The 72,089-nt window shown below is 41.5% G+C and overlaps 2 protein-coding genes and 1 long non-coding RNA gene across 5 annotated transcripts in view; all 3 read left to right on the top strand.

The window, feature by feature from the left end:
• Nucleotides 1-3,257, top strand: part of LOC138956731 (uncharacterized) — a 4,380-nt gene extending 1,123 nt beyond the window's left edge. The window contains exons 2-5 of the mRNA XM_070328011.1: nt 435-598; nt 835-1,323; nt 1,773-2,143; nt 2,662-3,257. Coding sequence (XP_070184112.1) covers nt 435-598; nt 835-1,323; nt 1,773-2,143; nt 2,662-3,041 — 1,404 coding nt within the window. The 3' untranslated portion in view covers nt 3,042-3,257. The remainder of the gene's footprint in view (nt 1-434; nt 599-834; nt 1,324-1,772; nt 2,144-2,661) is intronic.
• Nucleotides 3,258-20,193: 16,936 nt separating this feature from the next.
• Nucleotides 20,194-55,945, top strand: LOC138956734 (polycystin-1-like protein 3). Its single transcript, XM_070328012.1, has 9 exons — nt 20,194-20,243; nt 34,871-34,956; nt 37,699-37,775; nt 38,245-38,370; nt 38,852-40,110; nt 51,926-51,998; nt 52,471-52,608; nt 54,006-54,131; nt 55,928-55,945. Exons 3-9 carry the CDS (start codon nt 37,722-37,724, stop codon nt 55,943-55,945), a joined length of 1,794 nt encoding a protein of 597 aa, XP_070184113.1. The 5' UTR covers nt 20,194-20,243; nt 34,871-34,956; nt 37,699-37,721.
• A 1,284-nt stretch (nt 55,946-57,229) lies between these two features.
• Nucleotides 57,230-63,238, top strand: LOC138956733 (uncharacterized). 3 transcript variants are annotated; one of them, XR_011452777.1, is made up of 4 exons: nt 57,230-57,267; nt 57,812-57,896; nt 58,058-58,127; nt 58,803-59,082. It is a non-coding gene; the product is annotated as an uncharacterized lncRNA (long non-coding RNA). The 3 variants fall into 3 exon arrangements; XR_011452778.1 differs by lacking the exon at nt 57,230-57,267 and adding an exon at nt 61,887-63,238 and having other exon boundaries at nt 57,395-57,896; nt 58,803-58,881; XR_011452776.1 differs by lacking the exon at nt 57,230-57,267 and having other exon boundaries at nt 57,401-57,896.
• Nucleotides 63,239-72,089: the final 8,851 nt, after the last annotated feature.

Raw genomic sequence — 72,089 nt, 5'->3', positions numbered from 1 at the left:
ATGTTTATTGAAAAGTAGCATTAGTCTGACGAACCTATTTTTAACTGTTATTTTAAATGCTTGGTGATTGTGTGCGTGAGTGTTATGCAATAAAAGAAGACAGAGAACATCATTCAATGCATTCATCGAACTGTTATTGTTTGTGTATTCTCTCCCTCTCGTTTTTTTTTTATTGCAACACCCGCATGCGCTCCACCACATTTGGATGGTCTCTCTTTTGTGAACACACTTTAAAATGTCTCCAAGACACCTTTTAAAAGCAGTCCAAATCAATACTGGTGGGATGGGATGGGGGTATAGGGGGAACCGTACTTTGCCAAATATTGTGAGCAAGTGATACGAGGAGACTTTAGATGTGCCTCTCTCAGTGAAGGTTAGAAAATCAACTGCAGTAAAAACTGTATATTGTATGTGTTTGTTTTCTCCTATGTCAGGATCTACGTGACTGCCTGCTGGTCAGTCCAACCACAGACCCCACCACCCTGTGTCTTACACACGATGATGTGAGCAACCCCGCCCAGTGGTGGCGAGAGTGTGCTGAAAGAGACGGGAAAGACCCTTCCATGACGGATGATACTTATGTGGACCTTGTGTCACGGTACGTTTGTCTATGTATGTGTGCGTATGTGTGGAGGGGAGGGGGGCTGGTTGGGTGGATGCAACTCGACTGTGTCATGTTGTGTTAGATGCGTGACGATGTTTAAAAAATTAATGATTTTGGGTAAAAACAAAAGAGAGATACTTCTAGGACTTGTCCAAAAATCTTGATAATCTCGCAGGGTTTACTCTTAATCTTTCACTTGTCTGACATGTTCCGCCTGTAAACCGTTCCAGGTTTGGAGGGCCAACAACCACAGTCGCTGCGCAATGTTCAAAAGTGCGCGGCCTGGCAAAAGCCCAATGCTCCGATCTCCGTCTGCCAGGGGAAGGGGTCGCAGAGACAGCAAACAGATTCGCCCCAGCTGACATTGTACTGCTTGCTGCTCAGCGGAACGTGTTGCAGAACGAGTTGTCTCCTCTGGTGTTCGTCTGTGGTCCTCCTGGTACAGGAAAATCCCTTGTTCTGATTATGAAAGCAATAGACTGGATTCAGAACAAAAGAAAACCTGTGCATGTCGTGAGTACACGGGAGGGCAACATGGCGGCGTCGCACATGATCGCTCATCAGCTGAGGGAAATGGCGGAACAAGCAGATAAACACCTGATTCACCTTCACATGTATGATCTTCCGATGGAGCTCAACAAAGCTTTGAAAGAACTCAGTCAGTCAGTACCAGGTGAAGTCTTTGTCATCGTGGACGAAGCTTGTGATGATTATATCGAGTGAGTAACATCATATATTTTCATGAATGCATGTTGAATGCTCGCCTAATAGGCTTGAAGTTTGCTGGTCGGTGTGAATGCGTTATATATTGTGTGTAAAAAATGTCTGTTTGTCTGTCTGTCTGTAAACAAATCCATTTCAAACGGCAGAAATTAATATGTAAAGCGCGGAGAGCACAGTTAATTGTGGTTTGCGCTATATAAGCTCACCATAATAATAATAATAATGTTAAAAACACGTTCTACACTGGAATTATTCTGATACGTTACAATATGCTACCATATACCTCATCTAAATGCAGTGAATTCAGAAGTTAATAATTTGCCTAAAAATGAAAAGTAGCCAAGAAATTCAACGCAATGTTGTATCTGATGAGCTAAAATACAGTGCAAATATCCACCAACAGAGTTTTTATTATGTATTTCTAAAGCTCTTTCTTTTGTTTCAGTAACAGCGAAACTCACTTTGCCGAGTTTTGCACCAAGCTCAGCCAGCGTGTGGGGCCAGGGTTACACCTCTGGGCTGCCTCCATGTACCACACATTGAGACCACCATTGCTGACGGAGGCTGTGCTGAGAACTGGCCTGAGGACACCCCCATCAGTCACTTGTCACGTGGCTCAGCACCGCGCTCTAGGAGAGAGAAAAAATGTCCAGGGTTATGAAGAATCCTTAGCTCCGCTGCCTGCTGATGGTCCGCCTGTTCAAGAAGTGACTCATCGTGGCGAAGGACATAATCCACAACAGGAAACGTATGAATGTGAAGCATGCGGAAACGAGGTCGCAAGAATCCTTGATACCTTGCACGTTGGAAACACGGGTGAGCTTCCAGTGTGTGTGTGTGTGTGTGTGTGTGTGTGTGTGTGTGCGTGTGCGTGTGTGTGTGTGTGTGTGTGTGTGTGTGTGTGTGTGTGTGTGTGTGTAGAGTGATTCCCATGACAGTACTTGACAGATCTTCATGAAACTTTACATACAAATCTTCCAGACGATATCTCCAGACTTTGTTTGGAGGCGTCATATCCGGCGTTTTATATTGTATTGTATTGTATTCTTTATAATTAGCTAATCCAAAACAAATAGACATGTCATGTTCATTCTAAAAATGTGCTCAGATTTAAAGAGTTTTGGTTTATGCAAATAAGGTACCATATTCGCATGTGTGAGTGTGTAGCAATTCCATGAAACTACCAAACACATTTTGTATTAAATTGTACATGTGACCTCTGCCAGGTATTACCTTCAGAGTGGTGTTCCCATTATTTCCATAACAGTTTGTAGAAGACGTCATATCAATATGCTATTATAACGAATGTATGTGTTGTATGTTTTTGATGACAGGTCGATGTCAAGGAAGAAAGCCACAACCGCCGCGCTACAGGGATGTCTTCGTACTTTCCTGGGACTCTTTCTTCCGTGACGATGAGCATGACGCTTCACGTAACGTGACCAACCCAGCCAGCGGCTTCGTACGAGGTTTGAGAGATGAAGGCATACCGGTCACAGTTCTAGAAACAGGCGACGCTCTTGGTGTCAAAGATGTAGCTACCATGGCAGGACCTGACCACGTCATTGCAGCTGGCAGCCGGTTTGTCCAGGGCTTGGAGAGGAAGATTGTTGTCTATGTTCAGACCTCCAAGCCAGTGTATGACGACGAGGACTGGGGTCGTCTATGCGCGATGTCACGGTGCACGTCCCAGCTCATTTGGGTCAAACCGTGACGTACAACTGCGACTGGCACTGTTTCTTCAACTCACAGCATGCTAGCAAGGATCATGGTATGAAGGGGAATGCGCTACCAGATTTGGAATAAACATTGAGAACAATAACTCACCAGACAGTTTTAACCAATAACTGTGTTTGCCAGTTAAGATTAAACCAAGCTGTTATTTACACTATTTGTTGCTTTCTTTTAATAAAATGTCAGAGGAAGAGTGTGAAAATAATAGCAAGGTAGCTGATTGAATAACAACTGTTGCTATAACGATGCCCGGTGACAGCCTTTGCACTGTTCTAAAATGAGTGGCAGCCAGTTGGAGATAGCAAGACAAAAACTTTGTCTTTGTTATATGATTAGTGATGATGAAAGCATTATTGTCATCAAGTGCATAGTAACATTCAATGGCGATTGATTGACGTCATTATTGTACAGGAAGACAGACAGACGTGAAGACACACACACACACACACTCACACCTACACACACACACACACATACACACACACACACACATACTCCCCCCACACACACGAGTCACACACACACACACACACACACACACACACGCACACACAAATACACATTCACAGACGCACTGTTTTGTTTTGCAGTAATATAAATGTATAGCATCTTAGCAATAATCCATGATGTTACAATATTATACTGCTCGTGAATTAAAGACTGTTACTATTTGCAAATGTCAAGTATCATCTTCCTCAACGACAAAGCATTAAGTCGTAGTTCCTATTGTCTGCTTTGTACGACTGTGGAGGCTCTTAAGCCAAAGATTCTGGAATGGCTCCAGCTCCAATAGCTACAATAGCATTTAGGTCCTTTCTCTCTCTCTCTCTTTCTCTCTCTCTCTCTCTCTCTCTCTCTTTCTCTCTCTCTCTCTCTCTTTCTGGCCCTCTCTCTAGTTTGTCATAAGTGGCGTGCCTCAATGGTCTCTTTTAGGGCCTATATTGTTCTGTATTTAAATAAATGATTTCCCTCTTCATGTGTCCGATGGAAAGTAAGATGTGAGTTTTTTTGCGAATGATTCATCTGTTCACACCAGTCATACATCTCCGGAATCAATCAACTCTTCTCTTCAAACAAGTCAAGATAAAATAACAGAGTGGTGTAACTCGAAAACAAAATGTATGGTGACTATAAGAAAACACCAGTTAAGACCTTTACAGGTACGTTTGTCGCTTGGTTTAACTTAAGTGCAACAAGTTCAGGAGCATCAATTATTGGGTGTTACAGTTGATCAGGAATTGAAATGACAAACTCACTTAAGTAATATTTAAAAACTAGTATTTAAGAATTTGTACATGTTGTCTAAATTAAGGCACTACGCAGATTCGGAAGCACTCAAGTTGTTTTATTCCGCACACATAATGCCTCATGGGAAGTTTGCTTCAACACTTTGGGATTACTGCAGCGATATTCATTTAAAAAGACTAGTTACTCGTTATCGCCTGCTGCAAAACGTATTCTGCACGAGTCGAATATGTCCACAGATGAAAAGTTAAAGATCCCTAATGTCCTATAAAGTAATAAATGATAATGTTCCTGAATATGTACGATCGCATTTTAAACACGCCACAAAAAGGTATGGGTCACAGAACCTGATCCCTCCTATCCCACGCCTAGACTTATACAACTCAAGCTTAGCCTTCTCGGTAGCGTCTCTCTGGAACTCATTACTCCTACAAATTTGAAATGCTCTTTCTGTTAACATGTTTAGGCGCCAGTTATTTTCGCACTTGATGCGTGAATAGATGATTTATCATGTTCGATCTGTTCTCTCTTATGATTGCACAATATTTCACAATCATTTCATATATAGATATGCTGTTTCTCCCTCACCCCCCTTCTTTCCCCCTCCCCACCCCCTAACTGTTTTTCTTCAAATTTGAGTGTATATCATCATGTATTAGGATTTGTATGCGATGTGTAAAATGCAACTATGTAGTCGATTCATACTGTATTTCCTATGGTTGAACTGTTGTTCCCTTTTGCAGTCTTGTACAAGAAAATGGAAACATGGTTTTGTTTTGATTTTTCCCCTTTAAATGTAGTGTGCGTCTGTATTAAGTGTTTGTATAAGGGACAGGTTGTAAGATAAGGCTTTGCCTAAAACCTTTATACTGTTGTAATAACGTTCTGAGTTCTCTCTCTCTCTCTCTCTCTCTCTCTCTCTCTCTCTCTCTCTCTCTCTCTCTCTCTCTCTCTCTCTCTCTCTCTCTCATACTTTGTGTTTGATCATATCTGTCCATAAAGCATCAGTGTTTCATAACGCAAGAATGTATGTATAGCCTACAACGTGTATATAGTCATGTGAATAGTTTTTCTGCCTTTTTAAAAAAAAAATTATTTTATTTATTTATTTTTTACTGTCATGCTTATCTTTTGTAATTGTTTTACGTTTGTATATAAATTTAAGATTAGAATAGTCCCTCTCTGGGCGAGGGCTGGTTGAAAAGAAGCTCGTTTATATTGCTTATGCCACAACCCTCGTAAAATAAAATTTGATTTGATTTGATTTGATTTGATTTGATCTCTCTCTCTCTCTCTCTCTCTCTCTCTCTCTCTCTCTCTCTCTCTCTCTCTCTCTCTCTCTCTCTCTCTCTCTCTCTATCTCTCTCTCTCTCCCTCTCTCTCTCTCTCTCTCCCTTCCCCCCTCTCTCTCTTCTGTAGTGTGTACATAACTTATGCGTAGTTCATATGCTATTTAACAAGCTCTTATTACTTTTTGTGTGTGAAACCGTTTCTTTGGTAAATTTAAAATTGGAAGTTTGCTCCCGTGATTAACATCACACGTGAGAGTACTTGCATTTAGATGTTAGCATTGCGACAGTTTGGTTCATTCAAACATTCATATTTTGTCGTCGTCCTGAAACTTTGGCGTAACTCGAATCTTGACGATTTGGATGTTTTGTGTTTTAGACTCAGTAAGTCATTCTCCATGAGAAATATTCTCTACAATACGATGTACAATGCATGACTTAACATTATTTAATCGTTCTATCTATACCAGGTACAAATACACTATTCCATAAACAAAATAACCAGTTTTGGCCTTCTGCTGAAAAGCTGTCTGACGACGTCGATTTGTTGTTTTGGTGGCATGTCTTTGTGTGTGTGTGTGTGTGTTCCTGCAACCTACCCTACTATTATTAAATATGCCAAGTAAAGTTATCAAGTATAATAATGAAGATGTATACGTCTCACGCTTTCTTTCTTCGCCGCTACTAAAGCAAGCGTGTGGAAGATTGTATACTGTACCTCACTTCCAGAGCATGACACGAATTGCGTCAAACTCGCAATTGTCCCTCCAAAAGCAAAATGCACAAATTACGTATGAACGAAAACTCTGTCTAACGACAAAGTCTGAATAGCAGGTAATCTCTTACTCCCTATGGTTGTTGATACATAAGGGAGTGATTGTTTTTTTCAGAATCCTGCACCACAACCCGATAGCTCGTTCATCTGATGGGCGAAATGGAATATGTCAGTGTGTATGCAATGTTATTTTACAAGACTTACTGTGTTGCCTGTTTGTGCAGGGTCTAGAGTGGTAAGTCTTTTTTTTTCTTCTTTGTTTTAACCTCAGTTGCATGCAGGTTTGCTACTACAATTATTTTTTGCCTTATTTTTTATTTTATTTTTTGTGTGTGTGTGTGTGTGGCTTGGAGCAAACCTTCTTCATAGGTCTTTTCTTTTCTCAGTCAAATGTGTACATTTTTAAATCAACAAACTTTATCAATAAACTAATATGTTTAAATAAATAAATAAATAAAAATAATCATAACATAAATGTATTCCTAATTTTCAGCTCAATTTCCAATAACTCACCCAAATCTAACTTTTTCCCATATATACATTTTCCAATGGTCATTTTGGTAATTAAAATACAATAATTCACACAATAAATATTATCATTTTTCAAACTTTCCCTAAAACAACCCAAAAATACATTTTCTTCATTCAAAATGATGGCAACATGTATTTTCTTATAAACAAAATCTGTACATATTTTCCAACCCTTCATCACCTCTTGGCAACTAAAAAAGAAATGTTCAAGGGTGTCTAATTCATTACAAAATTCACACTTATTCGATGTTCGTAATCCCATTTTGTTTAATAAAATATTGGTTGGATATAATTATTTTATGTAATAATTTCCAGTGCAGCAGACGTAATCTTTCTTCTTTTGTGATGTTAATAGCCAGTAACCAGTTTCTCTCTCCTAGTGTGGTAAGTCATTATACACCCCGTTTCTCTTGATTTGTGGTGGTAGTTGCCAGCAGTCCCGTTAGTCTTATTTTGTCATCTTGCAAGAAAGGTTGTACCGACTCTATGTGTATTCATGTTCACTTTGCTGCTTGTTTTTTTTAATTCTATTTAATGTTGTAATTTGCTTTTTATAGTTTTATTTCTTCGTTTTTAAACCTGCTGCCAATTAGAAACTGATAGAAACAATCGTGTTTGCCTTTTATGTGAGAGCCTCCCACATGTGAAGTGTATGAAATAAACACTCCTAACCTCGGAGCGTGACCTTTGTGTGTGTGTGTGTGTGTGTGTGTGTGTGTGTGTGTGTGTGTGTGTGTGTGTGTGTGTGTGTGTGTGTGTGTTTTCTTCTCTGTTTGTTTGTTTGTTTGTTTTCAAATTATTGGTTCAACTGTTACAGGTTCTCGACCAAAGTTGCTTTCTTTGTCCTTTGACAAACTTGAAGCTGTAACTGAATGCCGTGCCAATGCAATATGGTTAGGTGTGATCACTAAGCAAACTTGTCTATTTAGGGCAAGGGTTCATTTGTTCCCTCTGATGAGGTGAACACTGGTTCCGTTTTGACTGTTTTGATTGTCTGTAATTATAATAATTCGGTACGTCGTACTTGGTCGTCAGGAATGCAAAATCTCCGCAAAGGCATGGAAAGAAAGGAGGACAGTATGACGTCAAATGTTTACTTCTGGTAAAAATTTATGGACAAACTATATGCACTTAAGGCATTGTAAGGCAGTAAAATTAAACTTGCATATACAGCCGCCATATTGGATTTGTAGGAAACGGTTTTACAGCAACATCATACATAAGAAATTCATAATATTTGGCACAAGGTTACACATGCATCATATCAACGGTAATATAAGACGATTTTTTTTCATAAGACTACAGTTATGCAACCATATATAATATGTAAAACCGTTTCCTACAAATCCAACATGGCGGCTGTTTCTGCCAGTTTCCATTGCAACGGCAGTCTATGTCCACTAGTATTCACAATTTATTCATTCATGTTTAAAAGTTACTTCAGTAACTACCCAAAAAACTAGGTTATTTCATGTACTCTCCAAGTTTAATTGTACATTTAATTACTCAATTTATACATCTAATACAATGAAAATAGCTAGAACGTTGACTTTATTGCGTGCCTTTGCCTGATGGACAATGTTTTTTTCCCAATGGATGGATGCCTAAGGCATAGCTCAAAGTCCCAAGGGCTCTGTGCACCCTGGATGTGAGGAGTTCAGTAACTTTAAGGAAGTTCAATTTTGTTGCGTGGGAAACATCTAAAACAACAACTTAAAATAGTGAAGAGCACCGACATCAAAACATTAAGTCATGTTGTCAGCCTGACTAAAACTGAATACACTGAAGAAGTTTTGTTTTCCACCGAGACTATTAAGTCCATAGCTGGGTTGTCGGAAACCCTTCGAATGAGACAGGGTGGTCTCGGTTAAAATACCAACACCACAACAATAAATATAATTTGCAGAACATGGTTCCTTATTTATAAGCACATTCAGAACAAGCATAACATAACTACATGTATGAATTCAGGAAATAATAAAGAAAACAATAACATTACTTTTGTGTCTGTAATTTCAATTTTGATTTGAGGCAGACTTTATTCATTAGCAGGTTAATTAATATTTTTTTAAGCTTCGAATCTGAATTGCAACCCACAGTTGGGACCAGGTAAAAAATAATTGTTGATCAAAATTAAGCTCAATAAATTAGATTGAAAGTACGGTCATCTCCATGGGGCTTGAACTTCTCTTTTAAGTCGTATATACGTTGTCACCAAACGTTGCCATCCATAAAGTAACACACTGTCCTGGTGTTACATTGCTATTCTGATAGACACGTGGGGGAATTTGGGGGTTGCGATTGGATAGTTCACACAGCCCTATTTCGACCATCAGGCCATATTTCGCAGGAAATTGCTCAATATCCATTGTATATTTACCACAACACTGGGTACACGTGATTTTAGTTCAACACGAACAGAGAGTCTTTCCACCGCTATCATCCTATCGAAGAAATGCAATTCTTCTTACCAATGCTTGTCGACGCTAAAGGTGATTATAAAATACCCTATTTTTCTCATTTCAAACGAAACATGACATAGTAATACAATGTATGCCCTTGAGCACAGCCATGAGACTACCATTCGGCGGTGAACAGCGCTATATCAGAATGTTTTATTATTATTTTGTATTAGCTTATTAATATTATTAATATAACTGAATTGAAACAAAGTCAAACGCAAGGGAGGTCACCGCATTGCCAAGTCTTTGAGACGCGCACGTGCGTGTTTTCCTCACTTGAAAAAAGACTTTCGCTCAGTCAAAACGGAGAAACACATCACAAAAATATGAAGTTTTTCGCTCTTCCTCGTCGTCAGTTAGGTACAGGTTTTTTAAAACAAGCGAAAAACCTCCAATTTGACGTTGTTTCTTACTAATGCCGCTGACACACACACACACACACAAACACACACACACACACACACACACACACACACACACACACACACACACACACACTGGACATAGATGACGTGAACCAGAAAAACCAGCTTGCAACAGAAAAACAACAAGCAGTATTATATGCTGCAGGTGTGTGTGTGTGTGTGTGTGTGTGTGTGTGTGTGTGTGTGTGTGTATGTGTGCGTGTGTGTGTGTGTGTGTGTGTGTGTGTGTGTGTCAGTCTGTTTGTGCCAGAGAAAAAGAACGAGAGATATAGAGAGTCAGGAATAGAGAGATACATACACGCACACAAAGGTGAGAGACGGAGAAACAGACAGACAGAGAGACTGACAGACATATAGACAGACAGACAGACAGACAGACAGCCAGACATTTTGATTGATTGATTGAAATACAGAGAGAGACAGACAGATTAGACTGACAGAGAGAGAGAGAGAGAGAGAGAGACAGAGACAGAGACAGAGAGAGAGAGAGAGAGAGAGAGAGAGAGAGAGAGAGAGAGAGAGAGAGAGTGACAGGGACTGAAAGAGCAGCTAGGGCAGTGCTATGGCTAGTGGCGAGTCACCTCTCTAGCATGTTACAGATTGTTGCAAGCTGTCATTGCATAGTCCTTTCTAGGCGAGCAGTTGCGTTACGTTATGACCTATGACATACTCAGAAATGAGATTCTACGTCCATTACGTTGTTACGTTTGGCTGACCCCAAACAACAGGTCCGTTCCAAAACGTTTTGCTTTCGCCGGACGCTGAAGAAGAAGAAGCTGAGGCAACGCACCCCGGGTATCAATGGCTAAGCGACTTGTTTGTTTGTAAGGACTGTTGGCTCAATTGTCAGTGCACATGCCACGGGCACTAGCGTGAACGCGTTGACTTTTGTCCCGCCCACTCCGCTTTGACAGCATGTCACTGGCCCGCCCCCGGCGTATAATGACACTGCGTCTCAGTCGCGCGGCGAGAACTTACTGCTGTCAGAGTGGAGCAGGCCAAGGTGCAACTTGAAAAAAGTTAAGGGCTTGTTATAGTATGGGAGTCACGTGGTGCGTTAGTAGCAACTTTTAGCAATTTGCCGTCGTAAGGGACGTGACAGAAGACCCAAAGTCTTATGGGAAGGTACCCATTCGGCACACGTACAGTCTGTGTGATTCTGGGAAACAGTACGCCACTCTCTTGAAACACACAACACGATGGCAAGGTTTTAAGCTGTAGAATAATTTGTGTTTTTTTATGAAAAGTGTAGGTGTTCTGTGATCCACACTGCGTTAGGCGTGACACATTGACAACAACTGTGTAGATGGTGGTTTTTGTGTCTAATTGTTTGGTTCATGGATCCAACATGTAGATATCACATCGTCATCTCCAAACAGTATTCGCTTCAGATTCTGGCAATGTGGAAGCCGATTTGTCAAACACACATCCAAATGACAGACTTGTGGAATTGACTTTCATTTTGTGACAACATGTTGCTCTCCATTGATCTACCAGACTTCAGGCGTGACAGGAAAAACAACGAGTTTATCACTGGACAATATTGCGTTTGTGTGTTTGATTTTGATGTTTTACGTTCCTTGAAATGACGAAAAGTGGCTTTTGGTCTACAAAGTGCCATCATTTAATGCAAGAAGGGAGACTGCGACCTTTTGTAGGTTTTGTAGCTTTTGTAAACCTTCGTGTTTTCTGACAAGAAAAGTGACAGTTGAGTTTATTTCCTAAAGTGACTTACCATCGGAACAGTGGTTGTTTGAGCACATTCCAAACTATACCATTACTGTTTCTGGACACGACTTGCAAACTGGTTCCTGCATTTATACGTGCTAGAAGACAAAGAACGTACTGGAAATTCATGGAGGGGGTACAGAGACGCGCTAAACACGAAAAGAGCGAGTTCTGGAACTCACTACATGTCCACTATCATGTCAACTCACAGTGCTGTTTTCAGAGTAATCTAACTGATATGGCCATACTCTTTCTCTAGAGGGATCAGACAACTTCGGTATAACATTGAAATGAGCACTTCAACGAACATGGATCTGTGAGGAATGTGCCTTCCGAAAGCAAGAGTGTGGACCACCACGTCCTCGGACCCTCGAACGTTTTACTGAGGGGGTCCGAGGACATCCTTTTTATTGAAGTTGTGGGTCCCGGGACCCGCTAGATGGAACTTCTGTGGAAAGCCCTGTTAAGACCCTGAGTTGACACTGAACATCATCTCTGACATACCCAGAATTGTGATTCTACGTTTACTGGTGATTATGTGCACGTCTTGAATGCGGCTTGTGTTAGAGACAGTGAATTGACACTGGAACAACACCTCTGATATCATCACAACTGTGATTCGACATTCACTGATTATTATGTGTGTGTCTTGTGTGTGTGTAAGGAATGAAATACCCACAAATTTCGTATCTGACAGTGTGTTTTAACCAAGACGCTGAGGTGACACTATAACAATAAACTCTTCAAAAGCAACAGGTAAGGTGATGGATGTTTTGTTTACACATGTCAATAACCGAATATCTAAAGAGAGATGCACATGCACACTCACTTCTAGAAATACCTTTTACATTGAGGTCTCCAGGAACTTGATAATTTAATTAGTAACGTAATTAATAACGTATTATCTGCAACGAACCAATACTTTACAAACTCTGCCAAATATTCTCTTACAAAGATATTTTAATCCTTAAAGCAAGATCTTGCATGTCTATTTAAAATGTAAAATAATATAAAAAGCACGTAGAAATGTGTGTGTTGTGGCTGTACTTTAATTGTGCGATTGAGAGGATTGTCAACCATACCAGTGTGCACACATGAAATTAATGATTCCGAGTGTCAACAGGGTTATCACAGCGTTTTCACTTTGAAATGTAAGGACATTTTAAGGACCTTTAAGGACTCTCATGAGAAAAATTAAGAGAAGTTTCAACATTGAACTCACTTACAAGCGTTCACGCATTATTAAAAAACCTAGTTAAACTTTCATTTTTCTGCTCTTGCCGGGACTAGCAGCTTGTACATCGTCATTTCAGCATGTAATGGAAAGTCACTGTAGGAATGTCAATTTTTTAATTTCCTTTTTACATTTAGTCAAGTTTTGACTAAATGTTTTAACATAGAGGGGGAATCGAGACGAGGGTCGTGGTGTATGTATGTGTGTGTGTGTGTGTGTGTGTGTGTGTGTGTGTGTGTGTGTGTGTGTGTGTGTGTGTGTGTGTGTGTGTGTGTGTGTGTGTGTGTGCACCCATTGCACTTCGCTCATAGCGGTTACAAAGTATGTTTAAATACAGGCTGGACAGCCGTGTGAGAAGGGTACTTTGTACTCGGAGAACGTACTCTGAGCAGGCTGTGTAGCTCAGTCTTCGGGTTGGTTTGCGATGATAGGCCCCTGTAGCCGCGCTGAAGCTATATATAGCGATGGATGCTGGGGTTCCGCACTGCCGCCGTTCGGATAACTGCATGCGGCTCAGTGAATGGAGCCAAATCGAAAATAAAGCCAAACTAGCAAAACATACAGTTTTAGGGGGTAAAAATCAAGGGTCTGCCAAACCCGGCAAATGCAGTAGTCAGCCCAGAGATCCATAAGTACCTCTCCCAAAGATGGTACTTTTCGGCAAGATTTACAGTTTCAAGCTGTTAGGACAACTTCTTTGAAAATGTGATTTTATAGAGGGTTTTTTGGTAGCCTCGTCAGGGGACAACTATTCAAACCCATATCCTCATCATCTTGTTTCTCGATTGAGAATAATCATTTATAGATGACTATTATTCATTTCCCTTGTTGGGGTGTACTTGCATGTACTGGTGGTTGATGACCCAAATGTCCTCTCAGTTGAGGCGGCACTGTCACACCATCATTTTTCAATCAAATTGATTGAAATTTTGGCCAAGCAATCTTCGACAAAGGCCGGACTTTGGTATTGCATTTCAGCTTGGAGGCTAAAAAATTAATTACGTTAATCTTATTCTTTATCATTTTCTGATTCCAAAAACATATACATATGTTATATTCAGATTAAAAACAAGCTCTGAAAATTAAAAATATAAAAATTATATTTCAAATAAAATTTCTGAAATCGATTTAAAAACAATTTCATCGTATTCCTAGTCGGTTCCTGATTCCAAAAACATATAGATATGATATGTTTGGATTACAAACACGCTCAGAATGTTAAAACGAAGAGAGGTACAGAAAAGCGTGCTATGCAGCACAGCGCAACCACCCCCGCGCTAAACAGGCTCGTTAATTTCACTGCCTTTTGCACGAGAGACGGATTACGGTCATTGTGAAAAAATGCAGTGCGTTCAGTTTCATTCTATGGGTTCCACAGCTTGACTAAATGTAGTAATTTCGCCTTACGCGACTTGTTTTGCCTCAAATTCTATAACTATACACTTAATCACACCCAGAACCAAGAAAAGACACACCAAGTTTGCACTCATCACATGCAGTCAGTGACAAACAACAAACACAGAGGTGTTCTACTGTTCATGATGGTGCGATCAACATCTACATCTTAGTACCAATGGCATAATACAATACAAGAAATATACAAGATTTCAAAAGAAAACGTTTTTGACTAAATGTTGTAACGTAGAGGGGGAATCGAGACGAGAGTCGTAGTGTGTGTGTGTGTGTGTGTGTGTGTGTGTGTGTGTGTGTGTGTGTGTGTGTGTGTGTGTGTGTGTGTATGTGTGTGTGGGTAGAGCGATTCCGAGAGACGTACTGGACCGATCTTCATGAAACGTTTTATGAGAGATCCTGAGTTTGGCATCCCCAGACGTGTTTTTGGTCTTGGTGAAAAAATGCAGTGCGTTCAATTTCAGTCCGTGAGTTCGACAGCTTGACTAAATGTAATTTCGCCTTACACGACTTGTTCACTGATCTGCAAGGTTCACAAAGCAGGTTAAACATTCACATTGAAGATACACACTTTCATAAAGAATGTATTTCAGTCACACAGCAGTTTTTATAAACTTTTACAAACCTTGGTTAATTTTTACAAACTTTTACAAACCTTGGTTAATTTTTACAAACTTTTACAAACCTTGGTTAATTTTTACAAACTTTTACAAACCTTGGTTAATTTTTACAAACTTTTACAAACCTTGGTTAATTTTTACAAACTTTTAAGGACTTAAAAGGGGGTGGTCAGTTGTTAAAAGTTTGTACAAACCTTTGAGGACTGTGCGAACGCTGGTCAAAGAACGTTTACTAAAGTGTATGTACAAATGAAACTGTTCTTAAGCAATACAAGTTAGAAATATCAGCTTGCCCTTACAAGTGGTAATAACACTGTCTAATGTTTCTTCGAGCATTGATGCAAAACTTGACTAAATGTAAACAAGTCGCTTGAGGCGAAATTACTACATTTAGTCAAGCTGTCGAACTCACAGGATGAAACTGCACGCATTCCATTTTTTCACATAGACCGTATAGCATCGTTAGTCCCCTACTCGTAAAAAAGGCAGTGAAATTGACAAGCCAGTATAGTGTGGTAGTGGTTGCGCTGAGGAGGATAGCACGCTTTTCTGAGCTTGGTTTTAATCCAAATATAACATATTTATATATATATATGTATATGTTTTTGGAATTAAGAACCGTCAAGGAATAAGATGACATTGCTTTTAAATCGATTTCGGAAATGTAATTGTAATCTTAATTTTCATATTTTTATTTTTCAGAGCTTGTTTTTGAACCGAATATAACATATTAATATGTGTTTGGAGTAAGAAAATGATGAAGAATAAGAACGAATTACTATTGGATCGTTTTATAAAAAGAATAATGTTATTACAATTTTAAGATTTTTAAAAACAAAACTTATTAATTAATTTATAAGTCTCCAAGCTGAAATGCAATACCAAAGTCCGGTTTGTTTTGTTTGTTTGTTTGCTTAACGCCCAGCCGACCACGAAGGGCCATATCAGGGCGATGCTGCTTTGACATATAACGTGCGCCACACACAAGACAGAAGTCGCAGCACAGGCTTCATGTCTCACCCAGTCACATTATTCTGACAGCGGACCAACCAGTCCTAGCACTAACCCCATAATGCCAGACGCCAGGCGGAGCAGCCACTAGATTGCCAATTTTAAAGTCTTAGGTATGACTCGGCCGGGGTTCGAACCCACGACCTCCCGATCACGGGGCGGACGCCTTACCACTAGGCCAACCGTGCCGGTACCACCAAAGTCCGGCCTTTGTTCAAGATTTCTAAAATGTAAACAAAGTTGGTAGGAAAATGAAAGCGTGACAGTGCCGCCTCAACTTTCACAAAACGTCGGATATAACGTCATCAAAGACATTTATCGAAAAAAGAAAAAAATGGTCTGGAGATAATATCTAGACATGTTGTGTGTGTCAAGTTTCGTAAAGATCGGTCCAGTAGTTTCCTCTTAATCGCTCTACACATACACACACACACATGCACACACATACATACACTCATACACCAAGACCCTCGTCTCGATTCCCCTTCTATGTTAAAACATTTAGTCATAACTTGACTAAATGTAAACAAGTCGCGTAAGGCGAAAATACAATATTTAGTCAAGTAGCTGTCGAACTCACAGAATGAAACTGAACGCAACGCAACGCAGCAAGACCGTATACTCGTAGCATCGTCACTCCACCGCCCGTGGCAAAGGCAGTGCACGTGGAATTGACAAGAAGAGCGGGGTATTCGTTGCGCTAAGAAGGATAGCACGCTTTTCTGTACCTCTCTTCGTTTTAACTTTCTGAGCGTGTTTTTAATCCAAACATATCATATCTATATATTTTTGGAATCAGGAACCGACAAGGAATAAGATGAAAGTGTTTTTGAATTGATTTCGAAAAAAAAAATTTGATAATAATTTTTATATATTTAATTTTCAGAGCTTGTTTTTAATCCGAATATAACATATTTATATGTTTTTGGAATCAGCAAATGATGGAGAATAAGATAAACGTAAATTTGGATCGTTTTATAAATTTTTTTTTTTTTTACAATTTTCCGATTTTTAATGACCAAAGTCATCAATTAATTTTTAAGCCACCAAGCTGAAATGCAATACCGAACCCCGGGCTTCGTCGAAGATTACTTGACCAAAATTTCAACCAATTTGGTTGAAAAATGAGGGCGTGACAGTGCCGCCTCAACTTTCACGAAAAGCCGGATATGACGTCATCAAAGACATTTATCAAAAAAATGAAAAAAACGTTCGGGGATTTCATACCCAGGAACTCTCATGTCAAATTTCATAAAGATCGGTCCAGTAGTTTAGTCTGAATCGCTCTACACACACACACACACGCACGCACACACACACACACACACACACGCACGCACATACACCACGACCCTCGTTTCGATTCCCCCTCGATGTTAAAATATTTAGTCAAAACTTGACTAAATATAAAAATGACCACTGGTGACCATACTGGGCGTTGCGCCCTGACAAAACCAAGAATTTGAGTTGATTGCCAGTGAATTGAGTATATGTTCTGCAAGTATAGCAGTATTCAATAATTATGATCATTTCAACTGAAGTAAAACAGTTAAAGCGGAAGAAACTTCCACTATTTCGTCAAATTCACTGAGTGCAATAACATACAGAACGCCTTTTTGCTCATGCATTCACTGTGATCTTCAGAATCAGTATTTGTGCAAAAACATGGTTTTAAAAGAAAGTCCCCGATATGTTTTTCGTAACATTTCCGAATAATTGTCAGCATGTAGCTTTACCACCGCCACTCACCCATCTCTCTCTCTCTCTCTCTCTCTCTCTCTCTCTCTCTCTCTCTCACTCTCTCTCTCTCTCTCTCTCTCTCTCTCTCTCTCTCCCTCTCTCTCTCTCTCTCTCTATCTCTTTATTGTCTTTATCTTTATGTCTTAGTTTAGCAGGGACAGATTGTAAGACTAGGCGTGAGCCTAAAATCTCCATCCTTGAGTAATAAAGTTCGTTCGTTCGTTCGTTCTCTCTCTCTCTTATTCTCTCTCTCTCTCTTATTCTCTCTCTCTCTCTCTCTCTCTCTCTCTCTCTCTCTCTCTCTCTCTCTCTCTCTCTCTCTCTCTCTCTCTCCTTTTCCCTTTTTATTCTTTACATAATAAAAACAAAGTCCGTTTTGGGTTAAACCCTTTTTATATTTAGTCAAGTTTTGACTAAATATTTTAACATCGAGGGGGAATCGAAACGAGGGTCGTGGTGTATGTGCGTGTGTCTGTGTGTGTGTCTGTGTGTCTGTGTGTGTGTGTAGAGCGATTCAGACTAAACTACTGGACCGATCTTTATGAAATTTGACATGAGAGTTCCTGGGTATGAAATCCCCGAACGTTTTTTTCATTTTTTTGATAAATGTCTTTGATGACGTCATATCCGGCTTTTCGTGAAAGTTGAGGCGGCACTGTCACGCCCTCATTTTTCAACCAAATTGGTTGAAATTTTGGTCAAGTAATCTTCGACGAAGCCCGGGGTTCGGTATTGCATTTCAGCTTGGTGGCTTAAAAATTAATTGATGACTTTGGTCATTAAAAATCGGAAAATTGTAAAAAAATGTTTGGATTAAAAACACGCTCAGAAAGTTAAAACGAAGAGAGGTACAGAAAAGCGTGCTATCCTTCTCAGCGCAACGAATACCCCGCTCTTCTTGTCAATTCCACGGGCACTGCCTTTGCCACGGGCGGTGGAGTGACGATGCTACGAGTATACGGTCTTGCTGCGTTGCGTTGCGTTCAGTTTCATTCTGTGAGTTCGACAGCTACTTGACTAAATATTGTATTTTCGCCTTACGCGACTTGTTCAAAGAAAATCTGGATTACTTTGCTCTTGTTATATTTAGTCAAGTTTTGACTAAATATTTTAACATCGAGGGGGAATCGAAACGAGGGTCGTGGTGTATGTGCGTGTGTGTGTGTGTGTGTGCGTGTGTGTGTGTGTGTGTCTGTGTGTGTGTGTAGAGCGATTCAGACTAAACTACTGGACCGATCTTTATGAAATTTGACATGAGAGTTCCTGGGTATGAAATCCCCGAACGTTTTTTTCATTTTTTTGATAAATGTCTTTGATGACGTCATATCCGGCTTTTCGTGAAAGTTGAGGCGGCACTGTCACGCCCTCATTTTTCAACCAAATTGGTTGAAATTTTGGTCAAATAATCTTCGACAAAGCTCGGACTTTGGTATTCCATATCAGCGTGGAGGCTTAAAAATTATTTAATGCTGTTGGTCATTAAAAATCTGAAAATTGTAAAAAAAATTAAAAATTTATAAAACGATTCAAATTTACGTTTATCTTATTCGCCATCATTTGCTGATTCCAAAAACATATAAATATGTTATATTCGGATTAAAAACAAGCTCTGAAAATTAAATATATAAAAATTATTATCAAATTTTTTTTTTCGAAATCAATTTAAAAACACTTTCATCTTATTCCTTGTCGGTTCCTGATTCCAAAAACATATAGATATGATATGTTTGGATTAAAAACACGCTCAGAAAGTTAAAACAAAGAGAGGTACAGAAAAGCGTGCTATCCTTCTTAGCGCAACTACTACCCCGCTCTTCTTGTCAATTTCACTGCCTTTGCCATGAGCGGTGGACTGACGATGCTTCGAGTATACGGTCTTGCTGAAAAATGGCATTGCGTTCAGTTTCATTCTGTGAGTTCGACAGCTACTTGACTAAATATTGTATTTTCGCCTTACGCGACTTGTTCAAAGAAAATCTGGATTACTTTGCTCTTGTTTTATATCTCGTTTTCACAAAATCGGCTCGAAAAGTATGTTCCCCGTGGAGAAGCATGTCATAGGCTGCACCGTAATTGCAATCTTCTATTTTATAATTGCTCAAAAGTTGTGTCAACAAAGCCTTATTTTGCAACCAAGGGCACCTGGAAGAGCCAAAGGGAGTATATTCACAAATTAAACATGGTCATTGGAAAAAGCACACAATAATCTTTACTGCTGTATGTAATAAGCCTGACTTTTGTATGTTATGAACATATGTACAACTTGTTTGAATCATGGGCAAAGTTCTCAATAATGTATAGATAGACTGTAAATACAGTCGTCCATACACAACTGTGCATCATTTCATAAAATATGAAAACGGGTACGTCAAGAAACCAACTTTGTGTCTGTCAAGTACATGAATAAGATAAAATGAAAGGGTTTAATTATATACAACAGTCAGGGAGACTTACGTGGAGTCAGTCTCTTTCAAATTAACAAAGATCTTTAATCCTCAAAATTATTTACCGCCGCAACCCCATGTTCCTTATCCCTTACAGACACTTACGTACATAGTCAAATGTAAGTGTGAACTTTTTGTTTCTGTTACTGTTTTGCATATTTCTGTTTAGTGCTCCATCTTCTTGCTTTTTGAGAAACACACCTTGAATTTGTTTTGTTCAGGTGTTACAAGCTTCAACAACACACGCTGACCGGGAAGGAAGTGTAAGGTAGGTGGACATTTCTTATCGCATGGGTTTCAGACAGCAAGGAGACTTTGGCTCACGCTTCCACAAGTCGTTTGGTAATTTATTGTATTTCATTCCTTCACTTTTTCCAAAAAAGTTCATTGGGATATAGTCTGAAATATAGTCTGCAATATAGTCTGCAATATAGTCTGTAATATAGTCTGCAATAATTGCATTTTTTATTTCTAAAGAGAAACCCTATCTTGCTAGTCTGTCCTGGAATTGCCTTAACGTGTTTAAAGGTACTGAACTTGTCAAATCCAGGTGCACGGAGCCCCAGGGGCTTTTAGTCATACCTCAGGCAGCTATCCGTTAGAAGAACTACCAAGTTTCATTGACTTGCACCCAAAGAGTCAAGAACTGCGATTTTGTTTACGAATTAATTTCGGACTCTGTCCCGGCTGGTCTTGCTTGACCTATATTTGGATCTAAATTTAGATCAGGTAGATCACATCATGCACAAAAAGACACGTCACTATAGCAAACTATGTCAGACATCATCATGAGTTTGTGTAAAACAAAATGGAGGCCGGAATCACTCAGTTGAATCGAACTCCGACCAAACACCACTATGATAACTAGGTTAATTTATGCACTCGCGTGAACAAGAAACTGTCGAGCTTCACAGATGTCGTCGTTGGGTAGTTTTGGGTTTGTTTTACTACTATAGGAGGATTTTTTTTAACTGTAAATGCAATCAGCTGCAACAAAAACGCAAAACGAAGGATGTGAGCTGCACTGTGCCTTTAATTAATTCAAAACTGGTGAAAATAATTCGTTGTTTCTATGCGGCTTAGTTAAATGACGTACCTCTGTAAGGCATGACCTGTTTAAGTGCGGTAAATAGATAATACTAAATGTACATGGCTTGCTGTGTGATACCAGGTTTACAACAAACATGAAATGCAAGCTTAACTCTTACCAGTTCGCTCCCTTGCCCATCGTAAGCAAGCTTACGATGCCCCCCCTGTAGTTTTCCACTTAATGCGTTCCATACAGTCAAACAATTAACGGCGATCCGTACATAATCGGTCATTTATTTGGAAAAGTCTGACAAAATATTAAACAAATTAGGAACGATGATCCTTTGACGACAGTGCTGTTTACAAGAGTTCGATGGGTCGCGAAAGGTAAATAAACAAAAGGGTAAAATAAGAACCTCTTCGCTTCTCTGATTAATTTGACACTTCTATTACAACCTGTGTACTTTGCTTCCAGCGTTAGAAAAGGCAAAAAACAATGGCTCACAGCCAGAAAATGTGAAGTATTCTCAAGTCATCCAAGTCCTTGATTTCATTTTAATTCTAAACTATTTAGGAAAATTAATAGACAGTAGAATAGACCAAGCTAAGACAAGGTAACTCTTGCGGGAAACCGGAATTCCCCAAAATAGGGAGACATAATTTACGCTCTCACCTCGTGCAGTTATGCAGTTTCAACGTGTCTTTTGCTCTGTTTTTGGCGTTAGATTTCGTGTCCCCTGTTTTTAGCAAACACTGTTTTTGTGTTGCACCACCCATGCTTTAAAAAACATGCTTTAAATTACAAAACGGACATAATTTCTCTTTACTTTAATGAATGACAACTTTAAAAAACATTGTTCTATAGTTCAGACTAAAACAAATGATTGTATAAAGATTTCCAAAAGATCAGTTGGTTATACCTAAAAATGGTTTTCAGCAAATTCAATCATTCTTGACTGAGATCATGAGCGGAAAACAGGACAACTTGGGGGAAAGTGCATCCACGACTTTTCCTCTCATGATACGACTGAGCATTAAGCTTTAAGAGTACACAACAATGTATCTACACACGGGCCATATTTTTCGCATAACATTTATTTATACACGTTTTAAAACGTATGCGTGGTACCTTTTGACCTGTTGTGTGTAAGCCTTGATGCAGTCTCCTTGTCGTGTGAAAACCTGGCGCTTACACGCACACATTCGTGAATTGTAAAACATGGCAAATGCTGCTTTTCATGTGTATTTCTAGTTCCACCTCAGTAATTGTGTTGGTGGTGTTGATTGTTCTGTGTTGTGTCTTGTCATTGTGTGAGCTTCAGATGTCTGTTTGTCGTTGTGTGAGCTTCAGATGTCTGTTTGTCGTTGTGTGAGCTTCAGATGTCTGTTTGTCGTTGCCTTGGTTTGTCTTTGTTGCTCACCTCTTGATGAACAATGACAGTTTACTCAAACACAAGAAGAAAGTGCACATCTCTTTCAGGCAATGCCGTAGATGTTTCATCAACTATGACATTATGTTCTTCTTATTCAAATAGATTTACTACAGCCTGCACTCTAATTCATTCGCCATGCTACACAGGCTGCTAAGCAATTCTGTTCTCAAAAGTACAACTTCTCATCAAGTCTGCAGAACAAATACAAGCAGTAGCAGATGCCAATTTTATCTTAAATGTACGCAGTCTGCGAGGTAAATTCAAAAATATTTGTATACCGTACTTTCTAAATCAAAAGGTGAAGAAGACAAAAGGAATTCTACTTGCTAAAATGTCCATGCACAAGCTAAGGGAGGGGGGGGGAGTGGTGGTAGGGAGTATCATGAAGTTGGCCTGCACTAGCTGAGGGAGGGGTTGGGAGTATCTTGGAGCTTGAGGAGGGGCGGGAAAGTGATGGTTGGGAGTACATGTATCATGAAGTTGCCTTACTTTAGCTGAGGGAGGGGCGGGGAAATGGTGGTTGGGTGTATCTTGAAGTTGGCCTGCAGTAGCTGAGGGGGGGGGGGGGCGGGGAAGTGATGGTTGGGAGTACGTGTATCATGAAGTAGGCCTGCATTAGCAGTGGGAGGGGCGGGGAGTGGTGGTTGGGAGTATTATGAAGTAGGCCTGTACTAGCTGAGGGAGAGGCGGGGAAGTGGTGGTTGGGAGTATTATGAAGTAGGCCTGTACTAGCTGAGGGAGAGGCGGGGAAGTGGTGGTTGGGAGTATCATGAAGTAGGCCTGCACTAGCTGAGGGTGGGGCGGGGAAGTGGTGGTTAAGAGTATCATGAAGTTGCCCTGCACTAGCTGAGGGAGGGGCAGGAAGTGGTGGTTGGGAGTATCATGAAGTTGGCCTGCACTAGCTGAGGGAGAGGCGGGAAGTGGTGGTTCAGAGTATCATGAAGTAGGCCTGTACTAGCTGAGGGAGGGGCGGGAAGTGGTGGTTAAGAGTATCATGAAGTAGGCCTGTACTAGCTGAGGGAGGGGCGGGAAGTGGTGGTTAAGAGTATCATGAAGTAGGCCTGTACTAGCCGAGGGAGGGGCGGGAAGTGGTGGTTAAGAGTATCATGAAGTAGGCCTGTACTAGGTGAGGGAGGGGCGGGAAGTGGTGGTTCAGAGTATCATGAAGTAGGCCTGTACTAGCTGAGGGAGGGGCGGGAAGTGGTGGTTCAGAGTATCATGAAGTAGGCCTGTACTAGCTGAGGGAAGGGCGGGAAGTGGTGGTTAAGAGTATCATGAAGTAGGCCTGTACTAGCTGAGGGAGGGGCGGGAAGTGGTGGTTCAGAGTATCATGAAGTAGGCCTGTACTAGGTGAGGGAGGGGCGGGAAGTGGTGGTTCAGAGTATCATGAAGTAGGCCTGTACTAGCTGAGGGAGGGGCGGGAAGTGGTGGTTAAGAGTATCATGAAGTAGGCCTGTACTAGCTGAGGGAGGGGCGGGAAGTGGTGGTTCAGAGTATCATGAAGTAGGCCTGTACTAGCTGAGGGAGGGGCGGGGAAGTGGTGGTTAAGAGTATCATGAAGTAGGCCTGTACTAGCTGAGGGAGGGGCGGGAAGTGGTGGTTCAGAGTATCATGAAGTAGGCCTGTACTAGCTGAGGGAGGGGCGGGGAAGTGGTGGTTAAGAGTATCATGAAGTAGGCCTGTACTAGCTGAGGGAGAGGCGGGAAGTGCTTAAGGAGAGGCGGGAAGTGGTGGTTAAGAGTATCATGAAGTTGGCCTGCACTAGCTGAGGGAGAGGCGGGAAGTGGTGGTTCAGAGTATCATGAAGTTGGCCTGCACTAGCTGAGGGAGAGGCGGGAAGTGGTGGTTAAGAGTATCATGAAGTAGGCCTGCACTAGCTGAGGGAGGGGCAGGGAAATGGGGGTTAAGAGTATCATGAAGTTGCATGCCCTGCACTAGCTGAGGGAGAGGCGGGAAGTGGTGGTTCAGAGTATCATGAAGTTGCCCTGCACTAGCTGAGGGAGGGGCAGGGAAGTGGGGGTTAAGAGTATCATGAAGTAGGCCTGCACTAGCTGAGGGAGGGGCAGGAAGTGGTGGTTGGGAGTATCATGAAGTTGGCCTGCACTAGCTGAGGGAGAGGCGGGAAGTGGTGGTTCAGAGTATCATGAAGTAGGCCTGTACTAGCTGAGGGAGAGGCGGGAAGTGGTGGTTCAGAGTATCATGAAGTAGGCCTGTACTAGCTGAGGGAGGGGCGGGAAGTGGTGGTTCAGAGTATCATGAAGTAGGCCTGTACTAGCCGAGGGAGGGGCGGGAAGTGGTGGTTAAGAGTATCATGAAGTAGGCCTGTACTAGCTGAGGGAGGGGCGGGAAGTGGTGGTTAAGAGTATCATGAAGTAGGCCTGTACCAGGTGAGGGAGGGGCGGGAAGTGGTGGTTCAGAGTATCATGAAGTAGGCCTGTACTAGCTGAGGGAGGGGCGGGAAGTGGTGGTTCAGAGTATCATGAAGTAGGCCTGTACTAGCTGAGGGAGGGGCGGGAAGTGGTGGTTAAGAGTATCATGAAGTAGGCCTGTACTAGCTGAGGGAGGGGCGGGAAGTGGTGGTTCAGAGTATCATGAAGTAGGCCTGTACTAGGTGAGGGAGGGGCGGGAAGTGGTGGTTCAGAGTATCATGAAGTAGGCCTGTACTAGCTGAGGGAGGGGCGGGAAGTGGTGGTTAAGAGTATCATGAAGTAGGCCTGTACTAGCTGAGGGAGGGGCGGGAAGTGGTGGTTCAGAGTATCATGAAGTAGGCCTGTACTAGCTGAGGGAGGGGCGGGGAAGTGGTGGTTAAGAGTATCATGAAGTAGGCCTGTACTAGCTGAGGGAGGGGCGGGAAGTGGTGGTTCAGAGTATCATGAAGTAGGCCTGTACTAGCTGAGGGAGGGGCGGGGAAGTGGTGGTTAAGAGTATCATGAAGTAGGCCTGTACAAGCTGAGGGAGAGGCGGGAAGTGCTTAAGGAGAGGCGGGAAGTGGTGGTTAAGAGTATCATGAAGTTGGCCTGCACTAGCTGAGGGAGAGGCGGGAAGTGGTGGTTCAGAGTATCATGAAGTTGGCCTGCACTAGCTGAGGGAGAGGCGGGAAGTGGTGGTTAAGAGTATCATGAAGTAGGCCTGCACTAGCTGAGGGAGGGGCAGGGAAATGGGGGTTAAGAGTATCATGAAGTTGCATGCCCTGCACTAGCTGAGGGAGAGGCGGGAAGTGGTGGTTAAGAGTATCATGAAGTTGCCCTGCACTAGCTGAGGGAGGGGCAGGGAAGTGGGGGTTAAGAGTATCATGAAGTAGGCCTGCACTAGCTGAGGGAGGGGCAGGGAAATGGGGGTTAAGAGTATCATGAAGTTGCCCTGCACTAGCTGAGGGAGAGGCGGGAAGTGGTGGTTAAGAGTATCATGAAGTTGCCCTGCACTAGCTGAGGGAGGGGCAGGGAAGTGGGGTTTAAGAGTATCATGAAGTTGGCCTGCACTAGCTGAGGGAGAGGCGGGAAGTGATGGTTAAGAGTATCATAAAGTTGCCCTGCACTAGCTGAGGGAGGGGCGGGAAGTGGTGGTTCAGAGTATCATGAAGTAGGCCTGTACTAGCTGAGGGAGGGGCGGAAAGTGGTGGTTAAGAGTATCATGAAGTAGGCCTGCACTAGCTGAGGGAGGGGCGGGAAGTGGTGGTTCAGAGTATCATGAAGTAGGCCTGCACTAGCTGAGGGAGAGGCGGGAAGTGGTGGTTAAGAGTATCATGAAGTAGGCCTGTACTAGCTGAGGGAGGGGCGGGAAGTGGTGGTTAAGAGTATCATGAAGTAGGCCTGCACTAGCTGAGGGAGGGGCGGGAAGTGGTGGTTCGGAGTATCATGAAGTAGGCCTGTACTAGCTGAGGGAGGGGCGAGAAGTGGTGGTTAAAAGTATCATGAAGTAGGCCTGCACTAGCTGAGGGAGGGGCGGGAAGTGGTGGTTAAGAGTATCATGAAGTTGCCCTGTACTAGCTGAGGGAGAGGCGGGGAAGTGGTGGTTAAGAGTATTATGAAGTAGGCCTGTACTAGCTGAGGGAGGGGCGGGGAAGTGGTGGTTAAGAGTATCATGAAGTAGGCCTGCACTAGCTGAGGGAGAGGCGGGAAGTGGTGGTTAAGAGTATTATGAAGTTGGCCTGTACTAGCTGAGGGAGGGGCGGGAAGTGGTGGTTCACAGTATCATGAAGTAGGCCTGCACTAGCTGAGGGAGGGGCGGGGAAGTGGTGGTTAAGAGTATCATGAAGTAGGCCTGTACTAGCTGAGGGAGAGGCGGGAAGTGCTTAAGGAGAGGCGGGAAGTGGTGGTTAAGAGTATCATGAAGTTGGCCTGCACTAGCTGAGGGAGAGGCGGGAAGTGGTGGTTCAGAGTATCATGAAGTTGGCCTGCACTAGCTGAGGGAGAGGCGGGAAGTGGTGGTTAAGAGTATCATGAAGTAGGCCTGCACTAGCTGAGGGAGGGGCAGGGAAATGGGGGTTAAGAGTATCATGAAGTTGCATGCCCTGCACTAGCTGAGGGAGAGGCGGGAAGTGGTGGTTCAGAGTATCATGAAGTTGCCCTGCACTAGCTGAGGGAGGGGCAGGGAAGTGGGGGTTAAGAGTATCATGAAGTAGGCCTGCACTAGCTGAGGGAGGGGCAGGAAGTGGTGGTTGGGAGTATCATGAAGTTGGCCTGCACTAGCTGAGGGAGAGGCGGGAAGTGGTGGTTCAGAGTATCATGAAGTAGGCCTGTACTAGCTGAGGGAGAGGCGGGAAGTGGTGGTTCAGAGTATCATGAAGTAGGCCTGTACTAGCTGAGGGAGGGGCGGGAAGTGGTGGTTCAGAGTATCATGAAGTAGGCCTGTACTAGCCGAGGGAGGGGCGGGAAGTGGTGGTTCAGAGTATCATGAAGTAGGCCTGTACCAGGTGAGGGAGGGGCGGGAAGTGGTGGTTCAGAGTATCATGAAGTAGGCCTGTACTAGCTGAGGGAGGGGCGGGAAGTGGTGGTTCAGAGTATCATGAAGTAGGCCTGTACTAGCTGAGGGAGGGGCGGGAAGTGGTGGTTAAGAGTATCATGAAGTAGGCCTGTACTAGCTGAGGGAGGGGCGGGAAGTGGTGGTTCAGAGTATCATGAAGTAGGCCTGTACTAGGTGAGGGAGGGGCGGGAAGTGGTGGTTCAGAGTATCATGAAGTAGGCCTGTACTAGCTGAGGGAGGGGCGGGAAGTGGTGGTTAAGAGTATCATGAAGTAGGCCTGTACTAGCTGAGGGAGGGGCGGGAAGTGGTGGTTCAGAGTATCATGAAGTAGGCCTGTACTAGCTGAGGGAGGGGCGGGGAAGTGGTGGTTAAGAGTATCATGAAGTAGGCCTGTACTAGCTGAGGGAGGGGCGGGAAGTGGTGGTTCAGAGTATCATGAAGTAGGCCTGTACTAGCTGAGGGAGGGGCGGGGAAGTGGTGGTTAAGAGTATCATGAAGTAGGCCTGTACAAGCTGAGGGAGAGGCGGGAAGTGCTTAAGGAGAGGCGGGAAGTGGTGGTTAAGAGTATCATGAAGTTGGCCTGCACTAGCTGAGGGAGAGGCGGGAAGTGGTGGTTCAGAGTATCATGAAGTTGGCCTGCACTAGCTGAGGGAGAGGCGGGAAGTGGTGGTTAAGAGTATCATGAAGTAGGCCTGCACTAGCTGAGGGAGGGGCAGGGAAATGGGGGTTAAGAGTATCATGAAGTCGCATGCCCTGCACTAGCTGAGGGAGAGGCGGGAAGTGGTGGTTAAGAGTATCATGAAGTTGCCCTGCACTAGCTGAGGGAGGGGCAGGGAAGTGGGGGTTAAGAGTATCATGAAGTAGGCCTGCACTAGCTGAGGGAGGGGCAGGGAAATGGGGGTTAAGAGTATCATGAAGTTGCCCTGCACTAGCTGAGGGAGAGGCGGGAAGTGGTGGTTAAGAGTATCATGAAGTTGCCCTGCACTAGCTGAGGGAGGGGCAGGGAAGTGGGGTTTAAGAGTATCATGAAGTTGGCCTGCACTAGCTGAGGGAGAGGCGGGAAGTGATGGTTAAGAGTATCATAAAGTTGCCCTGCACTAGCTGAGGGAGGGGCGGGAAGTGGTGGTTCAGAGTATCATGAAGTAGGCCTGTACTAGCTGAGGGAGGGGCGGAAAGTGGTGGTTAAGAGTATCATGAAGTAGGCCTGCACTAGCTGAGGGAGGGGCGGGAAGTGGTGGTTCAGAGTATCATGAAGTAGGCCTGCACTAGCTGAGGGAGAGGCGGGAAGTGGTGGTTAAGAGTATCATGAAGTAGGCCTGTACTAGCTGAGGGAGGGGCGGGAAGTGGTGGTTAAGAGTATCATGAAGTAGGCCTGCACTAGCTGAGGGAGGGGCGGGAAGTGGTGGTTCGGAGTATCATGAAGTAGGCCTGTACTAGCTGAGGGAGGGGCGAGAAGTGGTGGTTAAAAGTATCATGAAGTAGGCCTGCACTAGCTGAGGAAGGGGCGGGAAGTGGTGGTTAAGAGTATCATGAAGTTGCCCTGTACTAGTTGAGGGAGAGGCGGGGAAGTGGTGGTTAAGAGTATTATGAAGTAGGCCTGTACTAGCTGAGGGAGGGGCGGGGAAGTGGTGGTTAAGAGTATCATGAAGTAGGCCTGCACTAGCTGAGGGAGAGGCGGGAAGTGGTGGTTAAGAGTATTATGAAGTTGGCCTGTACTAGCTGAGGGAGGGGCGGGAAGTGGTGGTTCACAGTATCATGAAGTAGGCCTGCACTAGCTGAGGGAGGGGCGGGGAAGTGGTGGTTAAGAGTATCATGAAGTTGGCCTGCACTAGCTGAGGGAGAGGCGGGAAGTGGTGGTTAAGAGTATTATGAAGTTGGCCTGTACTAGCTGAGGGAGGGGCGGGAAGTGGTGGTTCAGAGTATCATGAAGTAGGCCTGCACTAGCTGAGGGAGGGGCGGGGAAGTGGTGGTTAAGAGTATCATGAAGTAGGCCTGCACTGGCTGAGGGAGAGGCGGGAAGTGGTGGTTAAGAGTATTATGAAGTAGGCCTGCACTAGCTGAGGGAGGGGCAGGGAAGTGGTGGTTGGGAGTATCATGAAGTAGGCCTGTACTAGCCGAGGGAGGGGCGGGAAGTGGTGGTTAAGAGTATCATGAAGTAGGCCTGTACCAGGTGAGGGAGGGGCGGGAAGTGGTGGTTAAGAGTATCATGAAGTAGGCCTGCACTAGCTGAGGGAGGGGCGGGAAGTGGTGGTTCAGAGTATCATGAAGTAGGCCTGTACTAGCTGAGGGAGGGGCGGGAAGTGGTGGTTAAGAGTATCATGAAGTAGGCCTGTACTAGCTGAGGGAGGGGCAGGAAGTGGTGGTTAAGAGTATTATGAAGTAGGCCTGTACTAGCTGAGGGAGGAGCGGGAAGTGGTGGTTCAGAGTATCATGAAGTAGGCCTGTACTAGCTGAGGGAGAGGCGGGAAGTGGTGGTTAAGAGTATTATGAAGTAGGCCTGTACTAGCTGAGGGAGGGGCGGGAAGTGGTGGTTCAGAGTATCATGAAGTTGGCCTGTACTAGCTGAGGGAGAGGCGGGAAGTGGTGGTTAAGAGTATCATGAAGTAGGCCTGTACTAGCTGAGGGAGGGGCGGGAAGTGGTGGTTCAGAGTATCATGAAGTAGGCCTGCACTAGCTGAGGGAGAGGCGGGAAGTGGTGGTTGGGAGTATCATGAAGTTGCCCTGCACTAGCTGAGGGAGGGGCAGGGAAGTGGTGGTTTGGCGTACAGTGGAACCTGTCTATAAAGACCACACCGGGAAGGACCAAAAGTGATGTACGCACTGATAAGTTATATGATCTAAAGACAGAATAACAATAGAATGCTAAGAAGCTTCAATAAATTAAAAAAAATATCATACATTGCTTGGATGTGCACTTTCTTTTACCTTTGACCACAGTCGTTGCTGAAGAGACTATCTGTCTTTCTGTCTGTCTGTCAGTCTGTCGGTTAGTCTGTCTGTTTGTCTGTCTGTCTGTCTGTCTGTCTATTGCTATCTCTCTCTCCCTCTCTGCGTTTTTCTACCTCTCTCTCTCTCTGTCTCCGCGTGTGTGTGTGTGTGTGTTTGTGTGTGTGTATGTTTGTGTGTGTGTATGTTTGTGTGTGGGTGTGTGTTTGTGTGTGTGTGTGTCTGTCTGTGTGTGTGTGTGTGTGTGTGTGTACGTAGGTACATGCGCACTTGCACACACAAGTTCAAGCCAGTTGTCATGTGTGAAACATGTAAGAGGAAAAAGACGGGCCAGTGGAAAATGCCTACGCTGGTAAACTATTGCTTCAAGTCGCACTTTTGCAACATAAATGATTTCAGTCATAATAGGCTTGAAGTTATGTGACGTCAGAGTCCGACAAAAGCTTATATTTATGGGGCTAGTGGAGACAACAAAAGAGAGCATGTTTGTGTGTGTTCAATCGCAGAAAAATAAAAGAAATTCTGACTAGAATCAATCGATACATAAATGTTATATGTATTTTTTACCAAAATATGACATTTGACACAGATATCGACAGGCATTGTTCACCTCGACCGCTGGTGCTGTCTCCGAGGAAAACTGACTGCCTCAGTCTGTGTAAAATGTCATATTTTTGGTCAAAAATACAAACAACGTATGATAATATGCCATGACTTTTGTGTGTAAGGAACATACATACAACTTGTTTGAAATCAGAGGCAACATTCTCAAGATTTTTATAACAGCCTGTATCGAAGTTCAAGAGGTGAGCCAAATGTGAATTTTCGCAGGTTATTTGAACAGTACATTTTTGTCGGGTTGATGTTGAAGGTATCCTTATTAGTGCGGCGGTCACGTGACCTATTTGAATGGAATCTTGGTCCGAAAAGTGTATCAGATAGACAAGTTAAATGTCTTTAATGGCATAGAAAGTTCGAATGAAATGACACCAGCATGAATGTTAGAGTTGCGGTTCAAATCATGTCGCAATAATGTTGGCTCAGGTTATAACTACCCTTTGATAAACACACAAAGTAGACCGGAGACGGGAACTTGTGTGTATGCACTCATAACTAAACGTTTTGGTCCAAACTGTTAGTTAAAAATTAATTTCGGCATTTTTCAAAAACAAATTAGGCATATTTTGATACAAATACACCCTTTATATCGGGAGCTGTATTGGATGTCCTAGGAATCAATAGTTTTTATTGATGCCATAACATTTCAAACTGTTTGAAACACTCTGATTTTGTTTATGTGAACATAAGCTGCTTATACCCCGAGAACCTAGCAGTCGCAGCGTACACTTTTGCGCAACGCTATAATATATCCCGTACAGTTTTTGATAGGATGGTCACAACTTGATAGGAACAGAGAGAATATTTATTGCTAACAATATAATTCTTATGCATGATTTGCAGCCGGGCTTGATTTCTATCAAATACACTTTAACATAGGGATACCACAGGCTACTCGGGTTCAAGGTGCTGCTTGTTTCACCAGTGTCAAGGTCGGCTGTGATTGTATAGTCTTTGTTGTGACGTAAATTGAATTGCCGAGGTGTAGGTAGGGGAAGGGCCCTAAATATGGATAGGCTCTAATTATGGACCACATCCTGTTCTGACAAACTAACCGTGCCAGAGCACTCAAAACAATCAATTATTTCCTTTTTTAAATTTTTTTATAAGTTTCTTTAGTTTCTTGTTGTGCTTCAAAAAGTGATATCATCGAACCAAAACAAAGTAATCTCATGCATATTTGAATTAGTCTGACCACTCTTAATTATTCTGAATTCTATTTTTGCTAATTAGCTCTAAATAGGCGTAACTGTTAACGTAAGAGAGAACAACTACCAAGCACAAAATGAAACTTATTCGCAAGGAAACAAGCTAGTTATCAGCATGTAACAAAAAGTGGTCCATATTCTGAGCCCTTCCCCTACTACCAAACAAAGCTTTTACATTTACCTGAAATATACGCGGGTAAGAAAGTAATCCTCTCATCTCTCTCACTTTCGAGTTCTCTGATTGAGTTGCTGTATGTAACACAAACTTTCCTCATCGAAAGCGGGACAAATGACTGGTACAGGAAGACACTGGCTTGAACTGTGTGCGAGTGTGCAGTACAATGACATACACGAATGCATCTGGCCACCAGCCACGCACAACTTGACTATAACTACCAAAACACATGCACGTAGAGTGAAAGTGACGAAGAAACCCAGGTAAGTTTAGATTCACAACACGCAGCTTTGCTGAGCCCAGTGTCGACCACCATTTCAGAGGTAAGTGCAACTTTCCGGCAGAATGATTGTGCTTCATCTTGAACATTAACCTGACAGCACATTATCAAACAAGTAAACTGGATAATCTTAAGTTCCAAAACAATAAATGTTTGTTTCCAATGACCTGGCGGAAAAAAGAGGTCGGTACGGTACGGTAGGTCGGCCATTTTGGGGATTAAAGTTCGATGTATTCATTTAGTCAACGTTTGAGTAAGTGTTTTGATATAGACTGGGAATCGGACTGAGAATATGTTGATCACGTTTTGCATGTGACCTCTGTCAGGAACTATCCCCAAAGCTGGTGTTCTCCATTATTTAGATTTATGTTTTGATGACGTCATATCCAATTTATCACAAAAGTTGGGAACGCACCAAGATGATCTCATTGTTCAATGAAATCGATTAAAACTGTGCATGTTTTTAATTGTGACAAAAGTTGAAACATCAGGAGCAGAAATATAGTTAATCAAAGAATCAGAAACGTTGAAATGTTAATGTTGCATGGTCTTATAAAATCGTTGCATCAACATTCGTATTCACACATTAATCAAAACACTGTCCTAACTTCTCGCGTATTGCCTAGGAAAAAATCATTGACGACTTTGTCTAATATGCTGGAGTATATAGGTAATGGTGTTTGAAAAAGACATGCGAAAAATTGTAACAAGAACCTTGTTTACTTGATGATCTGAACGTCAATGAAACATGTTCAGAATTAGTGTGTGCTGTTTGTTGACTAGTTATTCATGACATACAACCATGGCATAACTACGCATTCAAGTGTAAGCATATTATTCAACGCATACGTCAATGACAGGCAATTGTACACAACTGAACAATGAGGAGAAAATAAGTAACTCAAGACATTTTGGAATAACATATACAACATAGCAACAAAATCAACTTTGACAAAACACATTCTGAGAATAATTCTTCCGGCTGTCAGGTTCGTTGATTTTACACTGACTTAGTGCATTTAATAACACTAGCTGCTTCAACAAAGAACGCTGCTATGTTAAAAACATAAGTGCTTTCAGTATGAAACTAAGCATGTTTGCAATTTACGTTGATGTTTGAAGTGAAGCACAATTATTCTGCACGATATTTTGAGATGCTAATTAAAACAATGATCCCCTTAAATATTATGTATATAGTAATATGTATGTATGTAGTAATATGTATGTATATAGTAATATGTATGTATATATAATATATATGCATATAGTAATATGTATGTATGTAGTAATATGTATGTATATAGTAATATATATCTACTGGCCGTATAAAATTTCATCTCACACGGCATCACTGCAGAGCGCCTAGAACTGTACCCACGGAATATGCGCGATATAAGACTCATTGATTGATTGATTGATTGATATGTATATACTAATTAGCAAACCCTTTGAAGTTCCTGTGGATTGTTCTAGTCTAACCCTAAATGTTTACATTTTTCAGTTTAATTGAATTGTGCCGTTGTTTGTTCATGTTTTTATTTGATGGAAAGACTGATTGATAAGTACCCGTTTTGCAATTCGAATACTCCTGGATTATTTCATTACAAAAAAAAAAACGTTCCCCTTCTTTTGTACTGTCACGTTCGGATGAATGTTTCCATGGTGTATCGAATGTCTTGTTCTATTTGCAGCTATTTTAATATCATTCATGTCTCGTGATATCAAATTGTTCATTCCATTTCCAGCAATTGTATGTATTTGATTGTTTTGTTTTTGTTCTTGTTCTTGTTCTTGTTTGTGTTCTAGTTCTTGTTCTTGTTTTTGTTCTTGTTTTTGTTCTTGTTCTTGTTGATGTTGTTGGTGCTTTCATGTTTGCCTGCTTGATTTTCAGCTTAACTTGAGAACCATTTTATATTTCGGAGTTGAAGGTGACTCTTGTAATTTCGTATAATGACTAAGTATTATTTTCTTTCTTGATTGTTTTTGCGTCCAAGTGTGTGTGTAGGTGTTTGTGTATGCGTTTGTGTTAGTGTGTGTGTGGGCGTGCGCGCGCGCGCGCGCGCGCGTGTGTGTGTGTGTGTGTGTGTGTGTGTGTGTGTGTGTGTGTGTGTATGTGTGTGTGTGTGTGTGTGTGTTCTCTTATTCGCCCTTGGTTAGGCGAGTGCGTGCAAGTATTGACCATGACGTTGCATGACAAAACACAGGAATTGTAAAATAAATTAATTAACTAACTATTTATATCAGCCTCACCCCCACAGTGAATCACAGCAGGTCGAGTGTCTGGATCTGATGTACTGACCAGAAGGACAATCGACACATGAAAACCATAGGTAAGACGAATAAAACTCGAATCCACTCAACTATATGTTTACCCTAATCAACCCTGTATTCTCGGAATAAGTTGTATGAGTAGAAATCTATAAAATGTTAGCAAATTCAGTGGAGTCTACACTTTGTAAAAATAATAAGCTTTTTTTAAAAAGGGATTTGTTCTGTAAAATTAAGGATAGCTGATATCAAAAATAACAATTAGAATAAGACTTAATGTGCAAAATAAAAACTGAAACATGAGTATGGGGTATTCAATTTTTCCACAAAACCACTACTGATGACATTATGCAGATTCTATTGTGAATATGTGAACAAATAAACAATCAAATCCTCAAGAAGAGTGTTATTTCTAATACTCTGACAGTTAGCAATTAATGTTAACAGACATGTCTCAATAATGATATCAACATTCGCCTGCCGGCTTGGTCCCGCATAATGTTTATATCATTTTAGCACTGATATTATTCTGAGTTATTTATAATATGCTGACTGATAGTAAATGATAACAGGCATGTCGAGAAAAATATATTAAGCATGAGCCTTTTAGGCGAATGCTGATATCGTTTGTGAGACATGTCAGTTATCATTTGCTAACAGTCAGCATATTAGAAATAACCGTTTTATTACCGTTTAATTCGACCAAAACAAATTTCGAAGCGACCCCGCGAATTAGACAGAACAGCCGCAATGGGAACTTGAGCGCTCCTACCTGATTATGCCTGTCAGTCAAAGAATTCTCGTGACCTGGGTCAGCCAATCAGAGTAACACACCTGACGTGATGAATATTCACAGGTCAAATGCGTTTGACACACAACAATCTCACAAGATAAACCATGTTTCGGTTGCTTCGCTTTTTCTTGTTGAACAGAGAGCGACAGATTTAGAACCGACTCCAGACGGATGGAAAATAACGTAAAGATACATTTGATCTAAAGCGAGTGCCGCAATTTCACTTGATTTTTCCCAACTTAGATAATTTAGATTTCAAGTGAGCGGGTCGGCATTGCACACTCAGAGGATGGGCGGTGCCTTGCTGTTCCGTAAAGCACCCACCGACAAAACTCGCATTTTGGTATTTTTTAGATAAAGAGAGTATTATCCGACAGCATTTGACGTGTCATTCTTTATAATAAATCACGCTGATATTGTTGATTTAAATTGTTACTTTGTCTTGTTAATTTTTAGCTTGATAGTCTGAACGTTATAACATTTAGAGGGTCACATAGAATCCGTCTTGATTGGTCAAAAAGCCATATGGGGCACTGAATTGGTAATAATGAGTGTTGTCATCATTTTCACGAGTTTTCATTCACACGCACCTGGGAAATAAATCTCATGTTCCCCAGGCAATAAATCCCCGGTTACCATAGTTGCAGGAAGCAGGTTATACATGGATAATCAAAAGAAAACCCAATAGAAACGCTCGGGGTTTCTTCGGCTCTTTTCATTGGTGTTTCCCCAGACCTAAACAGACGACACGACACTGCTTTGCAAAGTTCCAAAAACGAACTGGCAAACTGGGAAAAGTAAACAAAAAACAAAACTACTTCATGAAAGGTCATACATTCATCAAAAACAAATGAAACCTAGCGATGTGTTTTGTCTTCTTACAGAGTCATGGAGTGCGTGGATCTTTGTTTCGATACACAGACGTTCGGAGAAACACGAACGTCAAGTTCAAGTAAAACGACCCCTGACACACACATTTTGACCCGAGCACAAGACGTTGTATCGATAAACGAAACGCAAATAAGAAACAATAATAAAAGCAAAGAAAATAGCAACAAGATATGCAAACATCTAACAAAGCCGAGCAAGCAGAATGACAGGTCTAATGAAAAACAATGAGGTACTGAGTCGGAAACAAGATCGCGATTCTTTCCTTCGCTGCACAACGCAAATCTTCTGTGACCTTTGACCAAACGTAGCTTCCACATTCGATCACTCAGCTTAATATTTACAACAGAAAGCCGAGGGGGTGGAATACCGAGATGAACCTACAGAACTGTGCATCCTCAAACCTGACATATTCATCCCAACATTTAATGAACTCAAAAACACAGAAAGTTGCTTTCACACGCCATCTTTGAGTTCCAGTGGTTATCAAACCGGGACTCCTGTGGTTATCAGCACGGAACCCGTGTTTCAAGGCATGGCTCCTTGGGTTGATTGTGCACTTATTTTCTCACTACCAAAATGATGACAAAAACGATGTTTCGTGGTTTGTTGACAGACCAGCTTTTTTGTCGGTCTTCGGGGGGCATATCGACTTTTGTTTCATATTTACTGACCGCGGCCTTCGGCCTTGGTCAATAAACATGAAACAAAAGACGATATGCTCCCCCTCGGACCGACAAAAAAGCTGGTCTGTCAACAACCCATCAAACATCTTATAATGTCGATGCGTGCATCAAACAGCATGTGCTTCAAACACATAAGGGTTCATTAAGGGACGTTAAAACCAACAACTAACCAGCCTGCTGGGTCATGTTGACATCCATTTTTTCGACATACCTGTTATTATTTCATAACAGTACACATACACACAAAACATCTCATATCACAGTGCTGAATACACGTGTTCTTTAAAGTCAGAGACAAGCGGAAAAAAACCAATGTCATCATTTTATATCACAGTTTTAGAAGCCCATGCTGTATGAGGTCAAACACAAGCACACATCGACATCACTCAATAATGTCACAATGTTAGAATATATAATGTATAATGCTTGAATTTCAGGTCGATCATAAACAACCAGCAACATGACAAGTTTTTCTGGATCAGATCAGCCAGTGACCCAGTTGGAGTACAGCGAGGTAAGCCTCTTTCTCTTCAACGTGCCTTTTCGCTTGTTTGTGTGCTTGTTTGCTTGTCATGGACCAGGCTTACAAATCTACATAGATAACCGACATAAACGCTTTCATTTCCTTAAAAAAAAAAAGCTATCGTTTGAAAAAATGGACCTGTTCTCTGTTTTCCTGGAGCATACTTGCAAATAACTCATTTCAAAACAATGTTCATACAAGAGCAACACCATTTCATGATAAGGATCCCACAAGAAAGCATCTCCCCCTTCCCACTCTCTCTCTCTCTCTCTCTCTCTCTCTCTCTCTCTCTCTCTCTCTCTCTCTCTCTCTCTCTCTCTCTCTCTCTCTCTCTCTCTCTCTCTCTCTCTCTCTCTCTCTCTCTGCGATTCATTCAGGTGGAACTATAGCATTGTCTATTGTTCTTCTCCTTGAACTGTAATCTGAACACGTGTCCCGTTTACCCGACGTGTATTTTCAGCCCAGGTGTTGTCAGTGCAGCCAGCAATCACACTGCAACAGAGACGAGTACTGTGCATGCCATTCCAAGCACGTGCACTGCACAAACTGCCTTGCAGACAGCTGTACGAACCGAAACATTCTGCTAGTAAGTATGCTTTGGACGTCTGGCCCGTTCTCTCTTAAAAAGAAAACCGGCCTGTGTGTCTTGGCAACATACTGAAGCGTGTTCACAGACTTTAAAGGAACCCATGTTCAGCTTTTTTTTCGTTCGAGTTGATGTGTATCAGCATAATGAGTTTATTGTCAGGCTGAAAAGATTACACAAATATTAACAACACTTAAAGTTTAGTCACTGGTCTTGCTGTTCAGGTTGTTTTGCTAACACTAAAACAAAGATGATGAGCAAATCTAGTTTGCTGAATATCTACTACTGTCCATTAACATAAAATAATACCGCCACCAACAAAAAGAGTTTGAACCTATAAGATTGTTACGAAGGAAGCTACAAAGGTAACACAGGTAGTATGTCTTATAACTATACCAATACATTGACACTGTCTCGCAAATTTAGAGATTTTGTATTTACCTAGCACAAGTACTAATTGTTTCCTGTATCTGCACCACAGGGACCGGCAGTGGAGGTACAAGTTCCCCCATGCCATCATCCACCGCCACAAGTCAGCCATGGTACTCTGCCAACACACTTACCGCCACAAGTCAGCCATGGTACTCTGTCAACACACCCACCGCCACAAGTCAGCCATGGTACTCTGTCAACACACCCACCGCCACAAGTCAGCCATGGTACTCTGTCAACACACCCACCGCCACAAGTCAGCCATGGTACTCTGCCAGCACACTTACCGCCACAAGTCAGCCATGGTACTCTGTCAACACACTTACCGCCACAAGTCAGCCATGGTACTCTGTCAACACACCTACCGCCACAAGTCAGCCATGGTACTCTGTCAACACACCCACCGCCACAAGTCAGCCATGGTACTCTACCAGCACACCTACCTCCAGAGGTCTGGTCCTCACAGCGCCATGCTCCTCTTCCACCTCCATCGCTTGCACACGGCGATATTTCATGGAATCGGTTCGTTCAATCAGAACCATCACGCTCATCGTTCAACACATCGGGAAACCAGGCTACCCCCTCACCTCATCAGCCAATGCTGGCCAGTCACTCGGGCGGCCAGACCGAATATATATTGTATCCCTCATTAACTGAGATTGTATCAGGCAGTCAGTCTTCTTCTTCATCACCAGCACAAGTCAATCCATCATGGAACCAGGTTACCACTCTTCCATTTCAAAACTTACCAGTCGTTCAGCCTGAAACCCTGGTTAGGTATTTCAATCCGTCTAGCTCTCAACTCTCTCCACAAGGAATGCAGACTGTGTACACTCGGTCTGAAGTTGCACCGGTTCATCCAACTGGAAACCGTACTATTGTTCTGCCTCATCAGTCCTCATGGACCCAAGTGGCAGGTAGTCAGCCAACTCGTCAACAACAATTACATGTCGATGCAGCGTACACACAGGATTCTCTTTTCCAGCCATCAGTGTCACGTGTTTTGCCATCAGGGAGTCACACTACTCCGGCACTATCTCGTACCGTACTGGCCAGGGCTCCAAGTGTGCAGGCAACTCACCTGCAACCATCACTCTCACAGGTCAGTCCCTCGCCAAACCAGGATACTCCATTGACATCGAAGGTATCAGCAGTGACATCGTCAGGCCACCGGGAAAGTCTTGTATCTCCACTGAGCTCACAGATCATACTATCAGGAAGACTGACTTTCCCACAGTCTGCTACACCAGCTTTGTCTTCAGGAGACAAGCAAGGTGATGCTAGTGTCCACGATGCACAGTTTGTAAGGTATGTGTGTGTTTCTATGTGTGTGAATGTGTACTGTGGCAGAATGTGACATTTTACATTAGTGAGAAATTAATTAGGGAATGAAGATACACCACATTCGCTATGATAATAAATAAGGGTAGCCTTGTTGTGCCCAGTATTTTCCCGTACATGTTTGAGATTTTCAACACGATCATTTAAATGACACATCTATTTCAGTGTACCATTTTTGTGCATGTTTTCATTGTCACCTCTATGACACACCTTCTCGAGGTTTACATCATGTATTACGTCATCATTATTAGTAACGTCAAGAGATATCTAAAAATGACTGCATGGCATAGATCCAAGTGAACAAATCGTCATTAAACATCTAATGTGTACAGTTTTTAGGATACCTTTAAGGGCAATTCCAGCGTCACTGACGTGGCATTCGCACACAAATATAGACATTAGTTGCCATAAAAACAATGTTCAAAAGGGCACGTGTGAATTCAATGAAAAAAGGGGCATCATTTTTATGTGTTAAAAGAAAGAAAGGTTTACAAGACCGATTTCCTAATTGTCCCCCCGTCTATCTGTCCGTTGGTGCGTCCGTTTGTTTACCCGCACCATTTCCCATGTAAATAACTTGTGAACTAATGATTTTAATTCTATAAAACTGTGTACATAATATGTACTATTATATTGATGGATATACAAACAAAACTTACACTTCTAGCAAAGATATTCAACACATTTAAGGTCAAGGTCACCGGTCAAGGTCACTGCCCCAGGTCGCCCACCAAGGTCCCTAAACATTAATTCCTTCGCCGATCCCAAATTTTCTGACAACTTCTCGACTGTCAAAAAAGGGAAAATAAAACGTAGCGATATATCGAGTAAACAAGTACACGCCTGCCGAAAGATAACTGGCTGCTGATTCTGACTAGAATCCGTCCTTGTCACAGATGGTATTTAGCTGTCGTTAAGATGACTTTCTCGGCTGTCGTGTCTTCTGTTATTTTAATAACCATTAAGTGTCGGGTTCCCCCTGAAGAACCTTCGTAAATGTTGACATCAACCTCAAATTGTCAAAGACGGCATTTCACGTTATCTGTGTCAAATACATGCATCCGAAGGAAAGCTTGACTGTTTGAAAAATGAGGTTGAACTTTTCTTCGTGCTTCACAGAGCAAGTCAACGTTATTAGATTAGTTACAGCAGCTCACGTCTTGGTCCCTTTCTCATACTGCAACAACATTAGCAGGGCGAAGAACAGCAATGGTAGATGTGTCCATCTGTTAAGTCTGTATTGTTCTTCTTAAACTCTTGGTACGCTTCAAGCACAGTACAGGAGGGGGAAAAAAGAAACGACCTCAATTAAATGGCATAGAACGTTTGACTGAAATGACACAGGAAATAATGCTTGAATGGGGGTGCGAAATTTGTCGCAATAACTAACTTGTTTGCTGAGTCACATTTGCGATCATATAACGTTTTGGCCTATAAATCGTATTAAACATTATCATGTATAGATGGATGAATTTACTACATACACCTGTGATGTGGTGTCTTTACCTTGTTGTAAATAAAGTGACACGTTTTCTTGCAACGACGACTCGCTTGACCTCTACCCTGTATTGCACAATTTATCAAAAGTTTAATTTTTGTTGTTGAAAAAACGATCAAAAACTATGCACTACTCGTACAGCCATTAAAGTATCATCCTCGAATCTGTTTTTCTTTTTGATGTACCTTATCTGGTTCCTATTTTTCGACAATTTGAAAATGACAAAAAAAAAAACTTGCAATTAACAGTGTGGCGAATATAGTGCGTTTCTTTTGGCGCCTACTGTAGACTCGCTCCCAAGGGTACGACAGACATAACTTGCTCGAAGCACAACCATACTAATACACTCGAACTCGTTGTTCATTTTGACTGCCTGTTCATTCGTACTGTCTCACTCCGGTAGGTGGCATTGGCGAGTACACATGTACAGTAACGTGTCGTCTGCTATGCTACATTCTCTTTCTTTCCTCAAACATTTGAACAGTTAATAAACTCAAAATTTAAACCTTGTCCACTTGACCACGAACTGTAAATACATTTGTTTAAACATTTAAACTGTTGCACAATAGCCATACTGAACATTACTGTCAAACTTCAAACATATCAACATTTTGTTCAACCTTAACAAGAGCATTTCCAAACATTTGCATGATGCAAAATTACATGTTTCCCACAATGTAATCCTTCAACTTCTCAGGTGGTTTTCTGATTCTGGTGGACTGTCTGAGCGGTTGTGGACAAACTGTTTGGTCATGTGTCTGCGTGTTTGTCTGTGTGTTTGTCTGCGTGTCCGGAACGTTCGCGTTGTCTGTATGTTCGTTTGTCTGTTTGTTGTGAACATATTTCTTTGTGTGTGCGACGTTTCTTTTGTACTGAACACCGGCTGGTGATTCGACAAGAAGTTGAGAACCAGTTTTGTCTACCACCTTGTATGGTTCCGGCTCAAAAGTGGTTGACAACTTGTCCTGTCTTTTCTGCTGAAGCAACACGTCATCACCTACATATATCTTTGTTTCTGTTGCACGGCGCTTATCATCGGCATACTGTTTCCCTATTTCTTTCCGGATTTTGTCGCGGTCACGGATGTTTTCATCAAGTTCGGCCTTGACGATGGAATCAATGTCTGGAAGTTTTGTCCGAAGTTTTCGCTTGAAAAGCAGTTCTGCTGGACTAACTCCAGTAGTCTGATGTGGTGTGGTTCTGTATGACAACAGAAATGTGTTCAGTTCTTTTTTCCAGTCTTTGCCTTCGGAGTGTGCTATTTTGATCGCTTTCATCAATGTTCGGTTTTGGCGTTCTACCTCACCATTGGCCTGTGGCCACAATGGCGTTGTGTGCCTGTGCATAATTCCGTGTGTAGTCATGAATTCTTTGAATTCGGCGGAAATGAACTGGGGACCATTGTCCGATTTCAGGGAAAATGGTAGCCCATGTGTTGTGAACATTGTTTCCAGACACTCCACAATTTTTTCTGCTTTTGTATTTCTCAGAACTGCGGTCTCGAAATACCGGCTATAGTAGTCTACTACTACTAGAATCGACTCTCCACTTGGCAACGGGCCAAGCAAGTCAACTGCCAAGTCTTCCCATGGACCATCTGGGAATGTGGTTCGAACCATCGGTTCCGGCTTTGACGGCATTCCGACAATTTGACATTCGTGACAAGAACGTACACATTTTTCTTTGTCGAGACCGGGCCACCACACTTTGGTTCGAATTCTTTCTTTTGTTTTTACCACCCCTTGGTGTCCTTCGTGTGCTATTTCAACAACGCGTTCTTTCAGTGCTTTCGGAATCACAATGCTAGTGCCACGTAGAACAAGTTTCCCAAGGCTGGTCAACTCATCTTTCAGCGCTTTGTACGCTACGTTCGGGCATTTTTCCCAGTTTCCTGATTTGATACGCTCTCTTACTGCAGACAACTCTTCATCTACAGCTGAAGCCTCTTCAATTTCATGTGCTGTCATTGCCCTCGGTACGGCCTTCTTCGCAGCGAAGTACACATACTCTTCCGCAACGTTTCGACCACAAACACGTTCAGTGTCTTGGTTCACGAGTCGCGACAACGAGTCGGCAATGTTCTGTGAGCCCGGCTTGTATTCCACCGTGAATTGGTAGCTCTGCAACCGAAGCACCCATCGCTCGATACGCGCCGACGGTTTCGAACGTTTGGAATAGATGAACTGCAGTGGGCGGTGGTCGGTTTCAAGTGTGAACTCAATACCGTACACATACTGGTGAAATCGCTCGCACGCCCATACAAGAGCTAATGCTTCTTTCTCAGTTTGTGAGTAACGTCGTTCGACATCCGACAAGCTACGGCTAGCATAGTAGATCACTCTTTTCTCACCGTTCTGAACTTGTGTGAGAACTGCACCTAGTCCGACTGGACTCGCGTCTGCAACAATACGCGTCTCGGCTTTCGGACCGAAGTACGCGACGTTTTCAGCTTTCGACAAATCATCCTTCAAAGTTTGAAATGCCTTTTCTTGTTCTGTTTTCCACTGAAATGGTGCGTTCTTTCTAGTCAATTTTCTCAGTGGTTCGGCTTTGGTCGCCAAATTTTCTATGAAGCGAGCGTTGAAGTTTACTAACCCCAAGAAGCTTCTGACTTCCGACGCTAAAGTCGGCTGTTTTGCGTTTTTCACTGCTTCTACTTTTGCGGATGTTGGCCCTATCCCTTTCTCCGAAAGTAGGAACCCCATGAACTGAAGTTCGGACATCCGATAGACACATTTGTCTGGATTGAGTGTGAGGCCATTCTCTTGTAGTGTGCGTAGTACCTTGTCGAGTCTCCGGTCATGTTCCTCGACTGTTTCTGCATGTATGATGATGTCATCTGTCATGTTCCATGCACCCGGACAATCGCGAATCACGTCTTGGATAGTATGTTGGTAGATTTCTGGCGCTGACGTCACTCCGAACATCAAACGCTTGTACCGAAATAATCCGATGTGTGTTGCGAATGTTGTGACGGGACGCGACTTTTCAGACAACTCGAGCTGATGAAACCCCCACTTCAAATCAAGCTTTGTGAAAACTTAGCTTCCGTTCATTTTGATCAGTGTTTCTTCGATAGTCGGTATAGGAAAACGTTCACGCTCAACCGCTTCATTGGCCTGTCTCATGTCTACGCATAGCCTAATGTCATCACTGTTGGGTTTAGGAACCACTACGATCGGGCTAGCAAACGAAGTCGGACCTTCTGCGCGCTCGATAATGTCGAGTTCCTCTAGCTCCGCGATTTTCTTTTCAACCTTTTCCCGGAGGCTGAATGGAATCCGGCGAGCTGCCTGAACATTTTTTACATTCACTTGCAGTGTAATCTTTTGATTCTTCAGTTTACCCAACCCTTTGTACAACTCTGGGTACCTTTGTTCTGGTTTGTCTGACAGTGACACAGATCTGACAGTTTCAGGTTCTCTTGGCAATCCCACTCTCAAAACACCCAGTTTTTCTAATGTTTCTTTTCCCAAAAGAGGGACTTTGCCTTTCTCTTCAATGACAACAAATTCAGCTGTGTGAATTTCTGAAACCCCAGGAACAACAATTTCAGCCTGAAATGTTTCTGCTACTGTCAGAGGTGTGTCCTGCCCATAAGCATACAGCTTTCTTGGTTTGTCAACTTTCTTGCATGTAAACTTCATTTTCTTTTTCTTCAACTGTTCCCAGTTTTGCCTATCAACAATGTTGCAGCTAGCCCCAGAATCTATCATCATTGACATATTGACACCCCCCACAACAACATTAATTGTGGAATTGTAGAATTTGTCAACAACAAATGCATGCTCATCATCATCATCATCACTCTCACGCACATTGTTCAGATGCTTTGATTTTGATTTGCACACAGAAGCAAAATGGTTCATTGTTTTGCATTTTGTGCATTCTTTACCTTTTGCGGGACATGCCGCGTCTTTTGCAAAATGTCCTGTCTTTCCACACCGAAAACATTTCAGTCCGTGTTTGTCTGACTGTTTTAGTCTTTCTGTCAGTGCGGTCAAACGGTTTCCTGGGTCGTGGTCTCGAAACAGCACTAACAAGTTCAGTTTCTTTTTCACTTGGTCTGCCATCCATCTGCTTCACCTGTGAAACTGCCGCCTCATGAGCTTGTGCTTTTTCAAGTAACTGTCCTAATGTCAAAGCTCTCTTCGCCAGAAGTTTCGCTTGCAGTGCTCTGTCTGGACATCTGTCGATGACTTGATCTCTGATGCTCGCATCGCGTGCAGCACCGAAGTTGCAGTTCTCTGCTTTCTGCCTCAGACGTGTAACGAACTGCGCCGTCGTCTCACCTGCCTTCTGCGTCATCTGCCTGAACTGGTGGCGTTCAAAAGTCTCATTCTGCAGGGGCTTGACGTATGTATCCAGGGCAGTCATTGCCTCATCGTAGCTTGCTCCCCCATCCAGTGTATCAAAAATGTTTTGAACTTCCACTCCAGCACAGTGGAGCAACAGTGGACGTTTCTGGTTATTCCCCACATCTCCTCTTGCAGCAATGTACAACTCGAAACTTTTCTTCCATCTCGTCCATCTCGAAGACACGCTAGATGGGTCACCAGTTGGATCGAATTTGTCAACACAGAAAATGTTCGCTGCCATCTTTCTGAATACGTCACAGTATACAAACAGTTTTCAATGACGTCACGATTTCACTCGATCGACCGGCCAAGAAAATGACGAAAAACTTGTTTAAATCTAAGTTACTTCATAGATCCTCGTCGCCAGATTGTAGACTCGCTCCCAAGGGTACGACAGACATAACCTGCTCGAAGCACAACCACACTAATACACTCGAACTCGTAGTTCATTTTGACTGCCTGTTTATTCCTACTGTCTCACTCCGGTAGGTGGCATTGGCGAGTACACATGTAAGGGAGACAATTCCCCAATCACATCAGTAACGTGTCGTCTGCTATGCTACACCTACTGCATACATTATGATTTTCCTTTGAAGTTTGACCTTCTTTCCTTGACGGTAATACAGTCTGTAATAATTTGCGTCTGCCAGGAATTTTGGTCACTGTTGTAGTGGTTACATACTGCTGTATGAAGTTCTGATCTCGGTTTTCAATTTTGGGCGTTGGGCATTTTTGTGTGGTACTCAGCGTTTATCTCCGATGAGATGTGTCAGTAAAAACAGACGCCTTTCTCCGCGAAATTTAAGGAAGAAATAATCTTACGTTTTTCAACGCTCGGTCAAAAGATTGCCGTGAACGGAATGCACAGCGGAATAGACTTGTTAGTGCTGAACCAGCTTTCTCTTTCATGTTCATTTGTAAAATATTTTTTTTTAGCACACCACTTGCAGCTTTTCCTTTGCATTGCGCTACAATTTGCTCTATACTGTTGTTATTGTCGGCGGTTGCGTTCTTCCGTTATTTTCTGTTTCAGTTTTCTTCTTCAGATATTTTTAGTTTGTAATGCCACATGCTTTCAGCTAAAGCCTTGGCCATTATACCGGCACTTTAAACGCAAGCAGGCTGTTTTGATGCACACCAGACTTGAATAAGCCGCCGAGAACTGTCATCTCTCACTAAATGTGCGTTACACATAAAAAAAAAATGACCACAGCGGTCAAGCAAACAGAAACACTTGTTGGTTCAATGAAATGCATAAAACCATTCTGACATAATTTACATTGTCAAATGCGTGTTTAATGACATCATTTTGTTTCTACTGTTTTCATGTTCCTTGGCAATTATTATCATCAAAGGTTAAGATAATGAAAACGTGGAGTATTAGCGATACACATCACTCCGTTTTATTGCTTTAAAAAAAGACAAAAATAAAAGCCAAATGCATCTATTTGTTTGTTCACAGATTTCTCCCGGTAGTATTGTATATTTCTGAGTAAAAAAATAAAAGAATCTCACAAAGAGTTTGGCTAAAATGTACCAGTAACAAGCACAAATTTAATGGTATTAAAGTGCCACAGACGTTACAATACAGTTCCACGTCAGTGACGCGCTTCGTGCAAAACAAACAGAATGATGACAAATTAACAAAAAAAGGCATGGTTGAACTTCTTCATGAAAAGCTAAGAAATGACAAAAAAAGAAGTAAATCGACAAATTTGTTCATCGCTACAAACAGTTGTTGTAACCAAAACGTCACTGACATTGCACCATTTTGGGGGAGAAATTGTTTTGAACATATCTCAGAAGCTATTATCATTTGATATTTCCAAAACAGATCAAGAGGTAGTTGCAGGCTTCTTCAGCAAGTTTGACAAACTTTCCAAACCAAAACAAGAAAAACTTGCACAAGCGATGACATTCTTAAAAGTTAACATACAATGACTCTCCACGGAGCGTCCCCAAATAGCCTCAAAAACATAAAATGGTAGCATGCAAGGGGAGTAAATAAGATGCAGAGGTGTACCTTAACTTTTTTTGCTACCGGCCAGGGGGGCCGGTAAGTCAAAAATTGAACCGGCCCCCCCAAATCCCAACCGGCCCCCAACTTGCCGGGATTTCTTACAACCGCCCCAGCGGCTCGTCGCTTGCTAACCACATACACAAAAGACGTACATTCATACTTATAATGCATACATGTGGATTTGCACTACTAATAACTACCACAAACACACAGAAAACTTGATGACTAAAATGCTATGTTTTAATATAATGATAATTAACCTTGTTTTAATAAAGAATTTAAAATAAAAGCCGCCACAAAGAAACAAGAAATCAAAACCACATTCACACCCTGTCACACAATCACACACTAAACCTCACTAAAAGTTACCCCCTTTATGTACCCCTACCACACAATTTACAAAGTAATTTACCATGGAACTTTACTTACCACATAAACACACACTACAAAAGAGTAAATCAGCATCTTTTTTAAATTTAAATTGTTTTTTGTTGTATAAAACCAAGTATAAAAAGCTGACTACAAACAAAACAGTTTCGCTAAGTTGCTTTCTTGTTTTGTTTCTTTTTCTTTATGTCTGTGTTATTAATATTACTGTAAAAGTTGCATACCAGCCAAATTTACCACAGCTTAAGTCATAAATAATCAAAAGCATTACATTTCATTTCTATTTCCTAATGAAAACAAACAGATGTTCAGATTTCCTGATCCTAGAATTGTTCACAGGTGATCTTTATGCTTTTGATTCAGCAGAGTTGCATCCCTTGTCCTATTGTTGAAGGTCTGTCTTTTCTTCTTTATCACATATAGTGGATCTGGGTGTTTTTTTTTACTTCCTTAGTTGAAGGGAAATAATTGACAGCAGTAGTACTGTCACTACTTGTACTAAGTTGGTCAGCAAAGCTGGTGTTAACATATTTGGGAAAACGGTCTCAATGAGTATCCCTGCAGTCAATGACATAATTATATACATTTCCCAGAAACTGGATCAGTGGTACATAGCAGGCACATCAAAGGAAAAATACAGAGGGCTAGGGGGAATATGTTTGCTCTGGATGGGCGGTCAGATCAAAGGCAGATGCATTGTAAAAGCTGGTTGGCCTTGAGACCTGGGTCAATGACCGTTACTTGCAACCTGAACACAGCTGCCTGTCGAGACACTGACCTTCTTACTCGGGGTCAATGACCGAGTTTTTATCTGAGAGGAAACTGTTTTACAACATGTGAAAGTCTCTGAAGGATTGGTGAGCGCAGGATAAGATCAGAGAGGGGGTGAAGTGAATAGCGCAAAGAGGGGGGACGGAGGGGCGGTTTAACTATTTTGACTGCTGATGCAATCGCCAGCGGCTCGTGTCACTGGAGGGGTGATGACACGGTCAAGTGAGGCGGAGGGCGGTAGCTGTCTAGCCAATGTGTCTGACATTGATTGATGGTAGTCCTGAGTCCTTAAAGTGGGGGAATGGGGGGGGGGGGGAGGGGATGAGTGGGCAGTAGAGAAGTGACAGATTTTGAGATCGCCCGCAGAGATATTTGTTCGCCGGCCGTTCCGATTGACTACGTTGCCTAACGACTTTGTACTTCAGCAAAATTTGAACCCGCCCGGCGGGCGATTTCAGAGGAATTTCGAACTCGCCCGACGCGATTTGAAGTCGCCGCGGGCGAGCGGGCGAGCGCCAAAACTCACCCCTGTAAGATGCGAGTGATGTATGGTAGGAGTAACTTTAAACATCTCTTGTGGCATGTGTTGGGTGAACATGGCGTAAGTCCCATTTTGAAATTCAGGCTTAGATGAGCCTTTTTTACTTTCAGTCAAGTAATGACTGAATGTCTTAACATTGGCGGAGAGTGAAGTTTGTCTCCCGATGTATGTATATGTGTGTGTGTGTGTGTGTGTGTGTGTGTGTGTGTGTGTGTGTGTGTGTGTGTGTGTGTGTGTGTGTGTGTGTGTGTGTGTGTGTGTGTGTGTGTGTGTGTGACAAGCGTTTCTCAGAAACTACCCGACGGATTTTCTTGAAAATTGATGCATACATTGCTGAGGGCATTTGCTTGTGTTGTTTTTCTCCGATTTTTGATAGGGCTATTTGATGACGTTATATTTGACCTTTTGAAAAAGATGAGGCGGCACTCTCACGGCTACAGTTTTTCATCAATTTGTTTGAAATTTTCGTTACATGATCTTCGACTAAGTGCGGACAATGGGATTGCATTTCAGCTTGGTACCTTGACAATTTATGAAATGTTCACTCAAAGTTAGCCAAATTTCGATATTTGAATCACAAAGGTGACACCATTCTATTCTGTATTGCCTCCTGTATCCGAAAATATAAAGTTTTGTTGTGTTGGATTGAAAAATGGGCCTAAAATGAAGAAAACCGTTGAAAAGTCACTTTCTTTATTGTGAGATGAAAACACAAACAAATATCATTCCTCTATTCCTTATCTTGTGCTGATTCCAAAAATATATAGTTGTATGGTGTTTCGCGCTGAAAATATACTTAAAATGAAGAAAATCTTCGAAAGGAAATTATGCTTCATAAAGCCTGACGCGTGTTTCTTTCAGGTGAGATATTTTTTTGGCTAGCCGCTCGCAGAGCTGGGAGGCGATAGTTTCCATGAAACGGTTTGATGGCTAGCTACGCAAGAATTAAACACCATTGGTCGATACCGAAAAGGTCGTCTGCACTGGTCGGCAAACAACCATGGACAGCCAATCGGATTGGCAGCTGCGTGGCCGCCATGTTTCCTCGCCAAGCGAGCAAGCCCATAGCTACCTAGCGTTCGAGGCGAGAATCCTATAGCGTGACTTGCGGCCAAATGTGCCCTAGAAACGGTACTTCCTCGCCCTACACGCCAATCTCGCCTATTCTCGCCTGTAAGAAATTGGGGACTATATTGAGTTTACACTAGCTCGTTTTGGAACACGCAAATGACGTCATATTAAAAGGCGAAATAGCATGACATCACCCCGCGCGCGACGTTCTTTCCCCCAAAACATACCTCGTACGTACTGCTTATGCAGCCCCCCCCCCCCCCTCTCTCTCTCTCCGTCGCTCTTTTCCTCTCTAATTCTTTCCCTCGAAGAAACTCGACAACATGCACTTACAAACATAAACATGTGTGTGTGGTTGTGTGTGTGTGTGTTGTGTGTGTATGTGTGTGTGTGTGTGTGTGTGTACCCCCGTTTCCACAGGTTTGGTTGCCTAAATCACCATAAGGCAACCATCCACACGTGGATGGCAACCTAAACTCTGGATGGCAACCTAATTGTGTGGATGGTCGATTCATTTAACACCGTTAAATTGACTTTTTTGACGGAAAGAATGTCATAACAATGTTCAAAATGACATTCTTTCCGTCCTCTATAGGCGACGAAATAGGTCAAATTTTGTGCATTTTTTAGTGCAAAATTCTTCGATGCCGGAGCGAGTACTGCACCCAGTGCTGTTGTAGTGCAAGTGCACTAGAAAGGCACTACACCCAGTGCCGCCTCTTAGGTAACCATCCACACTTTAGGTACCCGTGTGTGTGTGTGTGTGTGTGTGTGTATATATATGTGTGTGTGTGTGTGTGTGTGTGTGTGTGTTAACGATTAGTGTTTCTTTTGCTTTTTATGGTATGCATATGCTGTGCCGCTGGTTGAAGAAACATTCTGTCAATGTCTACTTGTGACTTTTCCTTGACTTTTTTTAATGAAGCATATTTTTCGCATATTATAGGCGTTATACATTTTGACCAAAAGTTGCGGATTCACAAGCCCTAGAGCACTAGTACGATCAATAAAATATGAAAGCAGAGACATTAAGCTTACATAAAAGTAAATGGATAAATGAGGTATAAGAGCAGTGCCTTAAATGCCTCCGACCCTGTGCTGACGCCTTAACCAATAAGCCACATGTGTTGTTTCAGTTCAGACGCAGCCATCACAGGGGCGGGTACACTGCAATCGGACAAGTCAACCACTAGTTCGCCAGCTAGTCAGGTAAGACCATTTGGTAACATTTCAACCAGGGTCAGTAAAAGTGAGAATGCCTGACATCATTCCTGATACTTTCCTGGATGAAACTATAGTAAATATAGTAAATAGTTGGTATGAAGTAAGTGTCCTGTATAATAAACATTGTAGCCAATACCGCTGCGCTTGACCACTCATGCAGTCAGGCATTCCACCTGTCTCTTGGCAATAAGCGCTGCATTCAGCTAGGCCATTGATTTTAGTATAGGAATGAAAACATCTTTTATTGTACGTTTCTGCGGCTGATAAAATCTATGAGATCACGGATAATTATGTTTGAAATTCGCTTTGCGAAAAATGGTTTTGTCATTTAGTAAACAAGAACAAAGACTTTACAAAGTTCCAGATTTTATTTATTTATTTATTTACGAGAATTTATATCGCGCACATATCTCACCACACGAGGCGACTCAAGGCAGATGATGTGTTCTGTGTCCAGGTTTCAGGAGGATCGCAGTGCTGCAAGTGCACGTGGAGATCACGGTGCAAGACCTCGATGTACTGCGCCTGCCACGCCAAGAAAGTTCGCTGCACCAACTGCATTGCTGAGAGGTGTTCGAACCGCGAAATTGTGCGGGTAAGGATATGTTATAGAATGTCGGGGAAGTAGTCTCACATTGCCTAAAGAGATAGACTGATTGATCTACAGCAATAAACAACATGTATCCGTACACTGCACAAAAATGAGAGTTTACACAAAACATTTTAAGTAAAACGCAGCCATCTCGTGTTAGTACACCCTTTTACTATTAATGATCCTTATATGGTCAAACACGTCATTTTTGCTTTCCATAGAAGTTAAAAAGTGGTTTATGGCTTGGGGGAAACCATGCCATTAACCAAGAATGAGATTAAATAAAAGATTGCTTTACCTGTTCGAATCAAATTATCCAATCTCATTACATACAACAACAAAAATCTCAGTCCATCTGTATTCCTCATCATTGTCCTGGAGAAAAGGATATTTCTTACATTGTGTCTGTTTACAAGTGAAATGAAATCAAAGAGGAGACCGTGAACACTAAAATGCTGTCGTCCGCATCGAAGAAAGCCTACAATACTTGTGAGAGCTGATAGTGACGAGTAATAATGATTATGAACGATGACAAGAATTCAATGACAGGCAATTACGTTCTGTATCCTTATCATTATGTGCTGCAAGATCGTTTCTTTTTAGTTTAGAACCACGGGATTGCCGTTGAATATTACTAGATGTGAACGTCAGCTAATCACAGATGAAACTTCGAGTCACACAACCTCGTTTTTTAAGAGAGCGCACTTGCCATTTGTGACGTCAAATTACGAACAAAAATTGCTTTTCTTTGTAAACTATGTCATATTTGACTGATGTGCCATTTCTTCAACATGAAGGCAATTAATGTTTCATGCACTGATGAAAACATAGCTGATAATAATCCAATACAATGATCAGCCTTACCTAGCTGCCACACAGATTGTGAACAAGTCTTTCTGAGGCCCTGTATAGGATGGACTTAGGCGCAGTATTTTGTTCAAAGGCAACACAAAAGTATCATACAGGGTGGTGCCAGCTAGTGTTGCATATGGGAAGAAGTAAATTTAGAGCGGTACATTTGGATTGCCCAGCAAACTCAGCTCAGTGCTTTGGCTTAGCCCTGTCTCAGCGAGCGATTGTCGTTGTCACGCTTCGCTGACCCTATACAATGGGTCCGTTACTGAGTGCTTACACACGCTACCTATCGGCATGGCAAAACTATGCCTTGCCTACGAAAGGCTCGCTAAGGTTACAAACAGTTTTGCCTAGGCAAAGTAATTCGGCCTTCTCAAATCAAGAACTTTCTAGTATCGTCAGTACAAACCCGTGTGTACATTTGATACCTACTGCGAAACAAAATATTGTATACTCAGATCGAATATCCAACATAATCAGCTAGTGATATGAAAGAACATCCGGTTGACTTGATCATTATATCCCTCACTGGGCACGGTTTTCAGACCTCCAAGCTGAAACGATGCTGTGAGTGCACCGTCACTTCACAATGCAACAATACCAGGAGCTGTGACTGTCTGTCAAAAAGTCTTGCGTGTACCAACTGCGTAGCTGAGAATTGTTCAAATATAGTAAGTTGTTTATTAACTTTTCTCTTCTGTTCTGGTCGCCTTTTTCCCCCTGATCCATCTGTCTCTCTGTCTCTGTCTGTCTGTCTGTCTGTCTGTCTGTCTCTCTCTGTCTCTGTCTCTGTGTCTCTCTCTCTCTCTCAACTGCCTCCTTGACATACTGCTAAAGTTTTTCCAATCCTGTTATGAAAGCAACACAATTCCTAAGGCGTGGAAAGAAGCGCTGGTGATAGCAATCCCAAAAGACGGAAAACCAAAGCAGTTAGCATCTAGTTACAGGCCCATATCTCTCACGCCCCATATTGGTAAGATCTATGAACGAATTATCAAGAATAGGCTGGAACACTACTTAGACAAACATGGCATCATCCCAACGTGCCAGGCCGGCTTCAGAAAATCCAGGTCCTGTACAGATAACATTGTTAAACTAGCTGCTCACATTAAAAAAACTCGAGCAAGAAATAAAACTATGTTTGCCACCTTCTTTGACATTAAACGCGCCTACGATTCAGTCTGGCACACCAAACTTTTGGAAAAACTGAAAAACATTGGTATATCAGGAAGACTGTACAACTTCTTGAATGAATTTATAAACGAAAGGACGCTAGAAGTTCGAGTTGGCAGAGATGTATCCACAGCACACAAAGTTAACATGGGAGTCCCTCAGGGCAGTGTCATTGCCCCGACATTGTTTAGTATCATGCTGCATGACATTCACAAAGTCAAGACGGATGGAACCGTGATTTCACTGTATGCGGACGACCTGGCTCTGTGGTCAAATCACAAACCAGGAGAAACTCAACACAGAACTAACCTGAAGAGATATCAAAACGCAGTAGACAACATAGTCAAGTATTTATACACAAACGGCTTCGAAATCGCCGCCGCAAACACAACATTCATGGTTGTCACCAGAAAGAAGGTACACGAAAAATCCACCATTATCGTCAACAATACACCCCTGGAGCCTAAAAACCAAGTCAAATTCCTTGGCGTTACCTTCACCCCGAACCTAACATGGGGGCCACACATCAAAAACCTTGTCGGCAAAGCCAAGAAAGCACTTAGTCTCCTCATAGTGTTAAAACGAGAGACCTGGGCCTCAAATAAAGACAGCCTGCTTCACATTACGAAAGCCATTATAAGATCCCGTTTAACCTATGGTCAAGAAGCATTTTTTGCTGCATCAAAATCGAATCTAAAACTATTGGAAAGAGCCGAAATGGCTGCACTCAAAATCATCTTTGATCTCCCAAAACACTCCATAAACAAACTAGTGTATCAAGAGGCTGGCTGGCTGCCCCTCGATGAAGAAAGAAGACTAAAGTCGGCCCAGTACGTATCAAGAGCCAGTACAGTTGATAATGCTGTGAACGAAGAGCTCACTGCTGAGTTCGACACAATTACCTCGGCCCCTTAACAAAACCTAAAAAGAAAAACACCCACAATATACGAAGCAACGATCCCACTAGCAGACTATGTTCAACCGATATTTCAAGAAAGTGGGGTAAACCCAGGTAGGATGGCCCACATTCCCATTCACCCCTTCCCCTTTTGGTTCATGGAATCTTCCATTATCATCCCTGATCATGATCTGGGTGTAACAAAAAAAGATAACCCTGTACTTGTCTCATCACTAGTAAGAGAAATAATCTCAAACAGTTACAAAGATCACCTACAGATATTTACTGACGGCTCGAAACAAAATGATGACCAAACTGGCTGTGCTTTTGTCATTCCTGACCTCAAAATAACTAACAAATTTAAACTCAATAAGGATGTGTCCATTTTCACTGCAGAAATGTACGCCATCTTAAGAGCATGCCACTATGTCAATGACCTTCCTCGACCCCCAACAAGAGTCGTCATTCTCTCCGACTCAAAATCAGCTCTGACTGCTCTCCAAAATGGTTCCAGAAACCGGGAAGAGCTTCAGACGGAAATACTGTTCCTCTGTCACCAGATCATTGCCTCTGGGACAGAACTGACCCTTATGTACATCCCCTCACACAGAGGGATCAGAGGCAATGATATGGCTGACAGAGCAGCAAAAGAGGCTGTCACAGATCAAGCAGCATTTCATGACCTAAAATTAATAAAGACGGAAGCAAAACACAAAATGGCCAAAGTTGCCTGGTGTCACTGGGAAACAGAATTAAAAACAGAAGGCAATGCCCATGGTTGGCTTATTCTGCCCCGACAAACAAAACAAAACAGGCCTACACTCCCCAACCCCCTCCTTAAAATACTTCGCAGAATTCGCACGGATGGATGCGCTTACAAGTTCTTTCCCCGTCTCTGTGAATGTGGACAGTTGCTATCTTTTTTACACCTCTTTGACCGCTGCCAATCACTCCAACAAGATTCCCGCAACCTACACACCCTGTCAACGAACACAAACTGAAACCCCATGAATTTTCAGATAAACATTGCACGCTTCAATGGTGTCTCTCAATATATAAGACTGAAATAGGACATCTGTTTTGAAAACCTCATCCCCTTTCCTCCTTCCCACCCCTCAATCCTCTCTCCCACCGACCCCTTACCCCCCCCCCCCCCACCCTCCCCCCTCCCACGCCCAACAACTAAAGCGTCTAAAAGACAAAGCATAGCTATACTCAATTGATCAAACAAGGCTTAAGCACATACTGCCCTCCTACCTGAACTTAAAGTGTAACTAAACAAGCAAAAAGGAAAAACATCGTTCAGCAACCTTTACACTTTGATATGAAGAAGGGCCTGATATACTGTCAAACTGCGAAAAAAAATAAAAATTCTCTCACTCGGACACTGTTTGACGGACATGTGAAGTGCGCGCCAGGAACGACAATCTTCTTAGTTTACCTGATTAATGCCCTTAATTTTTGGTTCTGGTACTTTCAGTTCCGGCTGTTGTCATCAATCTACCAAAATAAAAGATCAAACGGAGTTTTCGATTTTTATTTCATGGTTCAGAAAAATATTGCTTATTTTCTGAAGTCAACCGTTTTAGCGAATCTTTCTTTGATTCTTAAAAGTCATTTCAGATTTTTGAAAAATAGTTAACGGTTAGTAATTACCAATATATCGTAAACAAACATATCGATAGGTTTTGGTAAGAAGACACAAGTGCGATGAATGTGGTACCAGTATTTTTGTGGTAAGTAAGGATGCATTTCTTTGCTGTAAGCACATTTACAATGCACATTTAATCCGTTTAGCAACATAAACGAAAGCATGGTACAGTGCCGCTTGTTTGTGGTCTATCTTTTCGCGGCAGATGCGTAACAATTAGGGTCTCAGTTGGAAAAAGCTGCTCGGAACCAGAGCAGATTTGGCTTGGGTTCTTTGAGTGTGAATGATCGACGAGTGGCTTGACATCTTTAACGAATCATTACTGTAGCCTACTTGAAACCATCATCTGTTTCTGAATTTGTCATCAGTTATGATTGAGCAGTCTCATAGGAATCGTCCATAAAATGTTAAACCGAAAAAGGGCAGACGATTCTGAATCACACAGGCTGCTGTACAAAATCAGATCTAAAACGATATTTTGAACTGCGACGTCTGCGTAAATGCCCTGTAACAAAATACCTTGTCCTGGGCATGTGTATACACATCAGCTTCTATTGGGAAGATCAGTATTTTATATTAATCACAAATACAAGATTAGAAATAGTTCTGAAGATCGCCTTTGATTTCAGTTTCAGCGGCAAACTAGCAGATCTGTCCAAACCGGCATCGTTACATGGTTGAAACTTGAATAATCCCAAATAGATCTGAGTGGGGGTAAGTTTTATAGTATTTCATTTTTTTACGGCAGTTTTATTTAAAGATAGTGTAGTGGATGTCTCTGGTGAAGACTACAGTTATATGAATTTTTTGTTGTAATATTAAAATGATTGTTCTTTATTTACACAATTGAATAATTTGTATTTATTTGTTTGCAGATGACGGCATACTGAGTGCTCCAAGAACATACGCCTGCTGGCATTTTGTGTCTTTTCTGAAGACGTTGAGGCAAGCAGAAGTCACGGTCCTGGCCACACACACACAATGACATGAACAAGAAATGATATTTTTTCATGGGCATATCCAGTATTAAAACTTTATTACCATGCAAACGCAACGATTAGAATTTAGAGAAGGTCATCGGTCACACACACACACACACTGGGCGGATCCGGAGGGGGGTTCCGGGGTTTCCGGACCACTTAGGAGCCGGCCTTTGTATTCTAAGTGACGATTTTGGAAAGAAGTTGGCTAATTAGTTTGCTCAGGTTGCGCCAGATCGATCAATTGTCCTTGTTGTGATTCAAATTTTTCTTCTTAATATATTTACTTTTTTGGAAGGTGTATTAGGGGATGTTTCTTGGCTCAGATTGATCCATTTTCCTTGTTTTTATCAACATTTGTCGGACCCCCCCAAGGAGGTTGAACGCTTCGCGTCTTCAACTAAACGCTTCGCGTCGTCAAATTGTCCCTAAAAGAAATTTGGAAACTCCCCCTTAAAAATGATGTGATCCGCCCCTGCACACACACAAACACACACAAATAGAGAAGTAATAAATGGATACAGTTTTTCTTTATTTAAATTACAATCAGATGTGGTCGTAGAACAGGCACTGTAAACAAAACCTAGCATGATATACCACTTGTGTGATGTTTCGGTCAATATCTTTATTTTCCTTTCAGAAATACATTGGCGTTTTGAATGTCAAGGGAAGAGATACAAATGCTGCAGCGGGCTATCAAGAACGCGAAGGCAAACAAGGTAAATACCTACTTCTGACATTAGTTTACTTATTAACTCTTTCTATACTGGCCATTATCTCCCCAGTCTCTCCCCAGAAACTGGCCATTTGCATGGGTTTGCAAAAACATTCTCAAAAATAAACAAAACAAGATGCAGCCTTCAAACTCATAGGTTTTATTGTGAATATATTGCTAAAAGATATGCCAAAGTTTGGTTTCATTGTTGTGAAAAAAAAAATATATGATGTCCAGAATTTATGGGTATATTTTATGCAATACGAAAAAAGGGGTATGTATTTTGACTTAGAAGCATTTTTTCTTATGAAGGATCTGTTTGCAAAAAAAAAATGTTTCTGTTTACTTGAATGAAGATTGTGCTAACACAAAAACATAACAAATACCAACTGATTTTCCATTTGGTGGTCATGTAAGCATTGTGAACATGTCCGAAAAATCTGATCACAACCCATGTGGTCGACATGCAGACCTGAACGGCCAGTGTATGGTGGCAGAGTTGGAAAATAGGAAAAGTCTTGATGCCAATCCTTCATCAAAAACCGAAGAAAATCGTCATTGTAATAAGTTTGCTTTATTCTAAATCAAACGACTAGGATAGATGACAGACACAACGACAAACACATTCAATTCTATGTAAAACATACACAATGCAGCTGGCCATAACAATGTGCCCATCGTGCATGAAGTGTGGCTTTGGTCGGATCAGTAGCCGTGCTTTGTCTGCGATGCTAAACATGAAATTTTGTTAAAGCGACGATTTAGCAATGTTGTTGTTGCTGCTGCTGCTGTCTGTTCTTGTCACGACATCTCGCCATATAACAGTTTTTTCCCTCCTGATTCTGAGAAGAAGCTGTTTAATTGTGATATCAGGCCTAGGAACCCCTGATTTTCACTTGGAGCATTCTCAAAGAAACTTAGCGTATGTTAAGACAAGTCGCGTAAGGCGAAAATACAATATTTAGTCAAGTAGCTGTCGAACTCACAGAATGAAACTGAACGCAACGCAACGCAGCAAGACCGTATACTCGTAGCATCGTCACTCCACCGCCCGTGGCAAAGGCAGTGCCCGTGGAATTGACAAGAAGAGCGGGATATTCGTTGCGCTGAGAAGGATAGCACGCTTTTCTGTACCTCTCTTCGTTTTAACTTTCTGAGCGTGTTTTTAATCCAAACATATCATATCTATATGTTTTTGGAATGAGGAACCGACAAGGAATAAGATGAAAGTGTTTTTAAAACGATTTCGAAAAAAAAAATTTGATAATAATTTTTATATATTTAATTTTCAGAGCTTGTTTTTAATCCGAATATAACATATTTATATGTTTTTGGAATCAGCAAATGATGGAGAATAAGATAAACGTAAATTTGGATCGTTTTATAAATTTTTTTTTTTTTTACAATTTTCAGATTTTTAATGACCAAAGTCATTAATTAATTTTTAAGCCACCAAGCTGAAATGCAATACCGAACCCCGGGCTTTGTCGAAGATTACTTGACCAAAATTTCAACCAATTTGGTTGAAAAATGAGGGCGTGACAGTGCCGCCTCAACTTTCACGAAAAGCCGGATATGACGTCATCAAAGACATTTATCAAAAAAATGAAAAAAACGTTCGGGGATTTCATACCCAGGAACTCTCATGTCAAATTTCATAAAGATCGGTCCAGTAGTTTAGTCTGAATCGCTCTACACACACACACACACACACACACACACACACACACACACACAGACACACACACACACACACGCACATACACCACGACCCTCGTTTCGATTCCCCCTCGATGTTAAAATATTTAGTCAAAACTTGACTAAATATAAAAATGAGTGTACTCCACACTTTGTCTTTTGTTGTTCGTTGTCGTTGCATGTCTACCGTTCCACAGCCACCTACTATAAGTGCAAGTGTTAAATGACGTATTTCCACAAAAGACTGCTTGCAGAGAATCATGTGATGCCAATGACAGGTAAGGACATGTGGTAATACATACTACGTTTTGGAACCAGGGAAAATGCAGCACAAATTATTTATCAACCAAATTGATTGACTTGTGCACCATGACAAAAGTTTTCTTTGATCCATAAAAGGTCTTTTGCCAGAAAAATTGCTCTGAACATCAAGTACCCTGCAAGTTGTCACACATTTACATTATTGAAATAAAAAGAAAACACACCAGTAACCAGGTTAGGTACGTTAATATCTATAATCAATATCTCGGCACGTTACTGCCTTCTTCGGGATGGTAAGCTGAACATTATTGAACAAAATAATCGGTTTAGATTGTATACTTTGATTCCTGAACGAAGAAGCAGAGGTACTGCATACAACTAGGACTGTAATATCAGCTTTTGCCTGAAACACACACACATACACTTATAAAATTAATGCAATGTCATTGTATGAAGCCAGAACAATCACTAACTTACATAGTTGGTCACACAATTACCCATCACTGAACAATAAATCGAAGTCGGGTGGATTCAATGACTAAAGCAGTAAAGGCTTTGAAAAAACCCTCATCACAAAACATCCCCCCCCCAAAAAAAAATAAAATAAATAAATAAATAAATAAATGAAATAAAACAGGTTGTGTATATAGCGCAGTAAACACCATGCAGGTACAAGCAAAGATTTGACAGTGATTATCCTTGTTTTATATAGCACACATTTTCTAGTTTTAATCTCTCTCTCTCTCTCTCTCTCTCTCTCTCTCTCTCTCTCTCTCTCTCTCTCTCTCTCTCTCTCTCTCTCTCTCTCTCTCTCTCTCTCTCTCTCTCTGGAAAGTAATTTATTGACCTGTGGGTTATTTGCGTTTGTATGTCACATTGGTGATTCGTAAACTATGTTGAAAGAGATTGTCAAACAATATTATATGGGGTGTCTTAAAAAAAATGTATATCAACAAAATCTGTCATTATTATCAGGCACACGGTTTTAACAAAGCTATGTCACGGAATGCAACGTAAGTGGATTAAAAAGTCGTGTTTTTGTGTGTGCAGGATATTCGCTAGGACGGGACCTCAAGCTGAACCAGCACAACAGCGATGCATTCTTCCATGGCTTCCACAAAAGTCTTTCACCTATAGCGGGCATTGCATACAGATAGTCCAAAGAGGGTTAGGGTTACCCTAACCCTCCTTTTTAAAAATTCTTTAGACCAATTATCCCTCTGTTCCCATGTTAAACATGGAATAATTCTGGACAAATGCGAGGACGTTAGCTTTTTTTTATTTTATTTTTTTATCATTTTACTTATCATTAAAACTTGTTTAGATTTCGATTCGTAAACCATTTACAGTAATCCTTTGTTTTTTTAACTTTGTTCATCTTACCACAGTCACTTCGTTGTTTAGATTATCATTAAATTTGTTACCATTATGCAGGAAAAATGTAGAATAAAACCAGGAGAGCTTTCGGTAGAAGATATTTCCTGTGTCAAAAGTTAATGCTTATTCTGATTGATGGGTGCTCCAAATTAAGTTATTTTGACTGCCTTATTCGAATTCATTTCCAAGACAGGGCTGAGAAGTGGAGAAGCTTAGGAGAGTATCGTACAAATGGTCTGGGTGTTTATGCAAAACTTTCGAATATGTCAGATTTTACTTTAGAGATTTTAAATACTGTTAACTGACAGAAATGCTATAACTTCTACACCAATTGACTGGATAACTTCATATTCAGCATACTTAAACTTGATTTTATGCATGTGCAGTTCACAAAGTGGCAAATTTGTAGGTTAAATTATCTAACTTTTGCATCACCAATGACACCAACGCTTTCGTGTCTGAGGATTGCCCTGAACCTAGCTGTAACTGCATGCTTTCTTCAGGTCATCGATAGCCTGGGGGTTGAAGGGGATGTTTTTACATACTCAGACATTCAAAATAATCAAAAAGGTAAAAGCCTGAAGGGTTTAAGAAATGTTGTGTCACGACAAGAAAAGCAAGGGAGGTAATTTCTTCGGAAGAGGTAATTCTCTCCCCTCAGAACGATTGTTGTAGTTTGTTTGATTTTGTTCCCTTCTAATAAGTATTATTTAAAAATAGATCTTTACATCTTGATGTGAAAGGCGCAGTACCCCCCTCCCCCCAGGATGTTAAATTCTAGGTTGTGTCCATGTAAAATCCTGATCCTAGTCAAGATCCGAGTTGGTTTTTCATGCAACTGTTTTTGTGCCACTCAATTAGACATACTTTGCAATCCATAATTGCACGAAACTAAGTACAGGAAATACGTTGTTGTCGTGTTTTTAATATTACATAATGAAATAAAAAATGTCACAACTGGTTTCGTGTTGGGCTTTCTCTCTCTGTCTGAATCTCATAATTACTTCCTTCTGAGGCCTGAAATGTGTTGCAGGCATTGTTCAGCTTACATTTATTGTTACAATTTTTGTGGATATGTTATTAAGTGTGTCTGTGTTTCTATCATTCGTTATCAGTGTGGTTAAAAAAAAATTTAAAAGCACACGTCAAAGTAATTTACCCTTCATCATTATCAAAACATGCAGATACAGGTAATAAATATTTGTGATACTTTAAACAAATACAATGTTTGTTTGTTGCGTCTTTTCTTTTTTTCAGAGCAAACACACATCGTATTTGTTCAAACGTGTATATTCTGCACTTTCTAATACCCTGCATGGATCTCCAAATCAAGAATAATGAAAAGTCGTCTAATAGCCCTGCAGCACTCACACGAACATGATAGAAGCTTGCATGCACCCAGGCTCGCTGTCTTCGGCTAAAAGAGCTTACCGTTGGATCTTCGCTCAGACAAATGTAGCTGTCTTGTCCACTTGCTCCTGTCGCATAGATCTGCAATGTGCAACATCATCTTTGATTAATAAGTCTGAGGCACAGACAAACACACACGCGCGCACATTTGCGAGAGAATGCACGTCAGTCTATTCAATCAAACAGTATAAAAACATACCACAGACGTGGTGGTGGAAACTGGACATTCGCCGTATAACAAACTCAAGAGATTCATTTGTGTGTGTATGTTTAATCAAAAGTTCATCTTGGGCACATCCCGTAAAAACTTCGAACAGATCTATTAAATTCTGAAATCCTTGACAAGGTTTTTTTCCAATCATCTGTATCTGACCGAAGTAAAAAAAAAATTTATTCAGCCAGTACACGCATCTACCCCCTCACACGACAATACATATGTGGCGAAAAAAGGAATCGAGAGGGGGGGAACAAGGAATAAATTAGATCCAGAAATAATTCCACTTCATCATTCCAAAATTCAAGTGTGAAGTGATCGGATACTGTGGTAAAGATACGTGCTTAGTATCACAACTGAAAATACAAGCCCTAGGGTTTTAAATCAAGGAAACAATTAAAGTTAAGGAAAGATCAACAGAAATGTCGAGAACATGTAAAATATTGTACTTACAATCCGTTTCAGCATGCTCTTCGAATAATAATCTCCCAGTCAGCCTCGTGCTTACGACTTCGACAGGATGTTGCCTCTCACGCTGAGCCAGTACATTTGGAGTGAATTCAAAGGCCAGAGATGCAGTACAAGCACATTAGTTAGATCCAATTCATTTACATTGCTACCTTGCCCAATTTATGGCTATTTCTGTTGGTAACATCACACATGTGGCAAGCAGTGCTTGTTGCCGACTCTGCTGGGACAGGCAGCAGACGATTTTATTTAGGAACCAAATTCTGATTGGTTAAAACATAAAACCGGAACTCAAAGTACCACTTGTTCTTTGGAAGTATCAAATCAAGAACAGATAATCAGGTAAATCTGAAATGGGTTCAACACTTTTAAAAAATCGTAGTAAATCAGAAAACACAGTAAACGTTGGAAAAATCGTCCAGTATCGCTTCTACAGGTCTATACTTGGACAAAACATAAAGCAATTCAGTAAAGCTGACACTTCAAAATGTCTGTTTAGTTACACTTTAAGTTCCCCATTCTGATATATATTTTAGCAAGTTGCTTCAATATTTTCCTTTGGCCAAAAATTAATTGAGATTTTTTTTATTTTTTTTTATATAACTTATTCAGCCACACATATAAACATATCCTACATACATAAAAAGCAAACAAGCCTACAAAACCGCTCCAGTCCAACCACATTCCGCGTACACAATCATCCATCCCCATTTCGAAATATCGCAACAACAGACCTCCAGATATATAACACGATCATATGTGTTCTCTGTTTGCATGTTTGTCCAGTGTCTTGTCCCCACATAAAGCATATTAACTCTACCTGTCCCAAGATAGCCCAAATGGTTCTAAGAGGACGTTAAAACTAATTATCATCATCATCTATCAACGCAATAGAGTTACCGAGTTAGTACGCCAGGCAAAAAGTAATCATTTTCATAAATTGGTTGAAGACAAAAAGGATGTTGCCACGCTTTGGCAAGCCATAAATGAAGTGTTAGGTAAATCCCAAAGAAGAAATAGCAGATTAAATAGCGCCATTTCTCCTGACGAATTCAATGAGCACTTTCTGTGTTTGGCTGATCGATTGAAACAATCTAAAAATGTAAATGAAGAAGTCGAGGGTGGGGACTCCCTGTTGTTTAGATTAAAAGAATTTTGTATTCATAAATTGAAATCACAAGATTCATTCTCTATCCCAACTATTGCCGTACATGAAGTTGGAACATTTACAGAAAACTTTCAGAATAATAAATCCATGGGGCCTGACAAAATCCCCCCGTCGTTGCTAAAATTAGCCCTACCGTACATAGTGGAATCCCTAACGTATGTGTATAATCTTTGCATTGAACAAAATATTTTTCCTGATGCATTTAAAACGGCAAAGGTCGTTCCACTTCCTAAAAATAAAGATGTGTCTGACCCTAATAACTTCAGGCCAATTTCATTGCTTCCTATTTTATCAAAGCCTTTAGAGAAGCACATCCAGAAGAATCTTCTGAACTACATGGAAAGGTGCAAATTATTTCACAACTTTCAATCTGGGTTTCGTCCGAAACATTCCTGTAGTACAGCTCTTTCATCACTATGTGATAAGTGGCTATCGGCAATTAATCGTTCGGACATATCAGGGGCTGTATTTCTTGATTTTAAGAAAGCTTTTGATCTTGTAGATCACACATTACTTTTACATAAACTTGCATTGTACGTGAACAATCCCGCAACGTGTTCATTCTTTAAATCCTATCTTGTCAACAGAACACAGTATGTTTCTATAAACGGTAAAACCTCTCCCAATGGATGTTTAAAGAGTGGAGTACCCCAGGGGTCAGTTTTAGGGCCTATTTTGTTTTGTGTATTCATTAATGACCTCCCCCTTCATATATCTAATTCCAAAGTTAAAACGGATTTTTTTGCAGATGATTCGACGCTTCACACAAGCTGTAGGACTGTTCAAGAAATTGAAGTTTCCTTACAGTCTAGTCTGAATGAAGTCAACAATTGGTGTAACCAGAATTTTATGATAGTGCACACAGGGAAGACAAAACGCATGATTATTACAACAAGACAAAAACACCAGTCACGACCTCTTAAGTTAAATCTTTCTCTGGAATCACAACCTGTTTAGCAGGTAACGGAACATCGTGTTTTGGGTGTGATAGTCGATCAAGAATTAAAATGGCAATCTCATGTACATTATATTTGTCAAAAAGTATCCAATAATTTGTTTCTGCTATCAAAGTTAAAGCAATATGTCGATATCGCAACACTAAAACTATTTTATCATGCCCACATCTTATCCCATATTAATTACGCATCATCTATTTGGGATGGCGTCTCTGATATTCACATGAAAAAGTTAAACTCTCTACATCGTCGAGCAGCTAAAATCATGTTAAGGCAGGTCAAATGGAGACAGGGATATTACTCTTCATACACAAAGGGAAGCCACTGAGTTGTGTCGCCATTTTTTCCTGGCAGGCTGGGAATTCGAACACATCGAACAGGGAACGCAGAAGAAGAAGAACACGTCGAACATTCGAATGACGTAAATAGAACAAACGTCACATTTTTCAACAGAGGTCATATGTAACAGTGGTTTTTAAAAACATAATTTAGTTGGCTCATATATCTGAGACAAATGATCGGACAACAGCCCTTTACATTATCGTGACACATATTTTTCTGAGGCACACTGGACAGTAATAGTGCAAAGGGTGGGGTTAATCAAGGGAGTGAACCCCCCCCTATAAACACTACCAACCTGTCGGTTTTTTTGTTATATTTAGTCAAGTTTTGACTAAATATTTTAACATCGAGGGGGAATCGAAACGAGGGTCGTGGTGTATGTGTGTGTGTGTGTGCGTGTGTGCGAGTGTGTGTGTGTGTAGAGCGATTCAGACTAAACTACTGGACCGATCTTTATGAAATTTGACATGAGAGTTTCTGGGTATGAAATCCCCGAACGTTTTTTTCATTTTTTTGATAAATGTCTTTGATGACGTCATATCCGGCTTTTCGTGAAAGTTGAGGCGGCACTGTCACGCCCTCATTTTTCAACCAAATTGGTTGAAATTTTGGTCAAGTAATCTTCGACGAAGCCCGGGGTTCGGTATTGCATTTCAGCTTGGTGGCTTAAAAATTAATTAATGACTTTGGTCATTAAAAATCTGAAAATTGTAAAAAAAAATAAAAATGTATAAAACGATCCAAATTTACGTTTATCTTATTCTCCATCATTTGCTGATTCAAAAAACATATAAATATGTTATATTCGGATTAAAAACAAGCTCTGAAAATTAAATATATAAAAATTATTATCAAAATTTTTTTTTCGAAATCGTTTTAAAAACACTTTCATCTTATTCCTTGTCGGTTCCTGATTCCAAAAACATATAGATATGATATGTTTGGATTAAAAACACGCTCAGAAAGTTAAAACGAAGAGAGGTACAGAAAAGCGTGCTATGCAGCATAGCGTAACCACTACCCCGCTCTTCTTGTCAATTTCACTGCCTATGCCGTGAGCGATGGACCACGAGTATACGGTCTTGCTGCGTTGCATTGCGTTCAGTTTCATTCTGTGAGTTCGACAGCTACTTGACTAAATATTGTATTTTCGCCTTACGCGACTTGTTTTTTTTAATGCCGTTTTGATCGCTCTTGCGTTTACAACCCATCTCATCAAATCGTAATTTATGTCCAGGCTACAGCAATAAAATACCTCAACATGAGGAACAAATTTAAAATAAACGCTGGCAAAAGACGTGACGTCACAAAGTTTGAGTATGCGCAACATTTTCGTTTACCAGTGCACTTCGTTACCTGCCTATTGCTGCTTTGGGTGATATTTTTTAAATGACTATTCCTATGCAGATGTTTGTGTAATTGGCCGTTTTTAAAACATACCCATTTTTCGATTTTTCGGTCCAAAATTCAAAACGGGCACTGTCTTCCGAGACTCATAGCTCCGAAACGAACCCACTACCCTATATTTTTTTTATGCTGAATGCATAGCAGACAGATCGAACTGAAAAAATAACCAACTTTTGGGAGAAACCAAATTATATTTAACGGGTCCAGTGAACTACCTTAAATGGTCCACAATTATCAGCTGATTTGAAGTTAAAGAATCTAAACTACCTGCCGCTAGTTAAACAGTTACAGTTTAATAAGACTGTAATGATGTACAAAGTATATTATGGCGAAGTGCCCAACTATATTCAGGACCTATTTCACAGTCACCGAAAGGTACGGGTCTATCAATTTTCTACCACCAATACCCAGGATTGTTTTGTTCAAAACTAGTCAAGTCAAGTCATCTATGGTGTGTGTTGCGGATCCTTGTCTGTTACGTACTCGGAGGGTACGAAGACCTCACCTTTTACGTTATGAATCAGAACAAGAATGAATTTTGTTTCTAAAAAAAATTCTACCACACCACTATTGCAGATTCGTGCACAAAACACACAAGACGTATTTGTAAATTTATAGATTCAACTTTTTTTAATTTATTTGCTTGATCCAAGGTCGCCGGATTATTCTTCATTTTTGTATCGTTCTTATATCCTGGATCTAAAAGTCACTCATCTTGAAAATACCAAGTGATGATGTAGACGGTCGGAACGTCGTGTGGTCCAGGCTGGTTATTGTCGAACGGTTACATAAAGTTCATCATTGATGATCAGGAAAACATCGGACGAAGTTAGAGGGTTGATCGTAGAAAACTCGTCCCTCGGATCTCGAACTGGAAACTCGTAAAGTCTCGAAACACCAACATATCTGTCGAAATAATAACAAGTCTCAGAACTGGGAATTATTCTATCATCATACAAACCGTTTCCCCTGAGACCTGTGTGATAAAAACACATCTTGTTATTCAAATGGAGGTCCGACTATATCATTCACTATAGCACTTTATAAACAATTAATTATCCACATTCGTTCCTCATGCTGCTCAACGTTCATACAATGTATTACGTTTGATCTACAGTGATCACATAAAATCTTGGTATTCGATCACACTTGTGATACCGTGACCAATACAGTGCTTATAAAAATTAACTTGGTAACCTTGGGGAAATCAACTTGGATCTAAAAAACATATTTACCGAGAAAAGATTCCATCACCCTAACGGTTACCGGCTACCGCTGTCGCTTGCTGCCATCTCTCTGGTCGCCCCGTGAAAGACAGGGTGTCTCCGCTGTGGAAGTCTTTGCCAACTTCGTTCGCCCTTGGCGATGGTTTTTACTTCTAGGCATAGGCATAGAACGGTGCCGTTGTGGTTCTTTCATGCTTTCGCTCCAGCCTCCTTCTCTTCCACTTTCTGTTGCTTTTTCTTTTCGATCGTTATTCTTTTCTCTCTCTGCGCAGACTCCTTAATCGCTAACCGAAACTCATCTTTGCGTTGTTAGCTAACCTAGACCAATGGTAACTCTTGTCTATTCGCGAAAATAGCGATCAAGAATTTCGTACCTAATAATAACCTCATTTATTATCTAACTCCTTATGTTCCCAATACTAATGAACAAAGTAAACTAACGATCACATCGAAAGTAAACGAATAAGCTTTGAAGGAAACTCCTTCAAGAAATACGACAACTCCTTGACGACAAACAAAATGACGTCAACTGATAGCGAAACTTTGACGTAATTATACTTCGGTTTTCCCGACAATTCATAGACACTTGCTGCATCACCTAATTAAATAAACCATAGGTGCCTGACGGTGCTCGGTATTTGTATGGACCTGAATAGCTTGCGTACATTTTCGCAACAGTGTGGAACTCCATTCTGTCTGTAATAAGATCATTAACCTCACTAAAGAGTTTTAAACAAGCTCTGCATAATCATTATATGTCTACCTAGATGGCTATATCTAGTCTTAACATGTGCAAGTAGCTGTCAACAATTGGCAAAGCTTTATGAATTACAAAAATATGTTCTTTATTACATGTATTATGTGGAATTTATGTTGCGATTTTCCATCATCATCATCAACATCATCATCATCATCATCAAATCATCATCATCATCATCATCATCATCATCATCATCATCATCATCATCATCATCATCATCATCATCATCATCATCATCATCATCATCATCATCATCATCATCTTCTTCATCATCATCATTTACACCATATAATCATTGTAAGCATTAGTGTACATGTAAACGTTGGTATTGTGTGAATTTTACCGTCGATCACTTTACATGTGTAACCTCAATTAACATGTTGCATGTTTCGTTTTTGATTTGTATGTTGCTTATTTTGTCATTTTGTGCTTACTTGTCGATTGTTTGCTGGGTCGTTCGTTTAATTTGTTTATTTGTCATGTTGCTTTACTTGTTTATCATTTATTAGACATTTATATTAGAAGTAAGGACCGGTTGTAAGAAAAGGCGTCGCCTTAAACCTCCATCATCTACTGAACGGCAAAAGTTAGGGACCGCCCTTAAAAAACCCAGCTGACTTCATCTGTGCCAAACTCCTTGTTCCTAAGTTTATAAAACCAAATGGCTGTCAGGCCGTACACACCAGTGGGTGAGCAATGCTGTGTTAGCAGGAAACTTGCTCGGGATCCACGGAGGCCTGGCTAGGGCACGAGACAGAAACTGCCAAACTGCAAAAAGTGGACCATTTTTACGCTGGAGCGTGGGCAAGCCTGGGCGGGAATTTGCGATTCCTAAACGCCCCACTGAACGACTGACGTCACAGCCGCTTCGGCCTTTTCCGGAGGAACACCGCGTGCCACTTCGATCGCGTTGAGCTTGCAGTCATTCGGCGATGCCACCTTGATTATCAGTTAATAAAGTTATTATTCAGGCAATATGAAAGAAATTAGTTTTTTCTTTTGTTACACTTACACATAGTTTTATGAAGATCAATTTCAGACTCGGCAAAAGATTGGTTGTATCATGAGCGACTGTCACAAGCGAGAGGTGCGGTTCGGTCAGTAGGTCAGTCACTGTCGAACTGTTCGGTGCGAAGCACGGTTTTGTTTCTGGTAACTATATTGATTTCTTCAAGTTGTACTAATGTTTACGCTTTGCGCTGCGGTTTAATATGTGTGCTTGTTATTGGCTAATACGGTGAGCCCACGCCGTTTAGTTTGCAGACGGTGCACATGTGAGCTTTGTGTAATCGCGTTTTCATCATAACATACCACCGTGCCAAACCGCTTTGGGGGAAATGGTTAAAAAAAAAAATAAATAAATAAACGGAATGCATCAGGGTTGAACAGATTGAAGGGTGGAGTTAAGAAGACACAAAATAGATGACAAAAATAAAGCAAACAAGAAAAAAAAATGTAACCAGGAAGGGAGTCGAACCCGAGTCAGCTGACCTTCTAGCTGGAGCACAAACCACTAGGCTACGACAGCAACTGACAGACAGGGCTACAAAAGTGAAGGCATTTCAGGGTTACTCCGTCGTATGTGGCGTTTCTCGCGCATGAAGGTTATGTTACCAACTCTACGGCTAAGAAATGTTGCATTTGAAGTTAAATGTCCACTAAAATATCAACGGGAACACCATTTCTGAACAACACAACGGTTTGCGCTCGCCTCTCGCAGTCGTTCAGGTGAAACCAAATCGGCTTGCCTGATACAGCAGATCATGATTTGAACACTTCCACGTCACACTGAAACACTGAGCTACAGTTTAGTAACGTGATATGTTTTCAATTGTTCGTTCACTTATATTGCTTTTAGATTTAACACACCAAGATGAATGAAACAGTGGCACGGTTTTCGTTGCGAAAATGTGCAATGGCAGTGT

This window comes from Littorina saxatilis, unplaced genomic scaffold (assembly GCF_037325665.1).
Source record: "Littorina saxatilis isolate snail1 unplaced genomic scaffold, US_GU_Lsax_2.0 scaffold_563, whole genome shotgun sequence".
NCBI classification, from domain to species: Eukaryota; Metazoa; Mollusca; class Gastropoda; order Littorinimorpha; family Littorinidae; genus Littorina; species Littorina saxatilis.
Note: the sequence above shows the minus strand (reverse complement) of the source record. Positions and strands in the feature narration are given on the sequence as shown.

Bases quoted from the DNA above. Each gene is read 5' to 3' on its own strand.
- LOC138956734 (XM_070328012.1), top strand. From the start codon at position 37,722: ATGACAAGTTTTTCTGGATCAGATCAGCCAGTGACCCAGTTGGAGTAC. The intron at 37,776-38,244 runs GTAAGCCTCTTT...GTGTATTTTCAG, and splicing joins CCCAGTTGGAGTACAGCGAG to CCCAGGTGTTGTCAGTGCAG. The intron at 38,371-38,851 runs GTAAGTATGCTT...TCTGCACCACAG, and splicing joins CGAACCGAAACATTCTGCTA to GGACCGGCAGTGGAGGTACA.